Here is a 72,089-nt window from a genome sequence, read left to right as displayed (position 1 = left end):
TCTTGGTCGCCTTCTTAGCGGCGACTTCACCAGACCCGCCAGCTCCAGTGACAGTGGAGCTAGCTGCGGTCGGTTGCGCGGCAGGCGGTGTCTCATGTAGCACGGCGCCATCTTGACTTGGAATGGCGCGCTGATTGCCAAGCGGATCTCCGGAAGGCAGCGCCGCACCTTGACCAACGGTGCGGGCCGCCTGGGGAAGGAAAGACTGGGCTGTGGGGTTGAGAGCAGTGGACCCACCTGGTGGAGCGCAGGCCCCGAGGCCTGCCCTGGCTAGGTAGAACCGGTGTATCAGTACATCGTGGTCGTAGGCCACGCAGCAGTCACAGAAAGGTCCTGCTCTCCCCTGAGGACTCAGTGCAGAGAAGGCGTGTGCAACGCCCATGCAGCCGACACAGAGATGGTGAAGATCCTGTCCGTCGATGAGTCCTGGACAGCCTGGACATTGCCTCGGCAGGAAAGCCAGAGGATCCATGGCGAAGCACTGTAGATAGAGTTAACCAGAAGCAGACGAGCTAACAAGCTAACGGCTAAGGCTAGGCCACGCTTGATTCGGGCAGGGCCTGAACAAGCGGTAAGCAGTGTAGCTAACGTTAACAATAGCAGACGAGCTAACAAGCTAACGGCTAATGCTATGCCACGCTTGCTTCGGCGGAGGCCTGAACAAGCAGTAATAATCCTTTGTTATAAAAGGAAATAACCGTCGATTTAGGACGGAACAAGAATAAGTATTCTTAAGTACGGGTTAATTCAACACTCGCCGGTGGGCGACTCCAATGCCACCGCTTTAGGCTAATGCGCGAAGAATAATAATACAAAGGCTGAGTTTCAACTTATCTGAATGTGATATCGCAGAGAGTGAAAAGAGGATGTTACTTCCGCCTCCGGGGGTTCATATAGCCTGGAGGCGGGTCACTCCGGTTTGAGTGACAGGCCCTTCCTACCTACGTTAGTACGGGAGCTGAAGTAGTTTCTCTGAATGATCGCCAGGGGGCGTCATTACCCAAGTGGGAGGTCATCCTGGAATATTGACAGTAAACGGTTGTTCAAATGCAGCTAAACTTGGCATGTTTAGTAAACGTGCCACAATTAACAATAATGCATTGCACCTGTGCAGCTGACCTGCGGAACCTGGGAATATACCATTCTGTCAAGATGGGGAGAATATAATTATAATACCTTGTTAAAGTGACCATTTTGTTACATTTTGCATTTGTAGTTATTTATTTTACTGTAATTTAACAACATAATAACCAGCACAGATAGACAAAGAGACAATCATGGATTTATATTTAAAAGGAACTTTTATTTTCCCCCCTGGACCCAGGGTAGCCGCATACCCCTGCCATACCCAATTGACGCCCCTGGACTCGCATCAGTGCAACCACACTTTCACACTTTTCTGTTTTTTTATTTTTATTTTTTAGATTTTTCTATTCATTGAGTTCTCATACATACAAGTAAATAGATGGTGTATAAAATGAAAGCCCAACATGTACAAAGCGTTAATAACGCTTAACTCTGAACTAAGTAAGATCTGCACATGGCTTAACGACAACAAATTATCAATTCACCTGGGAAAAACGGAGTCCATCCTCTTTGGATCAAATCATAACCTCCAAAAAGTCGATAACTTCACAATCAAAGTGGGTGACAAGGTCATAACACGAAAAAACGAAATCTCTTACTTAGGATGCATCCTTGAAGCTAATCTTTCCAGTGAAAAGATGACTTCTAAAGTAATAAATAAAATCAACCAACGAACTCGTTTCCTACAGAGGATCGCCCCGATGGTCAATTTCAACACACTGAAGACCATAGCTGGTGCAATAATCCAGCCCCTCTTTGACTACGGAGTCCACGTATGGTATCGTGACGCCCCACAAGCCCTGAAAACTAAACTCCAAACAGCCCAAAATAAACTAATTAGGGTCCTACTTCACCTTCCCTATCAGACTCACCTCACCGCTGCTCACCAGTTAAGAGTGGGGTGGCTCAGAGTAGATGACAGAGTACAGCAACTTGCAATGGGCCTGGTGTACAAGATACACTACACCACTATGATACCCAAGTACCTATCAAAATACTTTATAAACATTAAGGATGTCCATAATTACAACACCAGAGGCAGCGCCACAGATCACTTTCAACCTAGAGTCAAAACCAACAAAGGGTCAAACTCTTTTTTCTGCTATACCACCAAAATGTGGAAAGCCTTACCGAAGGCCATAAAGGAGTGTGGATCACTAGCATCCTTTAAAATTGCCCTGAAAAACCACTTACAGGCAGCAGCCGTTCGCAACTGGTAAAAAAATGAACCTAGCCCAACCCTATACCCTCCCCTGCCCCTTCTTTGTATATACTGTTTGTTTTAGACTTACTGTCTTCTTTTTTTTTTTTTTTTTACATATCTACTGCATAGTACTGTGTTCTATGTGTCTGTCATTCAATGTTATATGAGATACTTCAATGGTTTCCAGTGCAGGCCCGGATTGACAGTAGGGAGTAGAGGGACGATTCCCGGTGGACGCCGCGCCGCCCCCCCCCCCCCCCCCCCCCAAAAAAAAAAAAAGGAAAGATAAATTTCCCCTAGCCTCAGGCCAGCTACAGCCAGTGCAGCGCAGCGCTTGATTGTGCTTTAAACTGGCGTGGTGCCTCCTGAAAAAAATAAAAAGATCCCCTTTGCGCAGGCCACATAGCCAGCAGCAGCAGGGCTTCATAGTGCAGCCCTGCCTGTGTAACTTGACACCACAGCTGGCCTGTGCTGACAGCTACTCGCCCCCTCCCCTCTCTAAACAGAAAAGCAACGTGTGTTTTCTCCCCAAGCAAGGGATTGGTCAAAAAGGACAGCAATCAACTTTTTTTTTAGAAGAATCAATGCGTGATTGGTTAGTTTGGCTTTCTGGCCAGGCCCTACCACAAGCGTGCTCACAGACAGACCGACCGGCTAAGGAAGGCAGCACACAAACACACGTCTGACTGAGGATAGTGGCCAGACAGCAGAGAGAAGAAGGCGACAAAATAAATAAATAAATAGTTAAATTATGGACCCCAACCCCAGCCCCATAGCCCCACAAAAGTTTCTCAACATGCATGTGGATCCCTAGGGGAGCATTAGGCCAGATAAATTCATTGCCATTATTAGGATTATTAAGAACACAATTTGTTCCATTTTGTACCCTAAACAAATAGACCATTTTAATAGCATGAACACAAATTGCTGTCTGTAATGACTCTCAAGTTACACTTGAGGGTTTGGAGGAAACATTTGGTGGATACTAGTATGCACAACTCTAAAATAACTGGTGCAATTTTGTGTTGGAGCGCCTCTGTGCGGCTGCAGAGTTAAGGTGCTATCTATCCCTGAGACCACACTACTAAGTGATTATGCTAATGTATGGACAGAAGTTAAGAAATGGGAAACATTGTACTGAGTTGGAGTTTCATACACCATCTTCAGGCATATTCTACACTATTGTTGTCATTTTATATATAATTTGAGCTTGACTGTGATACATGTGGCTACCTGATTGATTGATGTTTTTGTGGGATAGAGAAAAATGTGAAGCTGCTGTGCTGTTGAAACAGACAATCTGTAAGCTAGCTATGTGGTATGTTGTTTGTAGGGTGGAGGCCAGTGCTTGTTAGTTCCAGTAATTATTCCACAATGTCTTCCTAACTGAATAGGAGGTTCCATAGCACTACTAGCAGAATGGAACTACTAGCAGATAGTGATGATTCTAACTGAATATAAGATTATTCCGGGGGAGAGGTGCATGCAGAGCTCTACTCAGTGATAATACAGTAGGGCCTACAGTACTAGATTGTACAGTTTTACATTGAACATTGGCGTTTGCATATAATATTGATATAGTAAGCTGACATCTAAATGCTTTGCTGACAAAATAATACTATATTTTTATTTAATTGCATACCATATAAATAATATGGACTGGATATAGAACACTTTCTAGTGTGACTGTTGGTATATGGAATAATGATTTTCAGTGATTACTTAGCCCATGTGGAAAGGAAAAATGCTGTAACTGTTGTCTTCATACGATTGCTCCTGTGACATACTGCACTGTCTGCACTCTGCACAGAAGCGAGTGTTGTAGTGACTACTTCTGTAGGCCTACAGTGGGTGGTATATATTAGTATATTCGTTTTTTATGTGTTTTGTTTTACAAGAAACATCTCAGCCAAACAGAACTGAAGCTCTGTAAGGCTGTCACATGTGTGTGAGTGCGGGTGGCAGGCGCGTTCATGTGTTTTCATGTTGCCTAGTGTTTGGGTAGGGTGGCCTGGAAGGGTGTATGGGTCCCTATGGACCAGACAGGCCCAGTCCGGCCCTGTTCCAGTGGAAATAAGCTTAGTCTTTTCATGGATCTCCTTTTAGTAGACCTTGTACCAGTGAACTGTACCGTCATGAAACTGTACCTTTTCCTATGCAAACTTCTAATAAAGTCTTCAATCAATCAATCAATCAATAAGGCGACATCATGCATGGAGTTCATTGACATGAACATTTCGAGGCACTTAAAGCTATACTGTGTAAGTTGCTCAACTAGTGGTCAGTAGCGTCCGCGTCTTTCGGCCGTTTTTCGCCGCGGACCGGGCCTCACACCCCCGCGTCACCCCCGCGTCTGCCTCCATCTCGCCGAGATCTATCTTTGGAGGGGTCCCTGGTTCCTGTGCGTTCAGGCATTCCGGAGAAACGGAGTGTTTCACCCGAGTATAGATAGAGACACACGGGCGCCTACAAATATGGCCGCCCTATTGTGATAGCTAGCGACCCCACTTCAAGATGCGCTGTGATTGGCCGGCAGTGTATAACCCTCGCTGTGATTGGCCGGTAGTGTATGATGACGTCATTTTGCCTGGAAATCCCACCCCTGTCACTGCTAGAAGAAAATATATAAAGAGAAGGCTTCAGAAGCTGAAAATAACGGAGTGGGTGTTCTAAAACTTTAGCGATTTAAGAGTTAGGACAATTTTAAGATTTGTTTTATAAAAAAAGTTACATGGTATAACTTTAAGTCACTTCTGGATAAAAATGAGCCATTTCACATTCACTTATTTTTCGTCTTTTTTTTTAAGTAGGCCTACTACTTAGTTTGAGATGGCCATGGTTAACCAGTTTAACCGTTAACCGTTTAACTGCTAACCATTAAAATGACCCCTGGCTGATAAGCCAGGGATGCCTTAAAACATTGTCCTCTATAACTAAAATTCAAACATTTTATTTATTTTAGAAATGGTTCATCTTTCAACCCCACCATAAGTTGTTGATGCCATTTGGCCAGGGGGGCAATTATAATGTATTTAGGCATAAGCCTTATTAGCCAGGGATCCTTTTAAGAAATGATTCGACCGGATTGGTCCTCATTATTTACTCACCATCACCAAAGACAACATTTACCCACATCTGGCTAGTAGGGTAATCTCTTCAAAGAATCCTCCACATGGTAGCCAGATAAGTCGACCTCTTTCAAAGTCGACCCAGACTCGTTTCCCAACGGGTCTGAGGCCTTAAACTAGATGCAGATTAGACTAAAATCAAATCTGTGCTTCTGGGGGTCCCTGGAACAAAAAAGTTTGCAATAGGGGTCCATGCGTGGAACAAACTATTTTGAGATGGGGGTCCACGGCCAAAAATACATTTTGGGAGTCCTTAACCACTGATAGGCACATTCTACAAATGTCTTCTAAATCCTAACAATTTTCTGAAAAAAACTTATGTGGCCATCAGTGTTTCTCAAACTTTGTCATGTGAAGGACCCCCAGAATGATATGTATTTGGCTACGGACCCCCATCACAAAATATTTTGTTCCAGGGACCCCCAGAAGCAAATATTTGATTTTTGTCTATTCTGCATCTAGCTAAGGCCTCAGACCCGACGAGTTTGGGGTCGACTTTGAAAGAGGTCGACTTTTCTGGCATTCCTCCACATCACAGAGTGCTTGTTTTCATTCAAGAAGTTCCCAGAACTTTCTGTGCAACCCTTGACCCCAACAAAAGAGAAACCCTTAAAGTGACACAGAGGGCTTACAAAGAACTGCAGGCATATTTGCTCCTAGCCTAGAATGACAGTGCCACATAGTGGAGTTTATGTAAAACTGCAGGCATACTTGCCACTGGGCTACAATGAAGAACAGGTTCTATTGAAACTAGGGAATTTGGAGCCAGCATATAGTCTATGCATATCGGTAGTTTCAATGGGGTTCATATTCTCAATGGCTCTAGACTAGTTGTTTTAATGCAAATTCAGAAATGCAATTATCATCCGATTAGATTAGTAATGACATTCATGAATGATCACTGCAACCATTTCCCTCGTCAGCCTTACCTATAGCAACTCACAAATGATTACATTGTTGTCACATTGATTATCACCCTTTCATACTTTAAACTGAAGTTTAACGGTAATGTCCCTCTCATGTGGAATGTGATTTGCTGTAAAATACAGTATCGATCAATATGTATAGTGGTTAACAAGATGGGAAGTTATGTAATAAAGGCATGTGACAATTTGGAACCTTAAGGATTAAAGGATATTGTAGTTATTGTATTAACTGGGAATATATCGTCTTATTGCGTGGAAGGAATTAAGAGATAGCTGTAGGTACCAACATGAACATAAAACTAAGATGAACATGGTACAGTGTAACTTACCGGTAGACAGGCTGTAATGCACCACTGTTAACTATCCCCTAGTCCTACTGTGTTAGTGACATAATAACTGGTCTGTGATCTAAAACAGACAACATTGCTTACACTAAAAGGGGGATTTAAAATGTTTTACATCACAGCCTGCACACATGTAACTATAGTCATCATCACCCCATATGAAACTAAGCTATGACCCATTGCATTAGTGGAATGCATCTGATATCAATCTGAATAGTCTGGCCACTTTATTAATGGGCAAAACAAAAGGAGAACCAAATGAGAGACAATCACACTAAATTATAATTATACAAGGTTAATATTGAAGTTGTCTTGAGTGTCAAATCAGCTAATTATTTTCGAAGAATAGCTGTTTTGAGTATTGTTGTGTGCTTGTCCTTTCCCCAAATAAAAATCCCTTTCCGAAACAGATTTTTAAGCAGATACTCTTCTCCAGTGTGGAAAATGACAGGGTAAATACTAAATAGTCATGTTCCTCTTAGGTCAACTGATTAAGAAAACATGTTTAATAAAGAAAATAAGTAGGCCTACTGTGATTAGGATCCAGGGAGGATTTATCCCAATCAATTTAAGGTGCTACAGCACGGTAACACAACATGTATTACACTTTGACCCATGTTGGGCATGTGATGAAATAAACATTGTTTTTTAATACAGCCACTGATACAGCCACTGATACAACCATTCCAACGATCTTGTGTTCTGATTTTATTGTCCTCGTTGTTTTGGAGAGTGAAACTTCACAAGCTACTATAGCTTGTATAGTCTGCATTGGACTGCAAACATGTTATCACAGGGAGACATATTAGTTTGGTCAGTTTTCATGAATAGTCTAAAGGCCCTATGGTGAATATTTTAGTTTGATATAAATGTGTGGCAATGAGTGGCATACTTTACTTGGATAACTGAGGATAATGGGTAAATAAATACAGACTTTGGGAATGAGAAACTGTGCTTACAGAAAGTAATCTCAAATTAACACATTTTCTTTGATAATTATTTGACTATGGAGTGGTTTCTTTGGACTTGCAGTGGTGTCAAGGGTTAAGTGTGGGGGGTGGGGGATCTGTTAACCAACAGTTGTCCAGTAGGCTGCAGTTTCTGTCTATTGTTGGTGGTCAGGTGTGTCCCACCCCCCACTCTGATTGGACCCTCAGACCCCCTCTGCGAGTATTTAGCAGGGCTCTGTTTTGTCTAGTGTCACTTGATTAAGTGGTGTTGTTGTTAAGAGGCTGAACTGAACTAATCTACTCTGAACTTGCAGAAGTAATAAGGTATGTACTTTGATTTCACAATGCTTGTCTTAATTTGACTTTTGATTAATTGAAATGCTATGGTTTTTTGGTATACAAAAAATAAGGTTTCCATCTACTGCTAGCAGACGTTCACACCAAACTTTTCCTGATTTGATCTTTTTGCAATGGTTTTGAATAGGAACGAAATGTGGCAAAACACCTAATTCCATTCAAATCCATAGCAACAAGATGGCCACATTGGCAGAGTCAATGTTACATGTGACCGTACCATTAGACTAATTGTGCTTGTACATTGCAAGAAACACACTCTCCAGATAACTTGAAGCAATTCAATAATGTACAATCATGATTTTCAGACAGTGTACACTATGCAACCCAAGTGCAACTTGTTTAAAACTTACAACTAACTGAATTGTAAACGTCTCACAGTATTAAGCCAGATTAATGGTAATTAATGATGATAATTAAACTAGTATTAACATTACATACCTCAACTCATAATGCTAACACTGTTGTTTCCTCTACTAGAACTCAACACAACACTGACCATGTCAACCTCAGGGGACATTCCAGAGGAGGAAGTAGCCGACACCTTGGATTCCTATTTGACTCGGCAGGAAGAGGAACTCACCTGTCCTGTGTGCCGTGACATCTTTAAACACCCTGTTATCCTGTCGTGCAGCCACACCTTCTGCAAATCCTGTATGCAGCAGTGGTGGACAGGAAAACCAACAGAGGACAAGGACTGTCCTGTTTGCAAAACAAACACCTCCCAAGATCGACCTCCTATCAACTTGGCGTTGAAGAACCTTTGTGAGAACTTCTTAGAGGAGAGAAGTCACAGGTGCATGTCTGAGGTTCTCTGCACTCTGCACGACGAGAAACTCAGGCTGTTCTGTCTTGATGATGAACATCTGGCATGCCTTGTGTGCAGAGATTCTGAAATACACGCTGGACATAAGTTCAGGCCCATTTACGAATCTGCTAAACACCTCAAAGAGGACCTCCAGGAACCACTGAAGGCCTTACAGGAGAGACTAGAGGACTTTAAAGATATTAAAGCTGGATATCGTCAAACAGCAGAATACATTAAGCTGCAGGCCCAACACACGGAGATGCAGATTAAGAGACAGTTCAAGAATATTCGGGAGTATCTACGTCGAGAAGAGAAGGCCAGAATCGCTGCGCTGTGGGACGAAGAGAAGCAGAAAAGTCAGATGTTGATGGAGAAGATCGAAGGTCTGCGCAGAGAGATGGCGTCTCTTTCCAGAATCATCAGAGACGTCGAGGCAGATGACGTCTCATTCCTGCAGAACTATAAAACCACAGTGGAGAGAGTCCAGCGCACACGACCAGACCCACAGCCAGTTTCAAAGGTAGTGATGGACGTGGCCAAACACCTGGGCAACCTGACCTTCAGAGCCTGGGTCAAGATGAAGGAGATTGTCTCCTACACCCCTGTGATCCTGGATCCCAACACAGTCTTCACTGGATTCATCCTGTCCGACGATCTGACCAGTGTGTTGTACAACGAAGACGCACGTGACGAGCTCTACACCAACCCAGAGAGGTTGGACTACCTGCACATCGTCCTGGGTTCAGAGGGACTCGACTCGGGGACTCACAGCTGGGACATTGAAGTTGGAAACAACAACTTCTGGGAACTGGGGGTGTTGGAAGAGTCGTTCCAGATTAAGGGCAACGGTGGGGATCGGGGTATGTTCTGGTGTTTAGGGTTTTGGAACGGTAGATACACAGCCAGCTCCAAGGCAGGGTCGGGGACGGCTCTCTCTGTGGAGCAGAAGCCCTGGAGGATCAGAGTCCAGCTGGACTGGAGCAGAGGAGAGCTGTCCTTCTCCGATCCTGATACCAACACACACCTGCACACCTTCACACACACCTTCACTGAGAAACTGTTCCCGTGCATTTCTACCATTCACCATCTCCCTCTGAGGGTGTTACCTGGCACGGTGAGCGTCACCCTGGAACACCACAGCTAGACGTTAAGACAATTTAGCAAGTTTTAGATAGGAGCAACTCTACACCAAACATATCCACAGTATTTATTTATGTTACTCATTTTGGGAGATGCGTGATGTGCAGCAACAACAAGAAGTTGTTGCTGAGATGTTGAACACTGAATTGTAAATACAGAAGGCTGTTTTGACTTGTCTTTGCACACCGCATAGTGGGGTTTCATTTGAATTACTTTTATATAACCCGCTTTTATATATTTATATACATTTTTTATACTGTTGATTTAGTCCAGTATAGGCAGTTTGGTTATAATAATTTCAGAGGGTGGTATCATGGACCACAGCAACTACCCTCTACGGCTAGACTTTGTTTCATTGTATTTTTACTTTTGAATTGCAATAAACATTCAGATAAAAGGTGAATTGTGTCTGTGTGTTTTATTGGAGTACTGTGTGGTCATGGTCGATGTCAGTCACCCACATGAAATTCCCTTTGGAAGGCATGGCTACAAACATTTGACTACACTTAAACTCAACTAAATAAAATCATACATTTTTGGAGCTGTGTGGAACACAAGCTCCCTATACGTGGCCGTGTGTGTGGGTCTGTCTGTCTGTCTCCGTGTCTGTCTGTAGCCTGCAGTAACCTTTTCTGACCACACATGTTAAGGGAGGGGCGCTGTTGCACACACACACACACACACACACACACACACACACACACACACACACACACACACACACACACACAGCTCCACTTCGAACAGAGGTTCGATTTTCTTGTAAATGTCAACATGCCCAGCATTGCCCAAGAGTGGTTCTCAGCCATGTTGAGCTGTGCACCCCCATTTAAAAATATTTGGTGACTGGGACATTTTACAATTTAGGAAACACTCTTAATCCATAGCGATTTACAGTATACGCAAGAACAGCACAAGGTAATTATCAAATGCATAGAAGTAGTCTTCTTAAAAACCTAGTTAAACCAATCAAGGATCTATTGAATGAAATCAAAAACACAAATAATCTTTATATCAAAGCTATACACACACTCACTATATGCATTAATTGTTTGCCTTCTATGGTCTAAGGTGGAGCCAGAAGAGGTGAATCCTCAGACTGTGGTGGGACCTAAAGAAGATTTTTGGTGTTTTCAAAATGATTCCAAACCTTTGTAAATGTTCTTCTAAAGTGTTACCTGGGAAGGCTTGTGTCACTCTGGAAAATAATTTTACACAACATTTCAAGCATATTCATTCACAGTTTTATTAGTTTTACTGATTCCCAAACTGTGGGTCTCTGATCCATTTTTGTGGGGTCTTTTGCCTTTGTTTTTTGTTTCCTATTTTTTGTTTCATTATAGTTGAAAACAAATTTTATGAATAGAAAAAATAAATAACAAATAATCAAAGACATTCCCTAATTTAGAAAAACAAATGTTTAAGAAGTTGTGAAAATAGCATTTCTGCAAGCTTGTGGTGCTGCAAGTTTATACATCTGCTATTTACACTAGGTGTCGGGCAAACGTCTAATTTCTCTTTTGGGTCTTGAGCTAAAAAGTAGGGGAACCCCATGACTAATGTAGGCCTAATGATAATGTATGCCTACTACACATAGTTCAATCTGTCGGCTAGAGGAGTACTGTGATCAACAAGTCAGCATCTGATTAGTAAAAAGGCAGTGATTTGCTTTAGATTTGTTTGAATGGCAGGATGCCGTATGCACACGCATACTCTGAAGAGTGACAGGTCTATTGTTTAATGTGTGAGTTCCTTCACAAGCGGCCATTAATTATCACCTCAAGAAGGACAATAGCCACACATAACACAAGCCTCCACCTCGTCACATTCACTGCCCCCAGCCCCTCCTCCTGTGTATCAGATGCGTATCGTTGCATCTTCTGCACATCTTTGCATACATGTCTTTTTAAAGTGAACATTTGCAACTCAAATTTTGCCTCTGGATATTTTAGATGGGGGTCCATGGCCAAATACATATAATTTTGGGGGTCCTTGACATGAAAACGTTTGAGCACCACACTGATATAGAGACAGGTTTTTCAAAACCTGTTAAGATTTAGGAGACTTTTATAGAAGGTGTAACACGGTACACCACTGGTGGAAGGGCAATAATAAATGCAATGTATCTCTCTATTTATTTTTTAAATTGTCATTTACTGACATTTTGTTTCTCCTTCAAAGTGGCAAACTGACTAACCACGTTTTCATTGAAATCAGCATGTTCTGCTGCAGGTCGTGTTCAGTTTCAGGGTCCCTATAGGGACTCTAGGGACTAGACTACTTGTAAAGTATGCAAACACTTTTAGATTAGCCAGTTGAAAAATACATTTTCTGGTGAGATTTGTCTGAACTATTCCAAAATACAGTAATGGTATTACATGATCACTCACATGGGTTGAACCAATAGACAACTTTTAAGCAATTGTTGTTGGTCCCATAGACTTGTGGGTGTCTATGTACAGGTATAGGCCTATGGTTGAAAATGTGTAGAGTTGCATGGAATAGATTGAAAATGTTCTTTCTTTTTTGGGGAGGGGGGACGGGGGCATAACTTCAACCCATCATTTTGCTCAAAGTTAGGAACACAGTAAATAAAGTTTGACACAAAACTACCTCTGACGTACTTAGAAAAGTACAATGTCAACTTTAATGTTTGTCTGTGAAGGTCACTGCTGTCCATTCTGCATGTGCTGCTGTCATTTGCATGTAAATGTTTTACATTTGTTTTACAGTAAAACAAAAGACTATTATTCATGTGTTCTGTGAGTCTCTCTCTCTGCAGCTATGGTCACTCAAGTCACTATAGAAACCTAATTTGCCAGTGCTTGTATGTGATTGATTGTACACCACTCCATCTTATTGTATCTTTTGTTTTATCAGGTTAATCTGTGTTGTTACTAGGGATGCCCCGATCAGGTTTTTTTTTGCTCCCGATCCGATACCGATCAAATATTATTGCTTCCGATTCGATCCCGATCTTTCCCGATCCGATCTTTTGGCAAGGCATTAAGAAAAAAAAATCTATTCATTCTATCACTAGTGCAGCACTGAATCAACAAATTAAAAACAAAGCTTATGAGTAGTGTATAGTGATATAGGCCTACTAGTGCAGTGTTTCTCAATCATTGTGCAGCGGACCTTTGGTGTGGCCTTTGAAATTTGGCAGTGAAGTCACGATTTAAGGACTTTTAAAACCTGTTTAATATCTCAAAAAATTTAATAAAATAGACCATTACAGCATCAAAAATAATCAACAAACTATATAAAAACTGGTAAAACATTGGCCATTTTTAAAGTTGAAACAAAATAAGTTAAGAACCAATTAACCAGTCTGCTTGAAAAGTATGCATCTGTAGCAGCTAGTTGACAGTGCAGAGAGACATAATTGCCTTCCTTTGATCCATTAACAAGGGGCCAATTACTACTTAATGGCATCAGCTGCCAGCTGGACACAGAGTCTGACACAATCACTTTCCTCTGCAGTGCTCTGTCTGTCTCATTTCTCCAAAAGCCCTTGAATATGATTGAAAATGATTAAGGATTACTGTGATTATGGTAAGCTTACATTTCATATCGCATTCACCTTACCTGTAACTTTCAGTACTCCCCGAAAATATTTTTTTGAAAAAAAAAAAAAAATAATCGATATTTTTTTCCCGATCTCCGATATTATAAAAACGGCCATATCGGCGGCTGATCCGATCACGTGATCGGGATCGGGCAACACTAGTTGTTACCATGTTAGATCCATGTACTGTATATGGAGATACAGTATGCTGTGAGAGCCCAAACATGCTTACTCAGTTATTCGTTATGTGAAAGTCCTATGATGTCTATGACATCATACCCTTTATGCCCATACATGCATGTCTGTAGAACCAGCCACACAGATATGGGCTGTCTTGACCGTATATGGATTCTGTTATTGTAGTATGTGGCCGATGTGGCCTCCATATATGGGTATTCCTATATGAAGTCCTGTTAGATATCGATATGGGCTTAATATTGATGACATCAGGGAACTCCATATATGGGCATAAAAGGGATTCTGTTAGTGTGAAGCCAGAGCTGTTAGAGTGGTTCCCCTGACATCACAGTGATGTCAGAGCATGATGTCAGAGCGGCAAACCCATAGACCGAAAAAAGTGCCGTCCAGACGGACGGAGTCAGCATGTGCCGTTTCACATACTAAACTCAATACCAATTCATACAAATGTAATTTAGACAGCATGTTGTTTAGACGTAAGGCTAAGTGTGATGTTAACCTGGTATCCTTATGGTACTTACTTTTAAAACGTTTAAACTTTAAACTTATATATGACAATGTATACACAATTGTCTGTTGGCAGGAGTTCATGTCATTAAGTCTGAACTAACAATTTATAATCACACTGGCTAATCATCCGCTAAATGCCTAAACTGAAAATTCTAGGAAATCCCAAGGTGTAAAAAGGCATATTCCAACACGCCTTACTCTACTCAACTCAACTAACCTCGCCCACCAGGCTTTGGTGTTCGTTCACAACAGGCCGTTTGGTTTCCGCCTAAAGTGCGGAAACCACTAGAAGAAGCGGCGTCGCTTTGATTTGGTTCCCTCCGTTTGTTTCCCCAATCCCTTTTAAAATGCTGGAGTAGCCTAGTGTAGTCTTGCCAGTCGCTAACAGTTGGACTAAAATATGCATATACCAAATGAATTATTCAAAAGCAAAACTACTCCGCATCAAGAAGTTTATTAGGTAGGCCCTAAAAGTATGTCCTTGAGCGCAGGGGAATATTTTGGGTTAAAACTGATTCCGGTGGATAGTTCCGGCCAAATTGTAGTCCTTTGAGTACTACAACATGACGTTTTGTGGTTTCCGCTCCAGACCGGTTACAAGCCCGAAAAGTGAAGTGATCCCAGACTACAACTCAACAATAGAGGGTATGCGCATGCATAAAGTGAATGGCAAATCGAATGGCAAAGTGAGTGGAAAAGTGAGTTTAATGTTGTTTAATGAAATCAGATAGGACTTTTCTGTTTGGATGTATGGGCTGTCAAGGCCAGAAAGTCGTTTTTGCAGTAGTTACAGACTGTGGTCTGTTGACCTGAATAACACCAAACTTGTATATTAGCATGACATGACCATGATGTTAATGAGGTTTTGGCCCCATTTCAAAGTGCAGTGGGCAGACTATTCAAATTGATATCAGATGCATTCCGTTCTAATGGGCCATAGCTTAGTGCTGAAACGGTCCAGAAACTGTTGATGGGGGGTTGTGTCCAGGCTTCACACCTGGAAGGGCCCACAAGGATATAAATCAATCCCAGTCATACTGTCATAAACACTGCTTCAGTCATGGAGACAAGCTCATGTTACCAGGAGAGAAGCTCTGCTTCACCATGCAGCCTATCCATCACCAACAAACCAAAGGTAAGTGGAATTATGACTGTTGTTGCAAATGTAATCTAGCTTTCTGTAAGTACTATCTTTACATATACAGTAATTTACCAAAGCCACAGTATCTGCTAACAACAGTTCCCCTTTGTCCAAATAACATATTGTACATGATAATATAGCTCTGACCATCCACATTGCTAAAAGGAAGAAAATGTTGAGTTGTCAAGGTCATGAAGTAGGCTAGCTACACTAATCTAATTTTGACACGTTTTAAACCACCATATTGTGTTATAATTATGTTTCTGAGTTGTGCTGGAGAGAACACGCCACTATTGAACATTTCTATGTGTAGTCTATTCTAGGCTAATCATCAAACACAACATTATAAGTGAGCATTATAAACTGGGTAACTCTATATATTGCACGTGCAGTGTAAATACTTTAGTTACAGAGTAAGGCTTTGCAGTAACGGTGTGTAGGTGCTGGGCATATTGAGTTAATACAAGTGTAAAACAGTGATAATTAAAAAAAGATCTTCAACCTTAAATTATTATTTAAATCCTGGTCAATTCAATTATTACAGGTTACAGAATGAAAAGTTAGTGTTGTTATGTTTCATGATAGATGGAATGATGTTTATTTACAGGTTTTCTATTTTTTTATATTAAGTATTGAGAGTTTGATGGATTGATTGAAGACTTAGAGGTTAGAGGCAAATTTGCATAGGAAGGTACATGACAGTACAGTTCACTGGTACAAGGTCAACTAAAAGGATAAACACAGCAAGAAATCGGGGTATATTTTTTAACACATATGACATTGAATGACAGAAAATAACACAGTACAATGCATAAGTACATTTTTACAGTATTTGCAGTAGAAAGGCCAGGGGGAGGTAAGGATAGGCTTTGTCTTTTATTAACAGTTTCGGCTCTTCAGGGTGGTTTTAAAGGAGGGTAGGGATTTACACTCCTTTAAGGCCTTCGGTAGGGCGTTCCACATTTTTGCTCAGTTCATAACAGATTATACTATTGTGTTTTCTTTCAATCTGGATACAACCTCAAAACTCACATTTTCTCTTCATGATTCAGGCTACCATGGTCAGAATGCTGTACCCACCAACCAGGGCGACCCAGAGCCGCAGAGAAAGAAACCTGTCCGCGTTGTTGACCAGGAGAAAGGACGAGGTGGCCCAACTGACCGAAAGGATCCTGGCCTTGAACGACCAGATCGAGGCACAGACGGCGGTCGTGACAGAGGAGAAGAACAGACTGGAGCGCATGGAGTCGGGGGAGAGACGTCTGGAGCAGATGGACAGGTTGCTGGCAGAGCTGGAGAGGAAAGAGAGACAGCTGGACCAGTTGGACGTGATGCTGGACCACTTGGAGGAGAGAGAGAGACAGCTGGAGGAGCTGGAGCAGAGAGCCAGGCGGCTGAGGCAGAGGGAGAGACAGCGTGAACGGAGTGCAAGACAGGCGGTGGTGTGACGTCACCAAGCAAACTGGAACTATACCAGAGGAAAGACAAGCTTCCACAGAACCTAAGGGAATTAGTATTGTATTACTATTGTATTGTATTATTACAGTATTAACTGTAAATGGTAAATGGTGCATTTATATAGTGCTTTTATCCAAGGCACTTAACATAGATTATGCATTACATTCATACATACATTCATACACCGGTGGCAGAGGAAACCATGCAAGGCACCAACCTACTCACCGGGAGCAACTTGCTCAAGGACTCTTCGACATTAACTCAGGGGGAGCCCGGATTCGAACCGGGAACCCTTCGGGAACCCTTCGTGCTCTAATAACAGTTTCTCTACCCCTGAGCCCTGTGTCATTGTCAAGTTTATGGGCATGTATCAGAAAGACAGAAAGAAGCCTGTTGGTCGGATTATTTTTAGCTAAACTCCTGGAAGGCAACATCTGGCTTCACTGAAGCCAGATAAATAGCACCACTCACTTCACACTAGGTGTTATTTTTTAAATTATTAAAATTATTATTTATTTTTTATTCATTGCATTTTTTTTGCATTGAGAGGGGGTTGACGGACTGTTTCACTGTTTACCAAGCCATTCTTTTTTTTATTACCCTTTTTTATTGAGACAACATTGACTGGTCATTGCCCACTGTCATTTGTATCCATTGCATTTATTTTTAAATAAATATCTTGCAATTAAGTTGTGTCTTTCTTGGATTAATGTCAAATCTTCTCTGATTCACACAGACTTAAATTCCCTCTGCAATATGACACATTGAGGATGCTACTCATAAGAGGCACCTCTTGCATCTCTTAGAGTTAGGCGTTTTGTCCCCCATTGATTGCAGTAAAAAAATCAAACCTCGGTTCGAAGTGAAGCGGTGAATCTTAGTATAGAATTGTCTGGAGAGCCGGTATGACAGCCGGTATAATAGGTTTTCATTTTTTTTTTTAATCCTGCTTGCTGGTCTCTTAGTTGTTTGTCAACTGCATCCCTCTATAATTATTTCAGTTTCTGTTATCTTTGTGGCCTACTACATTTTTCAACTTCTTTCAAAACAAAAGGAGAACCAAATGAGAGACAATCACACTAAATTATAATTATACAAGGTTAATATTGAAGTTGTCTTGAGTGTCAGCTAATTATTTCCCAAGAATAGCTGTTTTGAGTATTGTTGTGTGCTTGTCCTTTCCCCAAATAAAAATCCCTTTCCGAAACAGATTTTTAAGCAGATACTCTTCTCCAGTGTGGAAAATGACAGGGTAAATACTAAATAGTCATGTTCCTCTTAGGTCAACTGATTAAGAAAACATGTTTAATAAAGAAAATAAGTAGGCCTACTGTTATTAGGATCCAGGGAGGATTTATCCCAATCAATTTAAGGTGCTACAGCACGGTAACACAACATGTATTACACTTTGACCCATGTTGGGCATGTGATGAAATAAACATTGTTTTTTAATACAGCCACTGATACAACCATTCCAACCATCTCATGTTCTGATTTTATTGTCCTCGTTGTTTTGGAGAGTGAAACTTCACAAGCTACTATAGCTCGTATAGTCTGCATTGGACTGCAAACATGTTATCACAGGGAGACGTTTGGTCAGTTTTCATGAATAGCCTAAGGTGAATATTTTAGTTTGATAGAAATGTGTGGCAATGAGTGGCATACTTTACTTGGATAACTGAGGATAATGGGTAAATAAATACAGACTTTGGGAATGAGAAACTGTGCTTACAGAAAGTAATCTCAAATTAACACATTTTCTTATTGTTTGACTATGGAGTGGTTTCTTTGGACTTGCAGTGGTGTCAAGGGTTAAGTGTGGGGGGTGGGGGATCTGTTAACCAACAGTTGTCCAGTAGGCTGCAGTTTCTGTCTATTGTTGGTGGTCAGGTGTGTCCCACCCCCCACTCTGATTGGACCCTCAGACCCCCTCTGCGAGTATTTAGCAGGGCTCTGTTTTGTCTAGTGTCACTTGATTAAGTGGTGTTGTTGTTAAGAGGCTGAACTGAACTAATCTACTCTGGACTTGCAGAAGTAATAAGGTATGTACTTTGTGATTTCACAATGCTTGTCTTAATTTGACTTTTGATTAACTGAAATGCTATGTGGGGGGTATACAAAAAATAAGGTTTCCATCTACTGCTAGCAGACGTTCACACCAAACTTTTCGTGATTCGATCTTTTTGCAATGGTTTTGAATGGGAACGAAATGTGGCAAAACACCTAATTCCCATTCAAATCCATAGCAACAAGATGGCCACATTGGCAGAGTCAATGTTACGTGTGACCGTACCATTAGACTACTTGTGCTTGTACATTGCAAGAAACACAATCTCCAGATAACTTAAAGCAATTCAATAATGTACAATCATGATTTTCAGACAGTGTACACTATGCAACCCAAGTGCAACTTGTTTAAAATTTACAACTCACTGAATTGTAAACGTCTCACAGTATTAAGCCAGATTAATGGTAATTAATGATGATAATTAAATTAGTATTAACACTACATGTAGCCTACTGCAACTCATAATGCTAACACTGTTGTTTCCTCTACTAGAACTCAACACAACACTGACCATGACAACCTCAGGGGACATTCCAGAGGAGGAAGTAGCCGACACCTTGGATTCCTATTTGACTCGGCAGGAAGAGGAACTCACCTGTCCTGTGTGCCGTGATATCTTTAAACACCCTGTTATCCTGTCGTGCAGCCACACCTTCTGCAAATCCTGTATGCAGCAGTGGTGGAAAGGAAAACCAACAGAGGACAAGGACTGTCCTGTTTGCAAAACAAACACCTCCCTAGATCAACCTCCTATCAACTTGGCGTTGAAGAACCTTTGTGAGAACTTCTTAGAGGAGAGAAGTCACAGATGCATGTCTGAGGTTCTCTGCACTCTGCACGACGAGAAACTCAGGCTGTTCTGTCTTGATGATGAACATCTGGCATGCCTTGTGTGCAGAGATTCTGAAAAACACGCAGGACATAAGTTCAGGCCCATTTACGAATCTGCTAAACACCTCAAAGAGGACCTCCAGGAACCACTGAAGGCCTTACAGGAGAGACTAGAGGACTTTAAAGATATAAAAGCAGGATATCGTCAAACAGCAGAATACATTAAGCTGCAGGCCCAACACACGGATATGCAGATTAAGAGACAGTTCAAGAATATTCGGGAGTATCTACGTCGAGAAGAGAAGGCCAGAATCGCTGTGCTGTGGGACGAAGAGAAGCAGAAAAGTCAGATGTTGATGGAGAAGATCGAAGGTCTGCGCAGAGAGATGGCGTCTCTCTCCAGAATCATCAGAGACGTCGAGGCAGATGACGTATCATTCCTGCAGAACTATAAAACCACAGTGGAGAGAGTCCAGCGCACACGGCCAGACCCACAGCCAGTTTCAAAGGTAGTGATGGACGTGGCCAAACACCTGGGCAACTTGACCTTCAGAGCCTGGGTCAAGATGAAGGAGATTGTCTCCTACACCCCTGTGATCCTGGATCCCAACACAGTCTTCACTGGATTCATCCTGTCCGACGATCTGACCAGTGTGTTGTACAACGAAGACGCACGCGACGAGCTCTACACCAACCCAGAGAGGTTGGACTACCTGCACATCGTCCTGGGTTCAGAGGGTCTCGACTCGGGGACTCACAGCTGGGACATTGAAGTTGGAAACAACAACTTCTGGGAACTGGGGGTGTTGGAAGAGTCGTTCCAGATTAAGGGCAACGGTGGGGATCGGGGTATGTTCTGGTGTTTAGGGTTTTGGAACGGTAGATACACAGCCAGCTCCAAAGCAGGGTCGGGGACGGCTCTCTCTGTGGAGCAGAAGCCCTGGAGGATCAGAGTCCAGCTGGACTGGAGCAGAGGAGAGCTGTCCTTTTCCGATCCTGATACCAACACACACCTGCACACCTTCACACACACCTTCACTGAGAAACTGTTCCCGTGCATTTCTACTATTCACCATCTCCCTCTGAGGGTGCTACCTGGCACGGTGAGCGTCACCCTGGAACACCACAGCTAGATGTTAAGACGATTTAGCACGTTTTAGATAGGAGCAACTCTACACCAAACATATCCACAGTATTTATTTATGTTGCTCATTTTGGGAGATGTGTGATGTGCAGCAACAACAAGAAGTTGTTGCTGAGATGTTGAACACTGAATTGTAAATACAGAAGGCTGTTTTAACTTGTCTTTGCACACCGCATAGTGGGGTTTCATTTGAATTACTTTTATATAACCCGCTTTTATTTATTTATATACATTTTTTTATACTGTTGATTTAGTCCAGTATAGGCAGTTTGGTTATAATAATTTCAGAGGGTGGTATCATGGACCACAGCAACTACCCTCTACGGCTAGACTTTGTTTCATTGTATTTTTACTTTTGAATTGCAATAAACATTCAGATAAAAGGTGAATTGTGTCTGTGTGTTTTATTGGAGTACTGTGTGGTCATGGTCGATGTCAGTCAGCCACATGAAATTCCCTTTGGAAGGCATGGCTACAAACATTTGACTACACTTAAACTCAACTAAATAAAATCATACATTTTTCAACATGCCCAGCATTGCCCAAGAGTGGTTCTCAGCCATGTTGAGCTGTGCACCCCCATTTAAAAATATTTGGTGACTGGGACATTTTACAATTTAGGAAACACTCTTAATCCATAGAGATTTACAGTATACGCAAGAACAGCACAAGGTAATTATCAAATTCATAGAAGTAGTCTTCTTAAAAACCTAGTTAAACCAATCAAGGATCTATATGAGAACAAAAACACAAATAATCTTTATATCAAAGCTATACAGACTCACTATATGCATTAATTGTTTGCCTTCTATGGTCTAAGGTGGAGCCAGAAGAGGTGAATCCTCAGACTGTGGTGGGACCTAAAGAAGATTTTTGGTGTTTTCAAAATGATTCCAAACCTTGGTAAAAGTTCTTCTAAAGTGTTACCTGGGAAGGCTTGTGTCACTCTGGAAAATAAATTTACACAACATTTCAAGCATATTCATTCAGTTTTATTTATTTTTACTGATTCCCAAACTGTGGGTCTCTGATCCATTTTTGTGGAGTCTTTTGCCTTTGTTTTTTGTTTCCTATTTTTTGTTTCATTATAGTTTCATTAACACATTTTATGAATAGAAAAAACAAATAACAAATAATCAAAGACATTCCCTAAATTAGAAAAACAAATGTTTAAGAAGTTGTGAAAATAGCATTTGTGCAAGCTCGTGGTGCTGCAAGTTTATAGATCTGCTATTTACACTAGGTCTCGGGCAAACGTCTAATTTCTCTTTTGGGTCTTGAGCTAAAAAGTAGGGGAACCCCATGACTAATGTAGGCCTAATGATAATGTAGGCCTACTACACATAGTTCAATCTGTCGGCTAGAGGAGTACTGTGATCAACAAGTCAGCATCTGATTAGTAAAAAGGCAGTGATTTGCTTTAGATTTGTTTGAATGGCAGGATGCCGTATGCACACGCATACTCTGAAGAGTGACAGGTCTATTGTTTAATGTGTGAATTCCTTCACAAGCGGCCATTAATTATCACCTCAAGAAGGACAATAGCCACACATAACACAAGCCTCCACCTCAGACCAGGCTGGTCACATTCACTGCCCCCAGCCCCTCCTCCTGTGTATCAGATGCGTATCGTTGCATCTTCTGCACATATTTGCATACATGTCTTTTTAAAGTGAACATTTGCAACTCAAATTTTGCCTCTGGATATTTTAGATGGGGGTCCATGGCCAAATACATATAATTTTGGGGATCCTTGACAGAGCACCGCACTGATATAGAGACAGGTTTTTCAGAAACCTTTTAAGATTTAGGAGACTTTTATAGAAGGTGTAACACGGTACACCAGGGCAATAATAAATGCAATGTATCTCTCTATTTATTTTTTAAATTGTCATTTACTGACATTTTGTTTCTCCTTCAAAGTGGCAAACTGACTAACCACGTTTTCATTGAAATCAGCATGTTCTGCTGCAGGTCGTGTTCAGTTTCAGGGTCCCTATAGGGACTCTAGGGACTAGACTACTTGTAAAGTATGCAAACACTTTTAGATTAGCCAGTTGAAAAATACATTTTCTGGTGAGGATGAGGATTTGTCTGAACTATTCCAAAATACAGTAATGGTATTACATGATCACTCACATGGGTTGAACCAATAGACAACTTTTAAGCAATCGTTGTTGGTCCCATAGACTTGTGGGGGTCTATGTACAGGTATAGGCCTATGGTTGAAAATGTGTAGAGTTGCATGGAATAGATTGAAAATGTTCTTTCTTTTTTGGGGAGGGGGGACAGGGGCATAACTTCAACCCATAATTTTGCTCGAAGTTAGGAACACAGTAAATAAAGTTTGACACAAAACTACCTCTGACGTAGAAAAGTACAATGTCAACTTTAATGTTTGTCTGTGAAGGTCACTGCTGTCCATTCTGCATGTGCTGCTGTCATTTGCATGTAAATGTTTTACATTTGTTTTACAGTAAAACAAAAGACTATTATTCATGTGTTCTGTGAGTCTCTCTCTCTCTCTGCAGCTATGGTCACTCAAGTCACTATAGAAACCTAATTTGCACATGATTGAACAGAAACTGGAGTAGTGAAGGACCAGTGCTTGTATGTGATTGATTGTACACCACTCCATCTTATTGTATCTTTTGTTTTATCAGGTTACTCTGTGTTGTTACCATGTTAGATACTGTATATGGAGATACAGTATGCTGTGAGAGCCCAAACATGCTTACTCAGTTATTCGTTATGTCTATGACATCATACCCTTTATGCCCATACATGCATGTCTGTAGAACCAACCACACAGATATGGGCTGTCTTGACTGTATATGGATTCTGTTATTGAAGTATGTGGCCGATGTGGCCTCCATATATGGGTATTCCCATATGAAGTCCTGTTAGATATCGATATGGGCTTAATATTGATGACATCAGGGAACTCCATATATGGGCATAAAAGGGATTCTGTTAGTGTGAAGCCAGAGCTGTTAGAGTGGTTCCCCTGATATCACAGTGATGTCAGAGCATGATGTCAGAGCGGCAAACCCATAGACTGAAAAAAGTGCCGTCCAGACGGACGGAGTCAGCATGTGCCGTTTCACATACTAAACTCAATACCAATTCATACAAATGTAATTTAGACAGCATGTTGTTTAGACGTAATGCTAAGTGTGATGTTAACCTGGTATCCTTATGGTACTTACTTTTAAAACGTTTAAACTTTAAACTTATATATGACAATGTATACACAATTGTCTGTTGGCAGGAGTTCATGTCATTAAGTCTGAACTAACAATTTATAATCACACTGGCTAATCATCCGCTAAATGCCTAAACTGAAAATTCTAGGAAATCCTAAGGTGTAAAAAGGCCACAAGCATAATTTGGCAGGGTTTTTGGGTTTTAAAACCCAAGGGCCCCCCCTAGTGGCGATTTTTTATTTAGTTTTTAATAGGCCTAAATAAAGAAATGCGCCCATATCTACATACATTCATACTAGTATATTATATATATTTTGTAATTTCCAATATATTAGGGGTCCCAGGGCCCTACTTGCCTAATCTGTGGATTAATCATTGTAGTTTGCGCTTAAATCGTGCAAAGACAACAGACCCGGGCCCCTTTGATCAGGGCCCCTTGATCTGAAAACCCTTGGGGAATAAGGTCTAATTTCGCCACTGAAAAAGGCATATTCCAACACGCCTTACTCTACTCAACTCAACTAACCTCGCCCACCAGGCTTTGGTGTTCGTTCACAACAGGCCGTTTGGTTTCCGCCTAAAGCGCGGAAACCACTAGAAGAAGCGGCGTCGCTTTGATTTGGTTCCCTCCGTTTGTTTCCCCAATCCCTTTTAAAATGCTGGAGTAGCCTAGTGTAGTCTTGCCAGTCGCTAACAGTTGGACTAAAATATGCATATACCAAACGCATTTTTCAAAAGCAAAACTACTCTGCATCAAGGAGTTTATTAGGTAGGCCCTAAAAGTATGTCCTTGAGCGCAGGGGAATATTTTGGGTTAAAACTGATTCCGGTGGATAGTTCCGGCCAAATTGTAGTCCTTTGAGTACTACAACATGATGTTTTGTGGTTTCCGCTCCAGATCGGTTACAAGCCTGAAAAGTGAAGTGATCCCAGACTACAACTCAACAATAGAGGGTATGCGCATGCATAAAGTGAATGGCAAATCGAATGGCAAAGTGAGTGGAAAAGTTAGTTTAATGTTGTTTAATGAAATCAGATAGGACTTTTCTGTTTGGATGTATGGGCTGTCAAGGCCAGAAAGTAGTTTTTCAGTAGTTGCAGACTGTGTTCTGTTGACCTGAATAACACCAAACTTGTATATTAGCATGACATGACCATGATGTTAATGAGGTTTTGGCCCCATTAACAAAGTGCACTGGGCAGACTATTCAAATTGATATCAGATGCATTCCGTTCTAATGGGCCATAGCTTAGTGCTGAAACGGTCCAGAAACTGTTGATGGGGGGGTTGTCCAGGCTTCACACCTGGAAGGGCCCACAAGGATATAAATCAATCCCAGTCATACTGTCACACACACTGCTTCAGTCATACTGTCATAAACACTGCTTCAGCCATGGAGACAAGCTCATGTTACCAGGAGAGAAGCTCTGCTTCACCAGGCAGCCTATCCATCACCAACAAACCAAAGGTAAGTGGAATTATGACTGTTGTTGCAAATGTAATCTAGCTTTCTGTAAGTACTATCTTTACATATACAGTAATTTACCAAAGCCACAGTATCTGCTAACAACAGTTCCCCTTTGTCCAAATAACATACTGTACATGATGATAATATAGCTCTGACCATCCACATTGCTAAAAGGAAGAAAATGTTGAGTTGTCAAGGTCATGAAGTAGGCTAGCTACACTAATCTAATGTTGACACGTTTTAAACCACCATATTGTGTTATAATTATATGTTTCTGAGTTGTGCTGGAGAGAACACGCCACTATTGAACATTTCTATGTGTAGTCTATTCTAGGCTAATCATCAAACACAACATTATAAGTGAGCATTGAACTGGGTAACTCTGTATATTGCACGTGCAGTGTAAATACTTACTTACTTATAGTTACTTACTTATAGTTACAGAGTAAGGCTTTGTAGTAACGGTGTGTAGGTGCTGGGAATATAGAGTTAATACGAGTGTAAAACAGTGATAATTAAAAAAAGATCTTCAACCTTACATTATTATTTAAATCCTTGTCAATTCAATTATTACAGGTTACAGAATGAAAAGTTATTAGCGTTGTTATGTTTCATGATAAATGGAATGATGTCTATTTACAGGTTTGCTATTTTTTTATATTAAGTATTGAGAGTTTGATGGATTGATTGAAGACTTAGAGGTTAGAGGCAAATTTGCATAGGAAGGTACATGCCAGTACAGTTCTCTGGTACAAGGTCAACTAAAAGGATAAACACAGCAAGAAATCTTTAGGGCTTGTTTCAATTGGGGTATTTTTTAATACATATGACATTGAATGACAGAAAATTAAACACAGTACACTGCATAAGTACATTTTTACAGTATTTACAGTAGAAAGGCCAGGGGGAGGTAAGGATAGGCTTTGTCTTTTATTAACAGTTTCGGCTCTTCAGGGTGGTTTTAAAGGAGGGTAGGGATTTACACTCCTTTTAGGCCTTCGGTAGGGCGTTCCACATTTTTGCTCAGTTCATAACAGATTATACTATTGTATTTTCTTTTAATATGGATACAACCTCACAACTCACATTTTCTCTTCGTGAATCAGGCTACCGTGGTCAGAATGCTGTACCCACCAACCAGGGCGACCCAGAGCCGCAGAGAAAGAAACCTGTCCGCGTTGTTGACCAGGAGAAAGGACGAGGTGGCCCAACTGACCGAAAGGATCCTGGCCTTGAACGACCAGATCGAGGCACAGACGGCGGTCGTGACAGAGGAGAAGAACCGACTGGAGCGCATGGAGTCGGGGAGAGACGTCTGGAGCAGATGGACAGGTTGCTGGCAGAGCTGGAGAGGAAAGAGAGACAGCTGGACCAGTTGGACGTGATGCTGGACCACTTGGAGGAGAGAGAGAGACAGCTGGAGGAGCTGGAGCAGAGAGCCAGGCGGCTGAGGCAGAGGGAGAGACGGCGTGAACGGAGTGCAAGACAGGCAGTGGTGTGACGTCACCAAGCAAACTGGAACTATACCAGAGGAAAGACAAGCTTCCACAGAACCTAAGGGAATTAGTTACAGTATTAACTGTGTCATTGTCAAGTTTATGGGCATGTATCAGAAAGACAGAATGAAGCTTGTTGGTCGGATTTTTTTTAGCTAAGCTCCTGGAAGGCAACATCTGGCTTCACTGAAGCCAGATGTTGATAGATATAGACACATAAATAGCACCACTCACTTCACACTAGGTGTTATTTTTTAAATTATTATAATTATTATTTATTTTTTATTCATTGCATCTTTTTGCATTGACGGACTGTTTCACTGTTTACCAAGTCATTCTTATTTTTTTTATTCATTACCCTTTTTTATTGAGAGAACATTGACTGGTCATTGCCTACTGTAAATTGTATCCATTGAATTTATTTTTAAATAAATATCTTGCAATTAAGTTGTGTCTTTCTTGGATTACGCAATGTCAAATCTTCTCTGATTCACACAGACTTAAATTCCCACTGCGATATGACACATGGAGGAAGCCACTCTTGGATCTCTTGGAGTTAGACGCTTTGTCCCCCATTGATTGCAGTATTGTGTTGTTCTAAAAAAAACAGAAAAGGAAAAGGAAGTAATATGTAATATTATAGGCCATGGCCCATGATATGGTAATTCCAAAACAAACTAAGGTGCCATCCACACTAGGCGCGGTTGCCGTCGGGTCTGCAGCTAGGATCAGCAGTGGCCGCACCCCGGTGAGACACAAACACACTCGCTCAGTGAGTAACCGCCGCGCGGTATTTCACAAAGATGAACACAATCCATTTATCACCGCCCGCGTACGCATGCACAAATGAGCACGCTCGCGGTGGATTCCACGAGACCGCGCCACTCGCCTCGCCGCCCCAAAACTTCGCTGCGCTGCCGAAAAAGCCGTGTGCCTCTCATTGAAAATGAATTGCTAGGAGGCGGTGACTGCGCCTAGTCTGGAGGGCACCTAATTTGGAATAACCCATCAATAACAATTCAATCAAACAGTCCAATGATAGTGGGAGACATGGATTAACAGCGGGATTCATACATTATGCTTTTGTCAGCTATTCTCGGTGGACAATACCATTGCACAACAAAGTCATCTAGGTGTCGCTAGGGCGAACACACTGAGGAGCAGAGGTGTGTTCTGCCGTTATGCACAATATACGTAGTGTGAAATATTTCGTTGCCAAGCGTAGCCATTCAAAAAACTTTTGAGAAAGCGTATGATACGCATTTGATACTCAGGAGGGGGTGCTGGGTAGTAAGAAGATGATACGCAGGAGGGGGTGCTGGGCAGTAAGAAGATGGACTTCAATAGCTTAGTCTGAGGTGAAGGTGTGTGGCTGGTGTGTTGGGGGTGATAATGGCAGCTGGAACTGAAGGCATATTTGCTCCTAGCCTAGAATGACAGTGCCACATAGTGGAGTTTATGTAAAACTGCAGGCATACTTGCCACTGGGCTACAATGAAGAACAGGTTCTATTGAAACTAGGGAATTTGGAGCCACCATATAGTCTATGCATATCGGTAGTTTCAATGGGGTTCATATTGTCAATGGCTCTAGACTAGTTGTTTTAATGCAAATTCAGAAATGTAATTATCATCCGATTAGATTAGCAATGACATTCATGAATGATCACTGCAACCATTTCCCTCGTCAGCCTTACCTATAGCAACTCACAAATGATTACATTGTTGTCACATTGATTATCACCCTTTCATACTTTAAACTGAAGTTTAAAGGTAATGTCCCTCTCATGTGGAATGTGATTTGCTGTAAAATACAGTATCGATCAATATGTATAGTGGTTAACAAGATGGGAAGTTATGTAATAAAGGCATGTGACAATTTGGAACCTTAAGGATTAAAGGATAGTGTAGTTATTGTATTAACTGGGAATATATCGTCTTATTGCGTGGAAGGAATTAAGAGATAGCTGTAGGTACCAACATGAACATAAAACTAAGATGAACATGGTACAGTGTAACTTACCGGTAGACAGGCTGTAATGCACCACTGTTAACTATCCCCTAGTCCTACTATGTTAGTGACATAATAACTGGTCTGTGATCTAAAACAGACAACATTGCTTACACTAAAAGGGGGATTTAAAATGTTTTACATCACAGCCTGCACACATGTAACTAGTCATCACCACCCCATATGAAACTAAGCTATGACCCATTGCATTAGTGGAATGCATCTGATATCAATCTGAATAGTCTGGCCACTTTATTAATGGGCAAAACAAAAGGAGAACCAAATGAGAGACAATCACACTAAATTGTAATTATACAAGGTTAATATTGAAGTTGTCTTGAGTGTCAAATCAGCGAATTATTTCCCAAGAATAGCTGTTTTGAGTATTGTTGTGTGCTTGTCCTTTCCCCAAATAAAAATCCCTTTCCGAAACAGATTTTTAAGCAGATACTCTTCTTCAGTGTGGAAAATGACAGGGTAAATACTAAATAGTCATGTTCCTCTTAGGTCAACTGATAAAGAAAACATGTTTAATAAAGAAAATAAGTAGGCCTTTGACCCATGTTGGGCATGTGATGAAATAAACATTGTTTTTTAATACAGCCACTGATACAACCATTCCAACCATCTCGTGTTCTGATTGTATTGTCCTCGTTGTTTTGGAGAGTGAAACTTCACAAGCTACTATAGCTTGTATAGTCTGCATTGGACTGCAAACATGTTATCACAGGGAGACGTTTGGTCAGTTTTCATGAATAGTCTAAAGGGCCTATGGTGAATATTTTAGTTTGATAGAAATGTGTGGCAATGAGTGGCATACTTTACTTGGATAACTGAGGACAATGGGTAAATAAATACAGACTTTGGGAATGAGAAACTGTGCTTACAGAAAGCAATCTCAAATTAACACATTTTCTTTGATAATTGTTTGACTATGGAGTGGTTTCTTTGGACTTGCAGTGGTGTCAAGGGTTAAGTGTGGGGGGTGGGGGATCTGTTAACCAACAGTTGTCCAATAGGCTGCAGTTTCTGTCTATTGTTGGTGGTCAGGTGTGTCCCACCCCCCACTCTGATTGGACCCTCAGACCCCCTCTGCGAGTATTTAGCAGGGCTCTGTTTTGTCTAGTGTCACTTGATTAAGTGGTGTTGTTGTTAAGAGGCTGAACTGAACTAATCTCAGGTTCAGGTTCAGGTTTATTAGTCACATGCATATCCATACAGGTACAGACATACAATGAAATGCTTGTGCCAGGAGCACTCTCAGCCTTATTACACACAAAAACATCAACCCACAACAACAAGACAACAACAAGTCACCCAAGACAACCCAAAAACAACAAAAACCATACAGTGTAACAGTGTACAGTTTAAAAACTGCGTACAGTGCACATGACTACCTAGGTCTCGCTTTCATCTCTTCGTTAAGCAACCTGATTGCTTGAGCATAAAAACTATTACTGAGACGGGTGGTGTGCGATGAGATGCTCTGGTAACGTTTTTTGGATGGGAGGAGATAGAACAGGGAATGGGCGGGATGACTGCTGTCCTTTAAGATGTTCTCTGTCTTTTTCTTACAGCGTGTGTTATAGATTGTGTGTAGCTGTGGTAATTCTGTGCCAATGATTTTGGCAGCTCTCTTCACAATTCTCTGTAACTGTTTACTGTCTTGAACAGTCACGTTACCAAACCACACTGTGATGCATCCTGTCAAAACACTTTCTATGGTACAGCGATAGAAATTTACAAGAGCCTTGGTGCTCAGGCCAAATCTCCTGAGGCGCCTCAGAAAGTACAATCGCTGCTGTGCTTTCTTAAGGATACCTTTGCTGTTTAGAGACCATGTGAGTGAGTATGTTATGTGAACACCCAGGAATTTGAAACTGTCCACTATGTCTACAGGTGAACCATTTATGGTTAAGGGACTGTGATTGACTTTAGACTTCCTAAAGTCAACGATGATCTCTTTTGTTTTACTAACATTTAGAGAGAGATTGTTATTCTGGCACCATAGGGTTAGCTCTTCAATTTCCCTCCTATAGGCCCTCTCATCATCGTTGGATATTAGTCCTATAACCGTGGTGTCATCTGCAAACTTGAGAATAGAATTATTGCCACACCTGGCAACACAATCATAGGTGAACAGACTATACAACAAGGGACTGAGGCAGCAGCCCTGGGGCGCTCCAGTCCTGGTCAATATCTTAGATGAATGCTTGTTCCCTATTCGTACAGATTGTGGCCTGCCTGTCAAAAAGTCAAACAGCCAGTTGCAGATACTACTGCCAAGACCAAGACCCCTGAGTTTCAACACAAGCTTAGATGGTACAATCGTGTTAAAGGCAGAGCTATAATCTATGAAGAGTAGTCTGACATAAGAGTTCTTTTTCTCCAGATGTTTCAAGGCAATGTGTAGTGCGAGAGAAATAGCATCATCGACTGATCTATTAGCACAGTATGCAAACTGTAGTGGATCAGTATTGGCGGGGATAATCTACTCTGAACTTGCAGAAGTAATAAGGTATGTACTTTGTTGATTTCACAATGCTTGTCTTAATTTGACTTTTGATTAATTGAAATGCTATGTGGGGGGTATACAAAAAATAAGGTTTCCATCTACTGCTAGCAGACGTTCACACCAAACTTTTCCTGATTCGATCTTTTTGCAATGGTTTTGAATAGGAACGAAATGTGGCAAAACACCTAATTCCATTCAAATCCATAGCAACAAGATGGCCACATTGGCAGAGTCAATGTTACGTTAGAGTCAATGTTACGTTACGTGAGTCAATGTTACCATTAGACTAATTGTGCTTGTACATTGCAAGAAACACACTCTCCAGATAACTTGAAGCTATTCAATAATGTACAATCATGATTTTCAGACAGTGTACACTATGCAACCCAAGTGCAACTTGTTTAAAACTTACAACTAACTGAATTGTAAACGTCTCACAGTATTAAGCCAGATTACTGGTAATTAATGATGATAATTAAACTAGTATTAACACTACATGTACCTCAACTCATAATGCTAACACTGTTGTTTCCTCTACTAGAACTCAACACAACACTGACCATGTCAACCTCAGGGGACATTCCAGCGGAGGAAGTAGCCGACACCTTGGATTCCTATTTGACTCGGCAGGAAGAGGAACTCACCTGTCCTGTGTGCCGTGACATCTTTAAACACCCTGTTATCCTGTCGTGCAGCCACACCTTCTGCAAATCCTGTATGCAGCAGTGGTGGACAGGAAAACCAACAGAGGACAAGGACTGTCCTGTTTGCAAAACAAACACCTCCCTAGATCGACCTCCTATCAACTTGGCGTTGAAGAACCTTTGTGAGAACTTCTTAGAGGAGAGAAGTCACAGGTGCATGTCTGAGGTTCTCTGCACTCTGCACGACGAAAAACTCAGGCTGTTCTGTCTTGATGATGAACATCTGGTATGCCTTGTGTGCAGAGATTCTGAAAAACACGCAGGACATAAGTTCAGGCCCATTTACGAATCTGCTAAACACCTCAAAGAGGACCTCCAGGAACCACTGAAGGCCTTACAGGAGAGACTAGAGGACTTTAAAGATATTAAAGCAGGATATCGTCAAACAGCAGAATACATTAAGCTGCATGCCCAACACACGGAGATGCAGATTAAGAGACAGTTCAAGAATATTCGGGAGTATCTACGTCGAGAAGAGAAGGCCAGAATCGCTGTGCTGTGGGACGAAGAGAATCAGAAAAGTCAGATGTTGATGGAGAAGATCGAAGGTCTGCGCAGAGAGATGGCGTCTCTTTCCAGAATCATCAGAGACGTCGAGGCAGATTACGTCTCATTCCTGCAGAACTATAAAACCACAGTGGAGAGAGTCCAGCGCACACGGCCAGACCCACAGCCAGTTTCAAAGGTAGTGATGGACGTGGCCAAACACCTGGGCAACCTGACCTTCAGAGCCTGGGTCAAGATGAAGGAGATTGTCTCCTACACCCCTGTGATCCTGGATCCCAACACAGTCTTCACTGGATTCATCCTGTCCGACGATCTGACCAGTGTGTTGTACAACGAAGACGCACGCGACGAGCTCTACACCAACCCAGAGAGGTTGGACTACCTGCACATCGTCCTGGGTTCAGAGGGACTCGACTCAGGGACTCACAGCTGGGACATTGAAGTTGGAAACAACAACTTCTGGGAACTGGGGGTGTTGGAAGAGTCGTTCCAGATTAAGGGCAACGGTGGGGATCGGGGTATGTTCTGGTGTTTAGGGTTTTGGAACGGTAGATACACAGCCAGCTACACAGCAGGGTCGGGGACGGCTCTCTCTGTGGAGCAGAAGCCCTGGAGGATCAGAGCCCGTTTTTTGGATGGGAGGAGATAGAACAGGGAATGGGCGGGATGACTGCTGTCCTTTAAGATGTTCTCTGTCTTTTTCTTACAGCGTGTGTTATAGATTGTGTGTAGCTGTGGTAATTCTGTGCCAATGATTTTGGCAGCTCTCTTCACAATTCTCTGTAACTGTTTACTGTCTTGAACAGTCACGTTACCAAACCACACTGTGATGCATCCTGTCAAAACACTTTCTATGGTACAGCGATAGAAATTTACAAGAGCCTTGGTGCTCAGGCCAAATCTCCTGAGGCGCCTCAGAAAGTACAATCGCTGCTGTGCTTTCTTAAGGATACCTTTGCTGTTTAGAGACCATGTGAGTGAGTATGTTATGTGAACACCCAGGAATTTGAAACTGTCCACTATGTCTACAGGTGAACCATTTATGGTTAAGGGACTGTGATTGACTTTAGACTTCCTAAAGTCAACGATGATCTCTTTTGTTTTACTAACATTTAGAGAGAGATTGTTATTCTGGCACCATAGGGTTAGCTCTTCAATTTCCCTCCTATAGGCCCTCTCATCATCGTTGGATATTAGTCCTATAACCGTGGTGTCATCTGCAAACTTGAGAATAGAATTATTGCCACACCTGGCAACACAATCATAGGTGAACAGACTATACAACAAGGGACTGAGGCAGCAGCCCTGGGGCGCTCCAGTCCTGGTCAATATCTTAGATGAATGCTTGTTCCCTATTCGTACAGATTGTGGCCTGCCTGTCAAAAAGTCAAACAGCCAGTTGCAGATACTACTGCCAAGACCAAGACCCCTGAGTTTCAACACAAGCTTAGATGGTACAATCGTGTTAAAGGCAGAGCTATAATCTATGAAGAGTAGTCTGACATAAGAGTTCTTTTTCTCCAGATGTTTCAAGGCAATGTGTAGTGCGAGAGAAATAGCATCATCGACTGATCTATTAGCACAGTATGCAAACTGTAGTGGATCAGTATTGGCGGGGATAATCTACTCTGAACTTGCAGAAGTAATAAGGTATGTACTTTGTTGATTTCACAATGCTTGTCTTAATTTGACTTTTGATTAATTGAAATGCTATGTGGGGGGTATACAAAAAATAAGGTTTCCATCTACTGCTAGCAGACGTTCACACCAAACTTTTCCTGATTCGATCTTTTTGCAATGGTTTTGAATAGGAACGAAATGTGGCAAAACACCTAATTCCATTCAAATCCATAGCAACAAGATGGCCACATTGGCAGAGTCAATGTTACGTTAGAGTCAATGTTACGTTACGTGAGTCAATGTTACCATTAGACTAATTGTGCTTGTACATTGCAAGAAACACACTCTCCAGATAACTTGAAGCTATTCAATAATGTACAATCATGATTTTCAGACAGTGTACACTATGCAACCCAAGTGCAACTTGTTTAAAACTTACAACTAACTGAATTGTAAACGTCTCACAGTATTAAGCCAGATTACTGGTAATTAATGATGATAATTAAACTAGTATTAACACTACATGTACCTCAACTCATAATGCTAACACTGTTGTTTCCTCTACTAGAACTCAACACAACACTGACCATGTCAACCTCAGGGGACATTCCAGCGGAGGAAGTAGCCGACACCTTGGATTCCTATTTGACTCGGCAGGAAGAGGAACTCACCTGTCCTGTGTGCCGTGACATCTTTAAACACCCTGTTATCCTGTCGTGCAGCCACACCTTCTGCAAATCCTGTATGCAGCAGTGGTGGACAGGAAAACCAACAGAGGACAAGGACTGTCCTGTTTGCAAAACAAACACCTCCCTAGATCGACCTCCTATCAACTTGGCGTTGAAGAACCTTTGTGAGAACTTCTTAGAGGAGAGAAGTCACAGGTGCATGTCTGAGGTTCTCTGCACTCTGCACGACGAAAAACTCAGGCTGTTCTGTCTTGATGATGAACATCTGGTATGCCTTGTGTGCAGAGATTCTGAAAAACACGCAGGACATAAGTTCAGGCCCATTTACGAATCTGCTAAACACCTCAAAGAGGACCTCCAGGAACCACTGAAGGCCTTACAGGAGAGACTAGAGGACTTTAAAGATATTAAAGCAGGATATCGTCAAACAGCAGAATACATTAAGCTGCATGCCCAACACACGGAGATGCAGATTAAGAGACAGTTCAAGAATATTCGGGAGTATCTACGTCGAGAAGAGAAGGCCAGAATCGCTGTGCTGTGGGACGAAGAGAATCAGAAAAGTCAGATGTTGATGGAGAAGATCGAAGGTCTGCGCAGAGAGATGGCGTCTCTTTCCAGAATCATCAGAGACGTCGAGGCAGATTACGTCTCATTCCTGCAGAACTATAAAACCACAGTGGAGAGAGTCCAGCGCACACGGCCAGACCCACAGCCAGTTTCAAAGGTAGTGATGGACGTGGCCAAACACCTGGGCAACCTGACCTTCAGAGCCTGGGTCAAGATGAAGGAGATTGTCTCCTACACCCCTGTGATCCTGGATCCCAACACAGTCTTCACTGGATTCATCCTGTCCGACGATCTGACCAGTGTGTTGTACAACGAAGACGCACGCGACGAGCTCTACACCAACCCAGAGAGGTTGGACTACCTGCACATCGTCCTGGGTTCAGAGGGACTCGACTCAGGGACTCACAGCTGGGACATTGAAGTTGGAAACAACAACTTCTGGGAACTGGGGGTGTTGGAAGAGTCGTTCCAGATTAAGGGCAACGGTGGGGATCGGGGTATGTTCTGGTGTTTAGGGTTTTGGAACGGTAGATACACAGCCAGCTACACAGCAGGGTCGGGGACGGCTCTCTCTGTGGAGCAGAAGCCCTGGAGGATCAGAGTCCAGCTGGACTGGAGCAGAGGAGAGCTGTCCTTCTCCGATCCTGATACCAACACACACCTGCACACCTTCACACACACCTTCACTGAGAAACTGTTCCCGTGCATTTCTACCATTCACCATCTCCCTCTGAGGGTGTTACCTGGCACGGTGAGCGTCACCCTGGAACACCACAGCTAGACGTTAAGACAATTTAGCACGTTTTAGATAGGAGCAACTCTACACCAAACATATCCACAGTATTTATTTATGTTACTCATTTTGGGAGATGTATGATGTGCAGCAACAACAAGAAGTTGTTGCTGAGATGTTGAACACTGAATTGTAAATACAGAAGGCTGTTTTGACTTGTCTTTGCACACAGCATAGTGGGGTTTCATTTGAATTACTTTTATATAACCCGAGGAATGGTGGACGCATAAGGTAATAAAAGTATGTCCAGTTTGTAAGAAAACATCTTCAATTGATGATCCTCCCTGTAACCTGGCCCTGAAGAACCTGTTTGAGACCCTCTTACAGGAGAAACATCAGAAAATGGATCCCAAGGAGGAGGTCCGGGAATCGCTGAAACTCTTACAGGAGAAGCTGGAACTCTTTAATAGAGTTAAGACTAACTGTGAGCAAGCAGCAGAACACATTAAGGTCCAGACCCAGAACACAGAGAGGAGCATTAAGGAACAGTTTAAGAAGCTTCATCAGTTTCTACAAGAGGAAGAGGAGGCTAGGATCACTGCACTGAGGAAGGAAGAGGAGCAGAAGGGTCAGATGATTAATGAGACCTTCAAAGTCTGGCATAAGATGAGGACATTGTCTCCTACAATCCCGTGATTCTGGACACCAACACCGCCTGTCCAGTGCTGATCCTGTCTGACGATCTGACCAGTGTGAGACGTGGAGAGGAACAGAGGCTTCCTGACAACCCAGAGAGGTTTGACTGCTGGTGCCATGTGCTGGGTTCTGAGGGCTTTGACTCTGGGATTCACAGCTGGGACGTAGAGGTTGGACACAGTAGACTCTGGTCAGTAGGTGTGCTAGCAGGGTCTTTTGAGAGGAAGGGAGACAGGGGGGGTCAATTCTGGGATATAATGTTAGCTGACGGTTTATACATAGCAGAATCCTCGCCATGGTCAATAACTGATCTCTCAGTGGAGCAGAAACCCCAGAGGATCAGAATCCAGCTGGACTGGAACAGAGGAAAGGTGTCCTTCTCTGATCCCGATACCAACACACTCTTACACACCTTCACGCACACTTTCACTGACAAACTCTTTCCATACGTTTTTAACGGTGACGATACTCTCCCTCTCAAGATGTTACCAAGGAGGATCAATGTAATTAAAGAAGAGGACGACTTGGATGATCTGGTTCTTGATGTGGACTACTACATTTTAGAATCCATGTGATGTTGTGGTCTAGCACAGTCAACCTGAACTATAGTGTCTCCCAACAACTAAAATCTGCATGTACCAAAGAGTCCCAGCGGAGGACACAAATTACATTTAGTTATCATATCATTTAGAATCAAGAATCAAGTGTAGTTGTCACTTCTCAGGTACAAGCAGCGAAATGCAAGTGTGTGAATTCACCAAAATAGTGTCTAACATCAACATAACAATACTAAAAAAGCGTAGCATAATAAAATGAAAAGTATATTGAAATAAATGTGAAAATAACAGCTGTGTATATGTACAACAGCAATAGCAACAGATACCTTGTAATATATACAGCAGTAGCAACATCAACACAACATTAAACATTATATACAAATAAGACACATTAAGGGAAGACCACACATTATGAAGTGGATGAGTGCTATAAGGAGAATGCAGCTCTGTGCTCAGCTTTTACGGTTATATAGTTGATAACTATAGTGAGTCAAATGTATAATCTGACATTGAAATGTAGATAAAAACTGATTTAGGTTATCTAAAGTTGACTAAAGAAAATCTTTAACATGTTCTGTCGTAAATGCACAGTTCACTCCTCGATGCAAGTGAATGGAGCGTCCTCGGAAAGAGTGGAAGTTCATCATTCAGGTTAATGAATGTTGATGATGATAATGTTTAGATGATGCGTGTCTGCTAGATTTTTGGTATAGTTTTGCTCGGTTATGCCAAGTTAACTGTTTATTTTTTCGCTCCTACATCTGACTTTGTCTGTTTAGGCCAAGCTTTGCAGGATGTTTGATGATTTTGTATTTATTTTTTCAATAAAATGTTTGTGTTAACTTCATTGTCGCCTTGTGGAAAACTGGCCTCCGCATTTGATACATCCTACCTACTTAGGATTAGTAAGATATTATTCTATTAGCGTGGTTGGTCCGAGATTGTTTTGTCAGCAAAGTGAACGTGCTTTGTGTAAACCTTGGTGCAACGGAAAAGTGAAGCTTTTGGTCATGCTTCACACACTGTTGTACGGAATTCATTTCCCACTGGATTCCTCCTGACACAGTGGCGTCAGTTCAGAAAAGGCTAAGGTATGGCAACATGACTGGTGTATTGCACGTGCACGAAGGCGTGCGTGCAAGACACCAGTCATGTTGCCATACCTTAGCAACAGGCATGATACATTTATTTTAAGTACATTCAATTTTTTCCCCATTTCTATGGTTTCTTGGGCTGGATATGGCAGCCTGGAACGGTTGTTCAAATGCAGCTAAACTTGGCATGTTTAGTAAACATGCCACAATTAACAATAATGCATTGCACCTGTGCAGCTGACCTGCGGAACCTGGGAATATACCATTCTGTCAAGATGGGGAGAATATAATTATAATACCTTGTTAAAGTGACCATTTTGTTACATTTTGCATTTGTAGTTATTTATTTTACTGTAATTTAACAACATAATAACCAGCACAGATAGACAAAGAGACAATCATGGATTTATATTTAAAAGGAACTTTTATTTTCCCCCCTGGACCCAGGGTAGCCGCATACCCCTGCCATACCCAATTGACGCCCCTGGACTCGCATCAGTGCAACCACACTTTCACACTTTTCTGTTTTTTTATTTTTATTTTTTAGATTTTTCTATTCATTGAGTTCTCATATCGATTTGTCATTTACATACATGTGACATTTACATACAAGTAAATAGATGGTGTATAAAATGAAAGCCCAACATGTACAAAGCGTTAATAAGGCGACATCATGCATGGAGTTCATTGACATGAACATTTCGAGGCACTTAAGTCACTTCTGGATAAAAATGAGCCATTTCACATTCACTTATTTTTCGTCTTTTTTTTTAAGTAGGCCTACTACTTAGTTTGAGATGGCCATGGTTAACCAGTTTAACCGTTAACCGTTTAACTGCTAACCATTAAAATGACCCCTGGCTGATAAGCCAGGGATGCCTTAAAACATTGTCCTCTATAACTAAAATTCAAACATTTTATTTATTTTAGAAATGGTTCATCTTTCAACCCCACCATAAGTTGTTGATGCCATTTGGCCAGGGGTTTTAGTTATAAGGGCAATTATAATGTATTTAGGCATAAGCCTTATTAGCCAGGCCCAGGGATCCTTTTAAGAAATGATTCTACCGGATTGGTCCTCATTATTTACTCACCATGACCAAAGACAACATTTACCCACATCTGGCTAGTAGGGTAATCTCTTCAAAGAATCCTTCACATCACAGAGTGCTTGTTTTCATCAAAGATATTTAATTAATGAAGATAGCTCATCCTCATTGGATCCACTAGAGTGCGACATGGTACACAAATCCTACAAATAGACTCCTAAGTGGGCGCTGGCTCTGACGGCAAATCTCGCGCACGTCCTGTTTACTGGTGCTATAGATCCCGTGAGAGTGTGTTGCTGGGACACTGTGGGACAGCTAAAGAGCAATAATAAAGCTGATTTTCTCAGTTGTTGTGTCGCTGAAAAAAAAACACTTTAGTATGACAATTTTGTTAATATTATGTGGCTTGTGATGATCTGGTCCAATATTTAGTTCAGTGACTATAGATTCTGAACTATTATTTTGCTCTGTGTTCACGTTAGCTCTCCCATTGTAAATGAATAGACTCCAAACATGCTTCCGCCTCCTAAAAAGGTATCTACCTACGTCACACAGAAACGGGAAGTACAGGTCTTTTGCACCCTCTTGCTATCGCCCTCTTGGTTTTCATTCAAGAAGTTCCCAGAACTTTCTGTGCAACCCTTGACCCCAACAAAAGAGAAACTCTTAAAGTGACACAGAGGGCTTACAAAGAACTGCAGGCATATTTGCTCCTAGCCTAGAATGACAGTGCCACATAGTGGAGTTTATGTAAAACTGCAGGCATACTTGCCACTGGGCTACAATGAAGAACAGGTTCTATTGAAACTAGGGAATTTGGAGCCATCATTATAGTCTATGCATATCGGTAGTTTCAATGGGGTTCATATTCTCAATGGCTCTAGACTAGTTGTTTTAATGCAAATTCAGAAATGCAATTATCATCCGATTAGATTAGTAATGACATTCATGAATGATCACTGCAACCATTTCCCTCGTCAGCCTCACCTATAGCAACTCACAAATGATTACATTGTTGTCACATTGATTATCACCCTTTCATACTTTAAACTGAAGTTTAAAGGTAATGTCCCTCTCATGTGGAATGCGATTTGCTGTAAAATACAGTATCGATCAATATGTATAGTGGTTAACAAGATGGGAAGTTATGTAATAAAGGCATGTGACAATTTGGAACCTTAAGGATTAAAGGATCGTGTAGTTATTGTATTAACTGGGAATATATCGTCTTATTGCATGGAAGGAATTAAGAGATAGCTGTAGGTACCAACATGAACATAAAACTAAGATGAACATGGTACAGTGTAACTTACCGGTAGACAGGCTGTAATGCACCACTGTTAACTATCCCCTAGTCCTACTATGTTACCGGTACATATAGTGACATAATAACTGGCCTGTGATCTAAAACAGACAACATTGCTTACACTAAAAGGGGGATTTAAAATGTTTTACATCACAGCCTGCACACATGTAACTAGTCATCATCACCCCATATGAAACTAAGCTATGACCCATTGCATTAGTGGAATGCATCTGATATCAATCTGAATAGTCTGGCCACTTTATTAATGGGCAAAACAAAAGGAGAACCAAATGAGAGACAATCACACTAAATTATAATTATACAAGGTTAATATTGAAGTTGTCTTGAGTGTCAAATCAGCTAATTATTTTCGAAGAATAGCTGTTTTGAGTATTGTTGTGTGCTTGTCCTTTCCCCAAATAAAAATCCCTTTCCGAAACAGATTTTTAAGCAGATACTCTTCTCCAGTGTGGAAAATGACAGGGTAAATACTAAATAGTCATGTTCCTCTTAGGTCAACTGATTAAGAAAACATGTTTAATAAAGAAAATAAGTAGGCATACTGTGATTAGGATCCAGGGAGGATTTATCCCAATCAATTTAAGGTGCTACAGCACGGTAACACAACATGTATTACACTTTGACCCATGTTGGGCATGTGATGAAATAAACATTGTTTTTTAATACAGCCACTGATACAACCATTCCAACGATCTTGTGTTCTGATTTTATTGTCCTCGTTGTTTTGGAGAGTGAAACTTCACAAGCTACTATAGCTTGTATAGTCTGCATTGGACTGCAAACATGTTATCACAGGGAGACATATTAGTTTGGTCAGTTTTCATGAATAGTCTAAAGGCCCTATGGTGAATATTTAGTTTGATTTAAATGTGTGGCAATGAGTGGCATACTTTACTTGGATAACTGAGGATAATGGGTAAATAAATACAGACTTTGGGAATGAGAAACTGTGCTTACAGAAAGTAATCTCAAATTAACACATTTTCTTTGATAATTATTTGACTATGGAGTGGTTTCTTTGGACTTGCAGTGGTGTCAAGGGTTAAGTGTGGGGGGTGGGGGATCTGTTAACCAACAGTTGTCCAGTAGGCTGCAGTTTCTGTCTATTGTTGGTGGTCATGTCCCACCCCCCACTCTGATTGGACCCTCAGACCCCCTCTGCGAGTATTTAGCAGGGCTCTGTTTTGTCTAGTGTCACTTGATTAAGTGGTGTTGTTGTTAAGAGGCTGAACTGAACTAATCTACTCTGAACTTGCAGAAGTAATAAGGTATGTACTTTGATTTCACAATGCTTGTCTTAATTTGACTTTTGATTAATTGAAATGCTATGGTTTTTTGGTATACAAAAAATAAGGTTTCCATCTACTGCTAGCAGACGTTCACACCAAACTTTTCCTGATTTGATCTTTTTGCAATGGTTTTGAATAGGAACGAAATGTGGCAAAACACCTAATTCCATTCAAATCCATAGCAACAAGATGGCCACATTGGCAGAGTCAATGTTACATGTGACCGTACCATTAGACTAATTGTGCTTGTACATTGCAAGAAACACACTCTCCAGATAACTTGAAGCAATTCAATAATGTACAATCATGATTTTCAGACAGTGTACACTATGCAACCCAAGTGCAACTTGTTTAAAACTTACAACTAACTGAATTGTAAACGTCTCACAGTATTAAGCCAGATTAATGGTAATTAATGATGATAATTAAACTAGTATTAACACTACATGTACCTCAACTCATAATGCTAACACTGTTGTTTCCTCTACTAGAACTCAACACAACACTGACCATGTCAACCTCAGGGGACATTCCAGAGGAGGAAGTAGCCGACACCTTGGATTCCTATTTGACTCGGCAGGAAGAGGAACTCACCTGTCCTGTGTGCCGTGACATCTTTAAACACCCTGTTATCCTGTCGTGCAGCCACACCTTCTGCAAATCCTGTATGCAGCAGTGGTGGACAGGAAAACCAACAGAGGACAAGGACTGTCCTGTTTGCAAAACAAACACCTCCCAAGATCGACCTCCTATCAACTTGGCGTTGAAGAACCTTTGTGAGAACTTCTTAGAGGAGAGAAGTCACAGGTGCATGTCTGAGGTTCTCTGCACTCTGCACGACGAGAAACTCAGGCTGTTCTGTCTTGATGATGAACATCTGGCATGCCTTGTGTGCAGAGATTCTGAAATACACGCAGGACATAAGTTCAGGCCCATTTACGAATCTGCTAAACACCTCAAAGAGGACCTCCAGGAACCACTGAAGGCCTTACAGGAGAGACTAGAGGACTTTAAAGATATTAAAGCTGGATATCGTCAAACAGCAGAATACATTAAGCTGCAGGCCCAACACACGGAGATGCAGATTAAGAGACAGTTCAAGAATATTCGGGAGTATCTACGTCGAGAAGAGAAGGCCAGAATCGCTGCGCTGTGGGACGAAGAGAAGCAGAAAAGTCAGATGTTGATGGAGAAGATCGAAGGTCTGCGCAGAGAGATGGCGTCTCTTTCCAGAATCATCAGAGACGTCGAGGCAGATGACGTCTCATTCCTGCAGAACTATAAAACCACAGTGGAGAGAGTCCAGCGCACACGACCAGACCCACAGCCAGTTTCAAAGGTAGTGATGGACGTGGCCAAACACCTGGGCAACCTGACCTTCAGAGCCTGGGTCAAGATGAAGGAGATTGTCTCCTACACCCCTGTGATCCTGGATCCCAACACAGTCTTCACTGGATTCATCCTGTCCGACGATCTGACCAGTGTGTTGTACAACGAAGACGCACGTGACGAGCTCTACACCAACCCAGAGAGGTTGGACTACCTGCACATCGTCCTGGGTTCAGAGGGACTCGACTCGGGGACTCACAGCTGGGACATTGAAGTTGGAAACAACAACTTCTGGGAACTGGGGGTGTTGGAAGAGTCGTTCCAGATTAAGGGCAACGGTGGGGATCGGGGTATGTTCTGGTGTTTAGGGTTTTGGAACGGTAGATACACAGCCAGCTCCAAGGCAGGGTCGGGGACGGCTCTCTCTGTGGAGCAGAAGCCCTGGAGGATCAGAGTCCAGCTGGACTGGAGCAGAGGAGAGCTGTCCTTCTCCGATCCTGATACCAACACACACCTGCACACCTTCACACACACCTTCACTGAGAAACTGTTCCCGTGCATTTCTACCATTCACCATCTCCCTCTGAGGGTGTTACCTGGCACGGTGAGCGTCACCCTGGAACACCACAGCTAGACGTTAAGACAATTTAGCAAGTTTTAGATAGGAGCAACTCTACACCAAACATATCCACAGTATTTATTTATGTTACTCATTTTGGGAGATGCGTGATGTGCAGCAACAACAAGAAGTTGTTGCTGAGATGTTGAACACTGAATTGTAAATACAGAAGGCTGTTTTGACTTGTCTTTGCACACCGCATAGTGGGGTTTCATTTGAATTACTTTTATATAACCCGCTTTTATATATTTATATACATTTTTTATACTGTTGATTTAGTCCAGTATAGGCAGTTTGGTTATAATAATTTCAGAGGGTGGTATCATGGACCACAGCAACTACCCTCTACGGCTAGACTTTGTTTCATTGTATTTTTACTTTTGAATTGCAATAAACATTCAGATAAAAGGTGAATTGTGTCTGTGTGTTTTATTGGAGTACTGTGTGGTCATGGTCGATGTCAGTCAGCCACATGAAATTCCCTTTGGAAGGCATGGCTACAAACATTTGACTACACTTAAACTCAACTAAATAAAATCATACATTTTTGGAGCTGTGTGGAACACAAGCTCCCTATACGTGGCCGTGTGTGTGGGTCTGTCTGTCTGTCTGTCTCCGTGTCTCCGTGTCTGTCTGTAGCCTGCAGTAACCTTTTCTGACCACACATGTTAAGGGAGGGGCGCTGTTGCACACACACACACACACACACACACACACAGCTCCACTTCGAACAGAGGTTCGATTTTCTTGTAAATGTCAACATGCCCAGCATTGCCCAAGAGTGGTTCTCAGCCATGTTGAGCTGTGCACCCCCATTTAAAAATATTTGGTGACTGGGACATTTTACAATTTAGGAAACACTCTTAATCCATAGCGATTTACAGTATACGCAAGAACAGCACAAGGTAATTATCAAATGCATAGAAGTAGTCTTCTTAAAAACCTAGTTAAACCAATCAAGGATCTATTGAATGAAATCAAAAACACAAATAATCTTTATATCAAAGCTATACACACACTCACTATATGCATTAATTGTTTGCCTTCTATGGTCTAAGGTGGAGCCAGAAGAGGTGAATCCTCAGACTGTGGTGGGACCTAAAGAAGATTTTTGGTGTTTTCAAAATGATTCCAAACCTTTGTAAATGTTCTTCTAAAGTGTTACCTGGGAAGGCTTGTGTCACTCTGGAAAATAATTTTACACAACATTTCAAGCATATTCATTCACAGTTTTATTATTTTTACTGATTCCCAAACTGTGGGTCTCTGATCCATTTTTGTGGAGTCTTTTGCCTTTGTTTTTTGTTTCCTATTTTTTGTTTCATTATAGTTGAAAACAAATTTTATGAATAGAAAAAATAAACAACAAATAATCAAAGACATTCCCTAATTTAGAAAAACAAATGTTTAAGAAGTTGTGAAAATAGCATTTCTGCAAGCTTGTGGTGCTGCAAGTTTATACATCTGCTATTTACACTAGGTGTCGGGCAAACGTCTAATTTCTCTTTTGGGTCTTGAGCTAAAAAGTAGGGGAACCCCATGACTAATGTAGGCCTAATGATAATGTAGGCCTACTACACATAGTTCAATCTGTCGGCTAGAGGAGTACTGTGATCAACAAGTCAGCATCTGATTAGTAAAAAGGCAGTGATTTGCTTTAGATTTGTTTGAATGGCAGGATGCCGTATGCATACGCATACTCTGAAGAGTGACAGGTCTATTGTTTAATGTGTGAGTTCCTTCACAAGTGGCCATTAATTATCACCTCAAGAAGGACAATAGCCACACATAACACAAGCCTCCACCTCAGACCAGGCTGGTCACATTCACTGCCCCCAGCCCCTCCTCCTGTGTATCAGATGCGTATCGTTGCATCTTCTGCACATCTTTGCATACATGTCTTTTTAAAGTGAACATTTGCAACTCAAATTTTGCCTCTGGATATTTTAGATGGGGGTCCATGGCCAAATACATATAATTTTGGGGGTCCTTGACATGAAAACGTTTGAGCACCGCACTGATATAGAGACAGGTTTTTCAGAAACCTGTTAAGATTTAGGAGACTTTTATAGAAGGTGTAACACGGTACACCACTGGTGGAAGGGCAATAATAAATGCAATGTATCTCTCTATTTATTTTTTAAATTGTCATTTACTGAAATTTTGTTTCTCCTTGGCAAACTGACTAACCACGTTTTCATTGAAATCAGCATGTTCTACTGCAGGTCGTGTTCAAATACAGTAATGGTATTACATGATCACTCACATGGGTTGAACCAATAGACAACTTTTAAGCAATCGTTGTTGGTCCCATAGACTTGTGGGTGTCTATGTACAGGTATAGGCCTATGGTTGAAAATGTGTAGAGTTGCATGGAATAGATTGAAAATGTTCTTTCTTTTTTGGGGAGGGGGGACAGGGGCATAACTTCAACCCATCATTTTGCTCGAAGTTAGGAACACAGTAAATAAAGTTTGACACAAAACTACCTCTGACTTAGAAAAGTACAATGTCAACTTTAATGTTTGTCTGTGAAGGTCACTGCATTTACATGCAAATGACAGCAGCACATGCAGAATGCATGTGCTGCTGTCATTTGCATGTAAATGTTTTACATTTGTTTTACAGTAAAACAAAAGACTATTATTCATGTGTTCTGTGAGTCTCTCTCTCTCTGCAGCTATGGTCACTCAAGTCACTATAGAAACCTAATTTGCACATGATTGAACAGAAACTGGAGTAGTGAAGGACCAGTGCTTGTATGTGATTGATTGTACACCACTCCATCTTATGGTATCTTTTGTTTTATCAGGTTAATCTGTGTTGTTACCATGTTAGATCCATGTACTGTATATGGAGATACAGTATGCTGTGAGAGCCCAAACATGCTTACTCAGTTATTCGTTATGTGAAAGTCCTATGATGTCTATGACATCATACCCTTTATGCCCACATGCATTTCTGTAGAACCAGCCACACAGATATGGGCTGTCTTGACCGTATATGGATTCTGTTATTGTAGTATGTGGCCGATGTGGCCTCCATATATGGGTATTCCTATATGAAGTCCTGTTAGATATCGATATGGGCTTAATATTGATGACATCAGGGAACTCCATATATGGGCATAAAAGGGATTCTGTTAGTGTGAAGCCAGAGCTGTCAGAGTGGTTCCCCTGACATCACAGTGATGTCAGAGCATGATGTCAGAGCGGCAAACCCATAGACCGAAAAAAGTGCCGTCCAGACGGACGGAGTCAGCATGTGCCGTTTCACATACTAAACTCAATACCAATTCATACAAATGTAATTTAGACAGCATGTTGTTTAGACGTAAGGCTAAGTGTGATGTTAACCTGGTATCCTTATGGTACTTACTTGTAAAATGTTTAAACTTTAAACTTATATATGACAATGTATACACAATTGTCTGTTGGCAGGAGTTCATGTCATTAAGTCTGAACTAACAATTTATAATCACACTGGCTAATCATCCGCTAAATGCCTAAACTGAAAATTCTAGGAAATCCTAAGGTGTAAAAAGGCATATTCCAACACGCCTTAATCTACTCAACTCAACTAACCTCGCCCACCAGGCTTTGGTGTTCGTTCACAACAGGCCGCTTGGTTTCCGCCTAAAGCGCGGAAACCACTAGAAGAAGCGGCGTCGCTTTGATTTGGTTCCCTCCGTTTGTTTCCCCAATCCCTTTTAAAATGCTGGAGTAGCCTAGTGTAGTCTTGCCAGTCGCTAACAGTTGGACTAAAATATGCATATACCAAACGCATTTTTCAAAAGCAAAACTACTCCGCATCAAGGAGTTTATTAGGTAGGCCCTAAAAGTATGTCCTTGAGCGCAGGGGAATATTTTGGGTTAAAACTGATTCCGGTGGATAGTTTCAGCCAAATTGTAGTCCTTTGAGTACTACAACATGACGTTTTGTGGTTTCCGCTCCAGACCGGTTACAAGCCCGAAAAGTGAAGTGATCCCAGACTACAACTCAACAATAGAGGGTATGCGCATGCATAAAGTGAAAGGCAAATCGAATGGCAAAGTGAGTGGAAGAGTTAGTTTAATGTTGTTTAATGAAATCAGATAGGACTTTTCTGTTTGGATGTATGGGCTGTCAAGGCCAGAAAGTAGTTTTTCAGTAGTTACAGACTGTGGTCTGTTGACCTGAATAACACCAAACTTGTATATTAGCATGACATGACCATGATGTTAATGAGGTTTTGGCCCCATTAACAAAGTGCACTGGGCAGACTATTCAAATTGATATCAGATGCATTCCGTTCTAATGGGCCATAGCTTAGTGCTGAAACGGTCCAGAAACTGTTGATGGGGGGGTTGTCCAGGCTTCACACCTGGAAGGGCCCACAAGGATATAAATCAATCCCAGTCATACTGTCACACACACTGCTTCAGTCATACTGTCATAAACACTGCTTCAGCCATGGAGACAAGCTCATGTTACCAGGAGAGAAGCTCTGCTTCACCAGGCAGCCTATCCATCACCAACAAACCAAAGGTAAGTGGAATTATGACTGTTGTTGCAAATGTAATCTAGCTTTCTGTAAGTACTATCTTTACATATACAGTAATTTACCAAAGCCACAGTATCTGCTAACAACAGTTCCCCTTTGTCCAAATAACATACTGTACATGATGATAATATAGCTCTGACCATCCACATTGCTAAAAGGAAGAAAATGTTGAGTTGTCAAGGTCATGAAGTAGGCTAGCTACACTAATCTAATGTTGACACGTTTTAAACCACCATATTGTGTTATAATTATATGTTTCTGAGTTGTGCTGGAGAGAACACGCCACTATTGAACATTTCTATGTGTAGTCTATTCTAGGCTAATCATCAAACACAACATTATAAGTGAGCATTGAACTGGGTAACTCTGTATATTGCACGTGCCGTGTAAATACTTACTTACTTATAGTTACTTACTTATAGTTACAGAGTAAGGCTTTGTAGTAACGGTGTGTAGGTGCTGGGAATATAGAGTTAATACGAGTGTAAAACAGTGATAATTAAAAAAAGATCTTCAACCTTACATTATTATTTAAATCCTTGTCAATTCAATTATTACAGGTTACAGAATGAAAAGTTATTAGCGTTGTTATGTTTCATGATAAATGGAATGATGTCTATTTACAGGTTTGCTATTTTTTTATATTAAGTATTGAGAGTTTGATGGATTGATTGAAGACTTAGAGGTTAGAGGCAAATTTGCATAGGAAGGTACATGCCAGTACAGTTCTCTGGTACAAGGTCAACTAAAAGGATAAACACAGCAAGAAATCTTTAGGGCTTGTTTCAATTGGGGTATTTTTTAATACATATGACATTGAATGACAGAAAATTAAACACAGTACACTGCATAAGTACATTTTTACAGTATTTACAGTAGAAAGGCCAGGGGGAGGTAAGGATAGGCTTTGTCTTTTATTAACAGTTTCGGCTCTTCAGGGTGGTTTTAAAGGAGGGTAGGGATTTACACTCCTTTTAGGCCTTCGGTAGGGCGTTCCACATTTTTGCTCAGTTCATAACAGATTATACTATTGTATTTTCTTTTAATATGGATACAACCTCACAACTCACATTTTCTCTTCGTGAATCAGGCTACCGTGGTCAGAATGCTGTACCCACCAACCAGGGCGACCCAGAGCCGCAGAGAAAGAAACCTGTCCGCGTTGTTGACCAGGAGAAAAGACGAGGTGGCCCAACTGACCGAAAGGATCCTGGCCTTGAACGACCAGATCGAGGCACAGACGGCGGTCGTGACAGAGGAGAAGAACCGACTGGAGCGCATGGAGTCGGGGGAGAGACGGCTGGAGCAGATGGACAGGTTGCTGGCAGAGCTGGAGAGGAAAGAGAGACAGCTGGACCAGTTGGACGTGATGCTGGACCACTTGGAGGAGAGAGAGAGACAGCTGGAGGAGCTGGAGCAGAGAGCCAGGCGGCTGAGGCAAAGGGAGAGACAGCGTGAACGGAGTGCAAGACAGGCGGTGGTGTGACGTCACCAAGCAAACTGGAACTATACCAGAGGAAAGACAAGCTTCCACAGAACCTAAGGGAATTAGTATTGTATTACTATTGTATTGTATTATTACAGTATTAACTGTAAATGGTAAATGGTGCATTTATATAGTGCTTTTATCCAAGGCACTTAACATAGATTATGCATTACATTCACCCATACATTCATACCGGTGGCAGAGGAAACCATGCAAGGCCCCAACCTACTCACCGGGAGCAACTTGCTCAAGGACTCTTCGACATTAACTCAGGGGGAGCCCGGATTCGAACCGGGAACCCTTCGGGAACCCTTCGTGCTCTAATAACAGTTTCTCTACCCCTGAGCCCTGTGTCATTGTCAAGTTTATGGGCATGTATCAGAAAGACAGAAAGAAGCCTGTTGGTTGGATTATTTTTAGCTAAACTCCTGGAAGGCAACATCTGGCTTCACTGAAGCCAGATAAATAGCACCACTCACTTCACACTAGGTGTTATTTTTTAAATTATTAAAATTATTATTTATTTTTTATTCATTGCATTTTTTTTTGCATTGAGAGGGGGTTGACGGACTGTTTCACTGTTTACCAAGCCATTCTTTTTTTTATTACCCTTTTTTATTGAGACAACATTGACTGGTCATTGCCCACTGTCATTTGTATCCATTGCATTTATTTTTAAATAAATATCTTGCAATTAAGTTGTGTCTTTCTTGGATTAATGTCAAATCTTCTCTGATTCACACAGACTTAAATTCCCTCTGCGATATGACACATTGAGGACGCTACTCATAAGAGGCATCTCTTGCATCTCTTACAGTTAGGCGTTTTGTCCCCCATTGATTGCAGTAAAAAAATCAAACCTCGGTTCGAAGTGAAGCGGTGAATCTTAGTATAGAATTGTCTGGAGAGCCGGTATGACAGCCGGTATAATAGGTTTTCTTTTTTTTTTTTTTATCCTGCTTGCTGGTCTCTTAGTTGTTTGTCAACTGCATCCCTCTATAATTATTTCAGTTTCTGTTATCTTTGTGGCCTACTACATTTTTCAACTTCTTTCAAAACAAAAGGAGAACCAAATGAGAGACAATCACACTAAATTATAATTATACAAGGTTAATATTGAAGTTGTCTTGAGTGTCAGCTAATTAGTTCCCAAGAATAGCTGTTTTGAGTATTGTTGTGTGCTTGTCCTTTCCCCAAATAAAAATCCCTTTCCGAAACAGATTTTTAAGCAGATACTCTTCTCCAGTGTGGAAAATGACAGGGTAAATACTAAATAGACATGTTCCTCTTAGGTCAACTGATTAAGAAAACATGTTTAATAAAGAAAATAAGTAGGCCTACTGTTATTAGGATCCAGGGAGGATTTATCCCAATCAATTTAAGGTGCTACAGCACGGTAACACAACATGTATTACACTTTGACCCATGTTGGGCATGTGATGAAATAAACATTGTTTTTTTAATACAGCCACTGATACAACCATTCCAACCATCTCGTGTTCTGATTTTATTGTCCTCGTTGTTTTGGAGAGTGAAACTTCACAAGCTACTATAGCTCGTATAGTCTGCATTGGACTGCAAACATGTTATCACAGGGAGACGTTTGGTCAGTTTTCATGAATAGCCTAAAGGGCCTATGGTGAATATTTTAGTTTGATAGAAATGTGTGGCAATGAGTGGCATACTTTACTTGGATAACTGAGGACAATGGGTAAATAAATACAGACTTTGGGAATGAGAAACTGTGCTTACAGAAAGTAATCTCAAATTAACACATTTTCTTTGATATTTGTTTGACTATGAAGTGGTTTCTTTGGACTTGCAGTGGTGTCAAGGGTTAAGTGTGGGGGGTGGGGGATCTGTTAACCAACAGTTGTCCAGTAGGCTGCAGTTTCTGTCTATTGTTGGTGGTCAGGTGTGTCCCACCCCCCACTCTGATTGGACCCTCAGACCCCCTCTGCGAGTATTTAGCAGGGCTCTGTTTTGTCTAGTGTCACTTGATTAAGTGGTGTTGTTGTTAAGAGGCTGAACTGAACTAATCTACTCTGAACTTGCAGAAGTAATAAGGTATGTACTTTGTTGATTTCACAATGCTTGTCTTAATTTGACTTTTGATTAATTGAAATGCTATGTGGGGGGTATACAAAAAATAAGGTTTCCATCTACTGCTAGCAGACGTTCACACCAAACTTTTCCTGATTCGATCTTTTTGCAATGGTTTTGAATAGGAACGAAATGTGGCAAAACACCTAATTCCATTCAAATCCATATCAACAAGATGGCCACATTGGCAGAGTCAATGTTATGTGTGGCCGTACCATTAGACTAATTGTGCTTGTACATTGCAAGAAACACACTCTCCAGATAACTTGAAGCAATTCAATAATGTACAATCATGATTTTCAGACAGTGTACACTATGCAACCCAAGTGCAACTTGTTTAAAACTTACAACTAACTGAATTGTAAACGTCTCACAGTATTAAGCCAGATTAATGGTAATTAATGATGATAATTAAACTAGTAATTAAACTTAACACTACATGTACCTCAACTCATAATGCTAACACTGTTGTTTCCTCTACTAGAACTCAACACAACACTGACCATGTCAACCTCAGGGGACATTCCAGAGGAGGAAGTAGCCGACACCTTGGATTCCTATTTGACTCGGCAGGAAGAGGAACTCACCTGTCCTGTGTGCCGTGACATCTTTAAACACCCTGTTATCCTGTCGTGCAGCCACACCTTCTGCAAATCCTGTATGCAGCAGTGGTGGACAGGAAAACCAACAGAGGACAAGGACTGTCCTGTTTGCAAAACAAACACCTCCCAAGATCGACCTCCTATCAACTTGGCGTTGAAGAACCTTTGTGAGAACTTCTTAGAGGAGAGAAGTCACAGGTGCATGTCTGAGGTTCTCTGCACACTGCACGACGAGAAACTCAGGCTGTTCTGTCTTGATGATGAACATCTGGCATGCCTTGTGTGCAGAGATTCTGAAATACACGCAGGACATAAGTTCAGGCCCATTTACGAATCTGCTAAACACCTCAAAGAGGACCTCCAGGAACCACTGAAGGCCTTACAGGAGAGACTAGAGGACTTTAAAGATATTAAAGCAGGATATCGTCAAACAGCAGAATACATTAAGCTGCAGACCCAACACACGGAGATGCAGATTAAGAGACAGTTCAAGAATATTCGGGAGTATCTACGTCGAGAAGAGAAGGCCAGAATCGCTGCGCTGTGGGACGAAGAGAAGCAGAAAAGTCAGATGTTGATGGAGAAGATCGAAGGTCTGCGCAGAGAGATGGCGTCTCTTTCCAGAATCATCAGAGACGTCGAGGCAGATGACGTCTCATTCCTGCAGAACTATAAAACCACAGTGGAGAGAGTCCAGCGCACACGGCCAGACCCACAGCCAGTTTCAAAGGTAGTGATGGACATGGCCAAACACCTGGGCAACCTGACCTTCAGAGCCTGGGTCAAGATGAAGGAGATTGTCTCCTACACCCCTGTGATCCTGGATCCCAACACAGTCTTCACTGGATTCATCCTGTCCGACGATCTGACCAGTGTGTTGTACAACGAAGACGCACGTGACGAGCTCTACACCAACCCAGAGAGGTTGGACTACCTGCACATCGTCCTGGGTTCAGAGGGACTCGACTCGGGGACTCACAGCTGGGACATTGAAGTTGGAAACAACAACTTCTGGGAACTGGGGGTGTTGGAAGAGTCGTTCCAGATTAAGGGCAACGGTGGGGATCGGGGTATGTTCTGGTGTTTAGGGTTTTGGAACGGTAGATACACAGCCAGCTCCAAGGCAGGGTCGGGGACGGCTCTCTCTGTGGAGCAGAAGCCCTGGAGGATCAGAGTCCAGCTGGACTGGAGCAGAGGAGAGCTGTCCTTCTCCGATCCTGATACCAACACACACCTGCACACCTTCACACACACCTTCACTGAGAAACTGTTCCCGTGCATTTCTACCATTCACCATCTCCCTCTGAGGGTGTTACCTGGCACGGTGAGTGTTACCCTGGAACACCACAGCTAGACGTTAAGACAATTTAGCAAGTTTTAGATAGGAGCAACTCTACACCAAACATATCCACAGTATTTATTTATGTTACTCATTTTGGGAGATGTGTGAGCAAGCAACAACAAGAAGTTGTTGCTGAGATGTTGAACACTGAATTGTAAATACAGAAGGCTGTTTTGACTTGTCTTTGCACACCGCATAGTGGGGTTTCATTTGAATTACTTTTATATAACCCGCTTTTATATATTTATATACATTTTTTTATACTGTTGAGTTAGTCCAGTATAGGCAGTTTGGTTATAATAATTTCAGAGGGTGGTATCATGGACCACAGCAACTACCCTCTACGGCTAGACTTTGTTTCATTGTATTTTTACTTTTGAATTGCAATAAACATTAAGATAAAAGGTGAATTGTGTCTGTGTGTTTTATTGGAGTACTGTGTGGTCATGGTCGATGTCAGTCAGCCACATGAAATTCCCTTTGGAAGGCATGGCTACAAACATTTGACTACACTTAAACTCAACTAAATAAAATCATACATTTTTCTTGTAAATGTCAACATGCCCAGCATTGCCCAAGAGTGGTTCTCAGCCATGTTGAGCTGTGCACCCCCATTTAAAAAAATTTGGTGACTGGGACATTTTACAATTTAGGAAACACTCTTAATCCATAGCGATTTACAGTATACGCAAGAACAGCACAAGGTAATTATCAAATTCATAGAAGTAGTCTTCTTAAAAACCTAGTTAAACCAATCAAGGATCTATTGAATGAAATCAAAAACACAAATAATCTTTATATCAAAGCTATACACTGAAAGGCTTCAATTCAAATGTATAAACTACTTAATACCGTGGAAATAACCACTTCAGGAGGTGAAGCCAGAGCTATGCTCTTTAATGGCGTGGTTGTTCAATAATAAGACTTCTGTTGTATATGGGACAATATTTATTTACTTAATAAAAATAAAAAAGCATCACAGCATTATGCAATTATAATTATCTACGAGCCTAAATTAGCTATAACTGACACACAGATACCACGGAGGACCGAGATAAAAAGTATTGATCAATAGTCCATATGTTCCAGCGTAGCGGACACACGAGTGTGAGGCGACGAGAGAAAAAGATATGGCACTCTTCTTCAGTCTGTCAGGCAGTGATATTCGTTTTCTTCATCCGTCTGGGTGGAAACCTCGTAACTTGTCAACAGTGCGACATTGGGAGACATATTTCCATTGTATATCGGCAGAGTGGACTTGTGGCCACGGGGAGGGGTCGAGCCGAATACTCCGACTCTCACCTCCGAAAGTCTGTTTAGTCTCCCATCTTCATCCCAACCCAAAACAGACTCAGCTTCTGTGGGAACTGTCCGTTTGTTTTCCTGAGCATTCGACTCTGCTTTGCTGCTGCACCTTTAGACAGACTCTGTTATCAACTGGAACCACAACAAATGTCCAGAAGCCCTCCAGGGCCTCTGCTCTGCTCTCTTCACCTTTGGCAAACTTTATACAGACACAATTATCAACTGGAACTGGTTGTTGACACAATGAATGTCTGAGTGTTCTCGGAGGGTCAGGCACAAATCAGCTACTTCATTTCTCCTTTTAATATTGCCACGTTGGAATATATATGGCCTACTGAAAACACATATAAAATAGACAGTAACAAAATAAATCACACATATCGTCCAACACACACTCACTATATGCATTAATTGTTTGCCTTCTATGGTCTAAGGTGGAGCCAGAAGAGGTGAATCCTCAGACTGTGGTGGGACCTAAAGAAGATTTTTGGTGTTTTCAAAATGATTCCAAACCTTTGTAAATGTTCTTCTAAAGTGTTACCTGGGAAGGCTTGTGTCACTCTGGAAAATAATTTTACACAACATTTCAAGCATATTCATTCACAGTTTTATTATTTTTACTGATTCCCAAACTGTGGGTCTCTGATCCATTTTTGTGGAGTCTTTTGCCTTTGTTTTTTGTTTCCTATTTTTTGTTTCATTATAGTTGAAAACAAATTTTATGAATAGAAAAAATAAACAACAAATAATCAAAGACATTCCCTAAATTAGAAAAACAAATGTTTAAGAAGTTGTGAAAATAGCATTTCTGCAAGCTCGTGGTGCTGCAAGTTTATAGATCTGCTATTTACACTAGGTCTCGGGCAAACGTCTAATTTCTCTTTTGGGTCTTGAGCTAAAAAATAGGGGAACCCCATGACTAAGGCCTAATGATAATGTAGGCCTACTACACATAGTTCAATCTGTTGGCTAGAGGAGTACTGTGATCAACAAGTCAGCATCTGATTAGTAAAAAGGCAGTGATTTGCTTTAGATTTGTTTGAATGGCAGGATGCCGTATGCACACGCATACTCTGAAGTGTGGCAGGTCTATTGTTTAATGTGTGAATTCCTTCACAAGTGGCCATTAATTATCACCTCAAGAAGGACAATAGCCACACATAACACAAGCCTTCACCTCAGACCAGGCTGGTCACATTCACTGCCCCCAGCCCCTCCTCCTGTGTATCAGATGCGTATCGTTGCATCTTCTGCACATATTTGCCTACATGTCTTTTTAAAGTGAACATTTGCAACTCAAATTTTGCCTCTGGATATGTTAGATGGGGGTCCATGGCCAAATACATATAATTTTGGGGGTCCTTGACATGAAAACGTTTGAGCACCGCACTGATATAGAGACATAGGTTTTTCAGAAACCTGTTAAGATTTAGGAGACTTTTATAGAAGGTGTAACACGGTACACCACTGGTGGAAGGGCAATAATAAATGCAGATACTCTTCTCCAGTGTGGAAAATGACAGGGTAAATACTAAATAGTCATGTTCCTCTTAGGTCAACTGATTAAGAAAACATGTTTAATAAAGAAATAAGTAGGCCTACTGTGATTAGGATCCAGGGAGGATTTATCCCAATCAATTTAAGGTGCTACAGCACGGTAACACAACATGTATTACACTTTGACCCATGTTGGGCATGTGGTGAAATAAACATTGTTTTTTAATACAGCCACTGATACAACCATTTCAACCATCTCGTGTTCTGGTTTTATTGTCCTCGTTGTTTTGGAGAGTGAAACTTCACAAGCTACTATAGCTTGTATAGTCTGCATTGGACTGCAAACATGTTATCACAGGGAGACATATTATAGTTTGGTCAGTTTTCATGAATAGTCTAAAGGCCCTATGGTGAATATTTTAGTTTGATAGAAATGTGTGGCAATGAGTGGCATACTTTACTTGGATAACTGAGGATAATGGGTAAATAAATACAGACTTTGGGAATGAGAAACTGTGCTTACAGAAAGTAATCTCAAATTAACACATTTTCTTTGATAATTATTTGACTATGGAGTGGTTTCTTTGGACTTGCAGTGGTGTCAAGGGTTAAGTGTGGGGGGTGGGGGATCTGTTAACCAACAGTTGTCCAGTAGACTGCAGTTTCTGTCTATTGTTGGTGGTCAGGTGTGTCCCACCCCCCACTCTGATTGGACCCTCAGACCCCCTCTGCGAGTATTTAGCAGGGCTCTGTTTTGTCTAGTGTCACTTGATTAAGTGGTGTTGTTGTTAAGAGGCTGAACTGAACTAATCTACTCTGAACTTGCAGAAGTAATAAGGTATGTACTTTGTTGATTTCACAATGCTTGTCTTAATTTGACTTTTGATTAATTGAAATGCTATGGTTTTTTTGTATACAATTTCCTGATTCGATCTTTTTGCAATGGTTTTGAATGGGAACGAAATGTGGCAAAACACCTAATTGCCATTCAAATCCATAGCAACAAGATGGCCACATTGGCAGAGTCAATGTTACGTGTGACCGTACCATTAGACTAATTGTGCTTGTACATTGCAAGAAACACAATCTCCAGATAACTTGAAGCAATTCAATAATGTACAATCATGATTTTCAGACAGTGTACACTATGCAACCCAAGTGCAACTTGTTTAAAACTTACAACTAACTGAATTGTAAACGTCTCACAGTATTAAGCCAGATTAATGGTAATTAATGATGATAATTAAACTAGTATTAACACTACATGTACCTCAACTCATAATGCTAACACTGTTGTTTCCTCTACTAGAACTCAACACAACACTGACCATGTCAACCTCAGGGGACATTCCAGAGGAGGAAGTAGCCGACACCTTGGATTCCTATTTGACTCGGCAGGAAGAGGAACTCACCTGTCCTGTGTGCCGTGACATCTTTAAACACCCTGTTATCCTGTCGTGCAGCCACACCTTCTGCAAATCCTGTATGCAGCAGTGGTGGACAGGAAAACCAACAGAGGACAAGGACTGTCCTGTTTGCAAAACAAACACCTCCCAAGATCGACCTCCTATCAACTTGGCGTTGAAGAACCTTTGTGAGAACTTCTTAGAGGAGAGAAGTCACAGGTGCATGTCTGAGGTTCTCTGCACTCTGCACGACGAGAAACTCAGGCTGTTCTGTCTTGATGATGAACATCTGGCATGCCTTGTGTGCAGAGATTCTGAAATACACGCAGGACATAAGTTCAGGCCCATTTACGAATCTGCTAAACACCTCAAAGAGGACCTCCAGGAACCACTGAAGGCCTTACAGGAGAGACTAGAGGACTTTAAAGATATTAAAGCAGGATATCGTCAAACAGCAGAATACATTAAGCTGCAGGCCCAACACACGGAGATGCAGATTAAGAGACAGTTCAAGAATATTCGGGAGTATCTACGTCGAGAAGAGAAGGCCAGAATCGCTGCGCTGTGGGACGAAGAGAAGCAGAAAAGTCAGATGTTGATGGAGAAGATCGAAGGTCTGCGCAAAGAGATGGCGTCTCTTTCCAGAATCATCAGAGACGTCGAGGCAGATGACGTCTCATTCCTGCAGAACTATAAAACCACAGTGGAGAGAGTCCAGCGCACACGGCCAGACCCACAGCCAGTTTCAAAGGTAGTGATGGACGTGGCCAAACACCTGGGCAACCTGACCTTCAGAGCCTGGGTCAAGATGAAGGAGATTGTCTCCTACACCCCTGTGATCCTGGATCCCAACACAGTCTTCACTGGATTCATCCTGTCCGACGATCTGACCAGTGTGTTGTACAACGAAGACGCACGTGACGAGCTCTACACCAACCCAGAGAGGTTGGACTACCTGCACATCGTCCTGGGTTCAGAGGGACTCGACTCGGGGACTCACAGCTGGGACATTGAAGTTGGAAACAACAACTTCTGGGAACTGGGGGTGTTGGAAGAGTCGTTCCAGATTAAGGGCAACGGTGGGGATCGGGGTATGTTCTGGTGTTTAGGGTTTTGGAACGGTAGATACACAGCCAGCTCCAAGGCAGGGTCGGGGACGGCTCTCTCTGTGGAGCAGAAGCCCTGGAGGATCAGAGTCCAGCTGGACTGGAGCAGAGGAGAGCTGTCCTTCTCCGATCCTGATACCAACACACACCTGCACACCTTCACACACACCTTCACTGAGAAACTGTTCCCGTGCATTTCTACCATTCACCATCTCCCTCTGAGGGTGTTACCTGGCACGGTGAGCGTCACCCTGGAACACCACAGCTAGACGTTAAGACAATTTAGCAAGTTTTAGATAGGAGCAACTCTACACCAAACATATCCACAGTATTTATTTATGTTACTCATTTTGGGAGATGTGTGATGTGCAGCTGAGATGTTGAACACTGAATTGTAAATATAGCAGGCTGTTTTGACTTGTCTTTGCACACATCACTGTGGGTTTTCATTAGAATTACTTTTATACAACCCTCTTTTATATATTTATATACATTTTTTCCACAATTGTTTTATATTGTTATTTTGTATTCCAGTATAGGTAGTTTGGTTATAATAATTTCAGGGAGTGGTATGGACCACAGCAACTACCCTCTACTGCTAGACTTTCTGTTTCATTGTATTTTTACTTTTGAATTGCAATAAACATTCAGATAAAAGGTGAATTATGTCTGTGTGTTTTGTTGGAGTACTGTGTGGTCATGGTCGATGTCAGACAGTCAGCCACATGAAATTCCCTTTGGAAGGCATGGCTACAAACATTTGTCCACACTTAAACTCAACTAAATAGAAATCATACATTTTACATGTACTGTAAATGTCCCTATGCCCAGCATTGCCCAAGAGTGGTTCTCAGCCATGTTGAGCTGTGCACCCCCATTTAAAAATATTTGGTGACTGGGACATTTAGCAAAAACTCTTAATCCATTTACAGTATAAGCAAGAACAGCACAAGGTAATAAGCAAATGCATAGAAGTAGTCATCTTAAAAGCCTGGGTAAACCAATTAAGGATCTATTGAAAAAAATCAAAAACAAATAATCTTTATATCAAAGCTATACACAGACTATATATCGGTACATAAAATGTTTGCCTTTGCATAAGCCTGTATGGTCATCGGGGGTATAGGCAACTGTTCTATGGGCTAAGGTGGAGGCAGAAGAGGTGAGTCCTCAGACTATATGGTGGGACCTAAAGAAGATTTTTGGTGTTCAAAATTATTCAAAACCTGTCAATTTTCATAAAAAACAGACGGAAGTGTATTCGCCTACTCCTTCTAAAGTGTTACCTGGGAAGGCATGTGTCACTCTGGAAAATAATTTTACACAACATTTCAAGCATATTTACCCGCAGTTTTATTTATTGTACATGCCTAGTGAACATGCCTTTATTTTTTGTTTCCTAATTGTTGTTTCATTAGTTGAAAACAAATTCGAACATTTTTCAAAAGAAATAAATTAATTAATAATAATTAAAGACATTCCCTAAATTAGAAAACAAATGTTTAAGAAGTAGTGAAAATAGCATTTCTGCAAGCTTGTGGTGCTGCAAGTTTATAGATCTGCTATTTACGCTAGTTTGGGTCTCGGGCAAACATATAATTTCTCTTTTGGGTCTTGAGTTAAAAAGTAGGGGAACCATGATTAATGTAATGGTAATGTAGGCCTATTACACAGTTCAATCTGGCAATAGTTGGTGTGAGATCTCTGATGTGACCAAACATCAGAATCACACTGAGACTGTGCTCAAGATGACCTGACGAAGATGTATTGACATCGAAACGTTGTCACTCTTGCCTGCTCCCTGCTCCAGTTCATTCCTTCTGTATATTCAAGTCACCGGACCGGCCTAAATCATGCAAGCTAGAGGCGTAGATACTGTCTGTGATCAACAAGTCTGATCAGTAAAAGGCAGTGTTTTGCTTTAGATTGTTTTTGAATGGCAGGATGCCGTATGCACGTGCATACTCTGAAGTGTGTGGCAGGTCTATTGTTTAATGTGTGAATTCCTTCACAAGCGGCCATTAATTATCACCTCAAGAAGGACAATAGCCACACATAACACAAGCCTTCACCTCAGACCAAGCTGGCCACATTCGCTGCCCCCAGCCCCTCCTCCTGTGTATCAGATGCATATCGTTTGATTGCCTTTTCTGGGTGGCTACGCTTCGCTGCCTAGCGAGTGCCGCGTAGATCTGCTATTTTTGAGTCGTGAAAATGTGTGCACATCTTTGCATACATGTCTTTTTAAAGCGAACATTTGCAACTCAAATGTTGCCTCTGTGGGTCCCTGGAACTAAATATTTTTAAATCGGGGTCCATGGCCAAATACATATCATTTTGGGGGTTCTTGACATGAAACGTTTGAGCACCGCACTGATATAGAAATAGGTTTTTCAGAAACGTGTTAGGATTTAGGAGACTTTTATAGAAGGTGTAACACCACTGGTGGAAGGGCAATAATAAATGCAATGCATCTATCTATTTATTTTTTTAATTGTCATTTACTGACATTTTGTTTCTCCTTCAACAAACTGTGGCAAACTGACTAACCACGTTTTCATTGAAATCAGGATGTTCTGCTGCAGGTTGTGTTCACTCCATTATGGAGTTTCAGGGTCTCACACCTGGTAGGCCAAAGGGTGGTCTTCTGGCCTCTAGTGACTATAGACTACTTGTAATGTAATCTATACTTAAAACCTTAAAGTATGACTGTAAATGTCCTACATTACAAAGTAAAGTATGCAAACACTTTTAGATTAGCCAGTTCAAAAATTCAGTTTCTGGTGAGGATTTGTCTGAACTATTCCAAAATACAGTAATGGTATTACATGATCACTCACATGGGTTGAACCAATATACAACTTTTAAGCAATTATTCTTTGTCTCATAGACTTGTGGGTGTCTATGTACCGTACCGGTATATGGTTGAAAATGTGTAGAGTTATGGAATGGTTTAAGAATGTTCTTTCTTTTTTGGGGAGGGGGGACGGGGCATAACTTCAACCCATCGCCCCATGCTCCCTCATGTTTGCTAAAAGTTAGGAACACAGTAAATAAAGTTTGACACAAAACTATCTCTGACTTAGAAAAGTACAATGTCAACTTTAATGTTTGTCTGTGAAGGTCACTGCTGTCCATTCTGCATGTGCTGCTGTCATTTGCATGTAAATGTTTTACATTTGTTTTACAGTAAAACAAAAGACTATTATTCATGTCTTCTTCTGTGAGTCTCTCTCTCTGCAGCTATGATCACTCAAGTCACTATAGAAACCTAATTTGCACATGATTGAACAGAAACTGGAGTAGTGAAGGACCAGTGCTTGTATGTGATTGATTGTACACCACTCCATCTTATTGTATCTGTTGTTTTATCAGGTTACTCTGTGTTGTTACCATTTTAGATCCATGTACTGTATTATGGAGATATGCTGTGAGAGCCCAAACATGCTTACTCAGTTATTCGTTATGTGAAAGTCCTATGATGTCTATGACATCATACCCTTTTATGCCCATACATGCATGTCTGTAGAACCAGCCACACAGATATGGCCTGTCTTTATTTGACCAAATATGGATTCTGTTATTGTGGTATGTGGCCTCCATATATGGGTATTCCCCCTATGAAGTCCTGTTAGATATCGATATGGGCTTAACTCAGTCGGTGCCATATTTAAAGTGGGATGACCTCTTATATTGCCGGTTCGCCAACAAAGGGTTAAAAAAATAGTGTGCACGCTGGTGCACACATTCGTGCACAGATCATGCACTATGCATGTGCATGCTTTTCACAGCTTTCAAACAAAAAAATCCGCTTGGAAATCCGTTCAGGCATTCAGGAGAAAGGAGCGCTTATGTTTTCTTCAAATGTAAACAAACATGGCTGCCATGTTTGAAAGATGGGGTTGGTATGGGGGTTAAACATGCAATTTCGCGATCGCGATCATGCCTAGTACACTGTTGGAGGTCAAATTTTTTTTTTATTTTTTTTTATTATTTTTTTAAAAAAGACGTTCAGAAGACGTCTGGCAGGGAGGTCCATAGTGAAAAAGACGTTTTAAAGACGTTTTTATCATAGAAACATATTTTTTGGCAGGGTATGAGTTAATATTGATGACATCAGGGAACTCCATATATGGGCATAAAAGGGATTCTGTTAGTGTGAAGCCAGAGCTGTTAGAGTGGTTCCCCTGACATCACAGTGATGTCAGAGCGGCAAACCCATAGACCGAAAAAAAGTGTAGTCCAGAAGGACGGAGTCAGCATGTGCCGTTTCACACACTAAACTCAATACCAATTCATACAAATGTGATTTAGACAGCATGTTGTTTAGACGCAATGCTAAGTGTGATGTTAACCTGGTATCCTTATGGTACTTACTTTTAAAACGTTTAAACTTATATATGACAATGTATACACAATTGCCTGTTGGCAGGAGTTCATGTCATTAACTCTTTTACTGCCACAGAATTGAACAAAAAGCTCAATCCACTGCCAGCTAAATTGAGAATTGTCGCTCATCTTTGAAGGCCTACTGGAGAAATTTGGTTTCGACTATAAAGACAACAATTATATGGCAACGAAGAATAGAATGTCTACTTTGCAACAGAAAAAGATTTCGAGTTTTTATCTTGTTCTGTTCATTAGCTAGAAGCTGCAGAATGTGGCCTAAAAACAGCTCTTTGAGAACATAAAGCTGAGAAAAATGCATTTTTGTGAAGAATACATTTTCAGGCAGAAATCTCTCTTTAGCCTTTTATTGTTGGCTTCAGTAACATCACACCTATGATCAGTGGTTGTTTACAAACAAATTCAAAAAAATAAAAACAAGAAAAAGTGTCTTTTTACACACTTTTAGTGTGTAAGAGAAGTAAGAGCAGTAGTAAGAGCAGTGCAGAACATTGACACAGTGACATGAGCTTCAGCCTGAATCCTGCTTCAGCTTTCAGGGTTCTCTTTATCTCACTGTGACACTACATGTCTACAGAGTGTATATGTGTGTGTGCGTGCGTGCGTGCGTGCGTGCGTGCGTGTGTGTCATTCAGCCTGCACAGGGCCTGGGGCTCCATTCTGTTTCACTCCAGCCAGGCTCCTCCGGAAGGGCTCCACCGGGTCTGCTGAACTCGTACACGAGCCCATGGTCGATCTGTAAATTATACAAATACATAATTACTATAAAATACATGAAAAATAGTACACCTTCAAGCTCACAACGCGTCACAGCAGAATGCGTGGAGGTTGGGGGCCTACTATTTTCATCAAAAGGCCGTTTTAGAAATGTCAACCCCTGCCTCTCTAACATTCTATGCACTTCCTGCTTACCACACATATATATATATATATATATATATATATATATATATATAGTAATTATGTAAAAACAGCATTCATGGTCTGGAGAGGGCACTTTTTACAGATGGATAAAAGGGCAGGGGCTCAAGCCCCCTTTGATGTCTATGTGAGCATGTGCATGGTGCTAAGTCTGATTTACAGAAAAAAGTTTGTTTTTTCTTTACCTATCCTTGTCCTTGGACGACCACGATGTGGAAATGAAGAAGTAGGCTCATCATCATCGTCGACTCATCATCTAAAATCATAGCCAGGAAAATATCAAATAGTTTATATCTAAACAAATCAATTTACAATTTTGACATTTAGCAAATGACTTACAATAAGTTCATATATAACATAAAATGCAGTTATAGTAAATAGTTACCATGCATTTACTGTCACAGTGAAATTCCCTTTATACCCTGTATACCTATATAAAATGTCACAATGCAACATAGCTCTGTTTACACAAAGCTGTACTTCTTCCAAGAACTGTATAGGCTATCTTCCCCATTTTCAACTGTTTTTATTTATAACACTTGCTTTGGCAATGTAAACTATATTTTCTCATGCCAATAAAGCTCCTTTGAATTGAATTGAATTGAAAGGCTACGGGTGTGCGGGTGTGCACCGTACACGTGCACAGTACGATCACGCGCGTGCAACGCACACCGTACGTGCACGCGCGTGCACCGCACGTGCACCACACGTGCACCACACGTAAAAAGAAACCTCTCTCTCTCTCTCTCACACGCATCTCTCTCTCTCTCTCTCACACGCATCGTACGCATGCACACACAAACTAAGCCACTAAATCCTAAAATCCCATCAAATAATCATAGTAGCTGGCTAAATGCTAACCTGTGCCGTGCACCGTACACTACATGCGGTACGTGCACGCGCGTAATAGGAAATCCACGTGTGTCCTGTGTAGCAAAAACAAACGCATATGCACTTGGATCGTAACTCTATGCTTGGATCAAGTTGCTGATCCGGTCCGGATACGGAAACGTTTCTTGCATGTAGTCTATGTGTGCGTGTAAATAACCGGATGCAGTAGGCGGGCTCTAGACCGGATCCCACTGGTGTATTCGCAATAGAGATCACGTCTGACCAGACCAGACTTTAGGCTTGTCAATCAAACCAAGCTGCAGTGGAACCACGGATGCAGTGGAAAGCCTGAAGCGATTCACATACAGTATACTATACATACATGCAGATGCACTGGATTTAAGTCTAAGTCTTACCACTCTGGACAGTAGAATCATGGCCATCGTCCAGTGAGTCTCTGCCTCTGTACGTCTGGCTGTTGAATGGGTGGCGGCGGTCTCTACTGCGCCCGAGATGTGTGTCCACTGTGCCGTGCCGATCCATCCAGCGCGGGGGTCTCACTCTCAGGAACGAACGGCGGGTATGGCGGGGGTCTCCGAGTCCATATCGGGATATCAGGAGGCTCTTGATGCACTTTTTGACCCGGTTCTTCGCGACCAACGGCACCAAGAAATGGAATGTTTCTCTTCAAAGCCAACGGCTACACTACAGGAATCTTTTTCTCTTCTTCTTCTTCTTCATCATCATCATCACGACGACCACCACCATTCGTGGTGGGCGCTGCCTGGTCCTGGGTCACCAACGCGGGTAGGTTTGTAATCCTAATTCTAACAAAGTTTGTTGTCGAAACTTTCCTTCCGTGGAATCTCTGCTGTGCGACCTCGGCCGTGGGGTGGTGGGGGATGGTCGCTTTGCTTCGGCGGATTGATACTGAGCAGGGCCCAATATTCTAGTAGGTCTACTGCTAAATACTACTACCTACTACAATTACTATACTACTAATACTATAAAACAACTGATTTCCGACAAAATGATCGCTTTTACCAACGTTTCTCTCTCTCTTTCTCTACTAACAGCCCGATGCATAAAACAATATAGTCCCTCAAGGCTGCTAGCAGCTAGCAGTGGCGTCAGTTCAGAACAAGCTAAGGTATGGTAACATGACTGGTGTCTGGTGAAGACACCAGTCATGTTGCCATACCTTAGCAACAGGCACGATGAAAAGTACATTTTTATTATTTCCCCCTGTCAAGGTATGGCAGCTGCATACCCCTGCCATACCCAATTGACGCCCCTGGCAGATAGGCAGGCGCAGAGTCGCTCTGGGCAGGCGGAGCCAGGACAGTCTGTTTACTTTTTTTTTTTATGAACGGTTTCCGGCTGTCCTCAAAACGACACCGACGACCAATTATGCATTCAAAAGTTGCGCAAGGACGTCTTTTATCATAATCCATAAAAAACATCAAACGAACGAACGGCCGTATTGGCCCTACTCGACCTCAAGAATTGGGGCGAACAGGAACGTTCAAAGCAGTATAAGAGTTAAGTCTGAACTAAGATTGATTATAATTACATCTAACGATGCTTCTCCTCCATTCACGTTTGGTGAATGTAGCCTTGGCCAGGAAAATTTGATGTCTTCAGGTGGTAACCATCGATCATCAGGTGTTTCGCCCCTTGAACCCTCCGCTACACCCTCCTGATGGCCGGGTCGGCAGTGGTGGCCAAATCACTGCCCATCTCCTCCTCCTGGCCAATGCTAAACTCCCCTCTCCTGCTCTATTTGTTTTTCCCCAACAAGAGGCTACTCTGGGGAGGTATTGGGTGGGTCCCTCCTGAGGTCTTGAGGTGACACAGGTGCGTAGAGTTCTCCAGTACTGTGGGGTTATTCCTGCCTGGAGTTCTCCTTCGTCTCACCAACTCACCAACCAAGTTGTGTGCTGCACCTGTGACCCCTCTTCTCCACACTTGGTCCTGGCTTGATGTATTTTTACCTTTTGTGTTCCTGCAGATGACACATTACTTCCAATTACTCCCCAGTTGATGTTGTTTAGGTGAGCCATCTCGTTAGCTGTGATTAGTTAAGGGCTGTTACCGTTATGTTTGTATTGTTGAGTCTAACACAACGCGTCACAGCAGAATGCGTGGAGGTTGGGGGCCTACTATTTTCATCAAAAGGCCGTTTTACTCCCCCCGACCCCCCCTCTCGGGAGACTCTGAAGGTATCTGTATAAATCACAATGGCTACAATCATCCGCTAAACGCCTAAACTGAAAATTCTAGGAAATCCTAAGGTGTAAAAAGGCATATTCCAACACGCCTTACTCTACTCAACTCAACAATAGAGGGTATGCGAATGCATAAAGTGAATGGCAAATCGAATGGCAAAGTGAGTGGAAAAGTGAGTTTAATGTTGTTTAATGAAATCAGATAGGACTTTTCTGTTTGGATGTATGGACTGTCAAGGCCAGAAAGTAGTTTTTACAGTAGTTACAGACTGTGGTCTGTTGACCTGAATAACACCAAACTTGAATATTAGCATGACATGACCACGATGTTAATGAGGTTTTGGCCCCATTTCAAAGTGCAGTGGGCAGACTATTCAAATTGATATCAGATGCATTCCGTTCTAATGGGCCATAGCTTAGTGCTGAAACGGTCCAGAAACTGTTGATGGGGGGGTTGTGTCCAGGCTTCACACCTGGAAGGGCCCACAAGGATATAAATCAATCCCAGTCATACTGTCATAAACACTGCTTCAGCCATGGAGACAAGCTCATGTTACCAGGAGAGAAGCTCTGCTTCACCATGCAGCCTATCCATCACCAACAAACCAAAGGTAAGTGGAATTATGACTGTTGTTGCAACTGTAATCTAGCTTTCTGTAAGTACTATCTTTACATATAATTTACCACAGCCACAGTATCTGCTAACAACAGTTCCCCTTTGTCCAACTAACATACATGATGATAATATAGCTCTGACCATCCACATGGCTAACATGAAGACAATGAGTCACACTAGCCCCGTATACATGACAGCCTCATTCCAATCTGATCTAAATAAACCCGATTGAAGGTATTGGATCAAGTGTTTACATGGGGTGAGATCAATCCGATCTGGTGTTTACATGTGCCCACTTTTAATCGTGTTGTGCATTTCCCTGTATCTAATAATAGTACTAATAATGGAGCCTAATGCAAATGCACAGCCCCACCAAAGTGAGAAAAAAAAGCTGCAATGCTCTTTTAATTAGATTATTGGGGATGTACGTTGTTCTGTATACATGTAGGCAGTGGTGTAAAATAACAAAGTACATTTACTTAAAATTTTGAGGTATTTGTACTTTACTTGAGTATTTCCAATTTCCAATGCTTTTACTTCTACTCCACTACATCTGGGTTCCAAATATTGTACTTTTACTCCACTACATTTATTTGAAAACTAGTTCAGTTACTTTGCAGATATAAATGATAATATTATAAAACATACATACACTACTTTTTACCATGGCTATTTGAAAATAGCCAATCTACAAGCTCACAACGCATCGCATCGCGGTGCGTTGTGAGCTTGTAGATCTGCTATTTTCAAACATTTTGTACTTTTACTTTTGGTACTTTAAGTACATTTTGATGCCAATACTTTCGCACTTTTACTCAAGTACATTCTGAATTCTGGACTTTTACTTGTAATGGAGTATTTCTGCGTTGCAGTATTGATACCTTTACTCAAGTTGAAAAATGTAGTAGACTACTTTTTTCACCACTGCATGTAGCTATCATTATTATAATCATCATTGATTGATTGATTGATTGATTGAAGACTTTATTAGAGGTTTGCATAGGAAAAGGTACAGTTTCACGACGGTACAGTTCACTGGTACAAGGTCTACTAAAAGGAGATCCATGAAAAGACTAAGCTTATTTCCACTGGAAACCATTGAAGTATCTCATATAACATTGAATGACAGACAAATAGAACACAGTACTATGCAGTAGATATGTAAAGAAAAACAAAATATGGATCACGTCACAATCCATATTTGCGCCCGACGGCCCATAGAACATAATAGGCTTCATGGACAAGTGCATTCACGATAATAAACATTTTAAAATCGACTCTTATATCCCCTTAACCCAGTCCCCTTTAAATATTATTTATCTGATGAAGGATATGTCTAATAGCATAAAGGATATTTTGCTGGTGGTTTCTTAGGTTATTTATGATCGCAAGAAGACAATTAGTTATGCCAGGACAGGTCAATCTGACCTGGTAAAAGACGCACAGGACTCGACAGGAGGATAGATGAACGGGACAGCGTCCAGTTGCGCTAGATTATTTCTCTTTGTCTCTCACACTCACACACCACACGTACAGTAGGCCTACAGGTCCATTTAGTGAGTTTGCGCCCATATACTCTATGGTTTGCGCTCGTGAAGTTTTTTGGGTCGGTGTGTTAACCTCTCTCTCTCTCTCTCTCTCTCTCTCTCGTGAAGTTTTTTGGGTCGGTGTGTTAACCTCCCTCTCTCTCTCTCTCTCTCTCTCTCTCTCTCTCTCTCTCTCTCTCTCTCTCTCTCTCTCTCGTGATTTATTTGCGTTGTGTGTGTGTGTGTGTGTGTGTGTGTGTGTGTTATGTGTGTGTGTGTGTGTGTGTGTGTGTGTGTGTGTGTGTGTGTGTGTGTGTGTGTGTGTGTGCGCGTGTCTCTCCCCTCTGTCTCTGTCGCGTTCATCAGCAATATGCTTCACGTGCTTTACTGAAAGAACATGTCACATTCTAATCGGGTTAGGTGTATACATGGAAGGATTTTCCTTTTGATCGGGTCGTAAAAAAGTCTAGACCACCCCTCTGCATCCGTTCAGAATCTAAATCGTGTTGGTTTTGATCGGGTTTATTTAGGTGTATACATGCAGAATTAGATCGGGTTTATCTAAAATCTTGTTTTTAATACGATTAGAACGTGCATGTAAACGGGGCTACTGAGTTGTCAAGGTCATGAAGTAGGCTAGCTACACTAATCAAATTTTGTCATGTTTTAAACCACCATATTGTGTTATAATTATGTTTCTGAGTTGTGCTGGAGAGAACACGCCACTATTGAACATTTCTATGAGTAGTCTATTCAAGGCTAATCATCAAACACATTACACATTATAAGTGAGCATTATAAACTGGGTAACTCAATATATTGCACGTGCAGTGTAAATACTTTAGTTACAGAGTAAGGATTTGTAGTAACGGTGTGTAGGTGCTGGGAATATAGAGTTAATACGAGTGTAAAACAGTGATAATTAAAAAAAGATCTTCAACCTTACATTATTATTTAAATCCTGGTCAATTCAATTATTACAGGTTACAGAATGAAAAGTTAGCGTTTTTATGTTTCATGATAGATGGAATGATGTCTATTTACAGGTTTGCTATTTTTTTATATTAAGTAATGAGAGTTTGATGGATTGATTGAAGACTTAGAGGTTAGATGCCAATTTGCATAAGAAGGTACATGACAGTACAGTTCTCTGGTACACGGTCAACTAAAAGGATAAACACAGCAAGAAATTGGGGTACTTTTTAATACATATGACATTGAATGACAGAAAATTAAACACATTACAATTTTCAATGCATAAGTACATTTTTACAGTATTTACAGTAGAAAGGCCAGGGGGAGGAAAGGATAGGCTTTGTCTTTTATTAACAGTTTCGGGTCTTCAGGGTGGTTTTAAAGGAGGGTAGGGATTTACACTCCTTTAAGGCCTTCGGTAGGGCGTTCCACATTTTTGCTCAGTTCATAACAGATTATACTATTGTGTTTTCTTTCAATCTGGATACAACCTCAAAACTCACATTTTCTCTTCATGAATCAGGCTACCGTGGTCAGAATGCTGTACCCACCAACCAGGGCGACCCAGAGCCGCAGAGAAAGAAACCTGTCCGCGTTGTTGACCAGGAGAAAGGACGAGGTGGCCCAACTGACCGAAAGGATCCTGGCCTTGAACGACCAGATCGAGGCACAGACGGCGGTCGTGACAGAGGAGAAGAACCGACTGGAGCGCATGGAGTCGGGGGAGAGACGTCTGGAGCAGATGGACAGGTTGCTGGCAGAGCTGGAGAGGAAAGAGAGACAGCTGGACCAGTTGGACGTGATGCTGGACCACCTGGAGGAGAGAGAGAGACAGCTGGAGGAGCTGGAGCAGAGAGC

At 41.6% G+C, this 72,089-nt stretch overlaps 4 protein-coding genes across 4 annotated transcripts; all 4 read left to right on the top strand.

Annotated features, from left to right (window-relative positions):
- Window positions 1–8,492: 8,492 nt before the first annotated feature.
- LOC308286865 (zinc-binding protein A33-like) lies at window positions 8,493–9,944 on the top strand (the record flags this gene model as incomplete). Its single annotated transcript, XM_080727988.1, has 1 exon — window positions 8,493–9,944. One exon carries the CDS (start codon window positions 8,493–8,495, stop codon window positions 9,942–9,944), a length of 1,452 nt encoding a protein of 483 aa, XP_080584114.1.
- A 9,451-nt stretch (window positions 9,945–19,395) lies between these two features.
- Window positions 19,396–20,847, top strand: LOC308286864 (zinc-binding protein A33-like; the record flags this gene model as incomplete). Its single annotated transcript, XM_080727987.1, has 1 exon — window positions 19,396–20,847. One exon carries the CDS (start codon window positions 19,396–19,398, stop codon window positions 20,845–20,847), a length of 1,452 nt encoding a protein of 483 aa, XP_080584113.1.
- A 27,942-nt stretch (window positions 20,848–48,789) lies between these two features.
- Window positions 48,790–54,425, top strand: LOC308286863 (E3 ubiquitin-protein ligase TRIM39-like; the record flags this gene model as incomplete). Its single annotated transcript, XM_080727986.1, has 3 exons — window positions 48,790–48,864; window positions 49,971–50,334; window positions 52,954–54,425. 3 exons carry the CDS (start codon window positions 48,790–48,792, stop codon window positions 54,423–54,425), a joined length of 1,911 nt encoding a protein of 636 aa, XP_080584112.1.
- Window positions 54,426–58,544: 4,119 nt separating this feature from the next.
- On the top strand, window positions 58,545–59,996 carry LOC308286862 (zinc-binding protein A33-like; the record flags this gene model as incomplete). The annotated part of the gene is made up of 1 exon (XM_080727985.1): window positions 58,545–59,996. The coding sequence occupies one exon, from the start codon at window positions 58,545–58,547 to the stop codon at window positions 59,994–59,996; it is 1,452 nt and encodes a 483-aa protein (XP_080584111.1).
- Window positions 59,997–72,089: the final 12,093 nt, after the last annotated feature.

The sequence above is a fragment of the Nannobrachium achirus genome (genome assembly GCF_963921795.1).
Source record: "Nannobrachium achirus genome assembly, chromosome: 6".
In the NCBI taxonomy this organism is placed as follows: domain Eukaryota; kingdom Metazoa; phylum Chordata; class Actinopteri; order Myctophiformes; family Myctophidae; genus Nannobrachium; species Nannobrachium achirus.
Note: the sequence above shows the minus strand (reverse complement) of the source record. Positions and strands in the feature narration are given on the sequence as shown.